This window comes from Cornus florida, unplaced genomic scaffold (genome assembly GCF_030987335.1).
Source record: "Cornus florida cultivar Cherokee Brave unplaced genomic scaffold, ASM3098733v1 CherokeeBrave_3.0.0_Hap2_Chr02, whole genome shotgun sequence".
Taxonomy (NCBI): Eukaryota; Viridiplantae; Streptophyta; class Magnoliopsida; order Cornales; family Cornaceae; genus Cornus; species Cornus florida.
The window spans coordinates 11,718,538-11,789,606 of record NW_026775572.1 but is presented as its reverse complement, the minus strand read 5'-3'; the positions used below and the strand labels follow the sequence as shown (position 1 = coordinate 11,789,606).

The following is a 71,069-nucleotide window of genomic DNA, read 5'->3' as shown; positions in this document are numbered from 1 at the left end:
GTATATACAAAGATATAGGGAAGACAGAAAACGAAAGTGCAGGAGATAATAAGCAGCGTTCTCATCCTAAAGCTGTCTAAATTAATCCCAGAGAAAATTTCAAGAAATCTGATAATGGATGCATAAACAGTGAGGGAAAATTGGAATAGAAAAAATTAAATCCAAGAAATCAAAATCAAGCGCCATGGCAGCATCTCTCTCGACTGGTGTCGCAACTCTGGCACCAGTCTGTTCGTAATTTCGGTTCTCTCTTCGCATCAAGATTCTTCTATTCAGTTCAATTGATTCTTGGCATCTTTATCTCAGTTCATCGATTTTCACCGATCGCAGCAACTTTTCGCCTCACTCCATTAATTGCATCTCAGAGGTAATATTGTAATTTGAAAAATATGATTTTTTAATTTTTTAAATAAAGTGAAATATTATAAGAATAATTTAGTCACTTGACATACCCAATTGACAGAATTGGAGTAAAATGATAACATTGTTATATTGTTGGGGGTTTAAAAACTGGTTGGAGTTTTATGATCACTTTTTAATAGTTTTGATGGTTTTGAAAAATTTGTTCTTATTTTAATTAATTTATCTTATGAAGCCATATTTATTATTGGGTTAAGTCAAAGTTGGATAATTTCAATAAAATGAGGTTAACCTAAATGCTGACGTGGACATGAGTTTTACTGTTTATTTTAATTGCTTACCTAAAATACCCTTTTTTTTTTTTTTTTCTTTTGAATCAAATTACATTACTGGCCCTTTCTCTCTCCTCCTCCGTAGCTCATTTTCTCTCTCTACTCTTTCTCATCAGACCAAAACTTCTTTTCTTCTCAACAGTCCCCTTTCGCTATGGACTCTCTCAGTCTCTCTCCACAAAGAAACCCAACAACAGAGGTCTTCTATGACAACAGAAGTTTGATACACCATATCACCCTCAATTCCTCCTCAATCGCCCTCATCATCAACCCCATACCCAACCTCTCAATCGTCACCCGATGACACGACCATGGATCACGATCTTGATTCGACCCACAACGAACGGCCTGAGACAGCAACGATTCCGGTCACGACGCTCCTCGAACCCAGTTCCACGACCACAGCCCGATCTTGATTCGACCCACAGCGAACGGCGGGTACGACGATCCGAGCTCTACGGCGCCGCCTTTGTGGTGGTAGTGACTGGTGAACTTTGTTGTGGAACATCGCGAAATCATGGAGGGCCACCGCCGTTTTGAGCTCGCCACGTTGCGATGGTCGTCGACCATCTCTCATGTTCTCTGTTATATATACATGTACATATATGTATTTACCCATATATATATATATATACCTCTGTGTGTGCAAATATATGTGTGATGTATATGATGGGTGTGTCTGCAATATGTATGTGATGGAAGGAAAAGATAAGAGGCGGCGGGCTTACTTTCGGCGAGAGTTGCAAGACCCAGTTCGTACCAGGTAGGGCCAAAATGATACTTAAGCTCTGTTTTGCTTCTAATTTTCAAGTTAAAGAGAGAGTGGTAGGAGATTGAATTGTTGGGTTTCAGTTGGGTAGAGAGAGAATGGCCATAGAGAAAGGGGCGGTATAATGAGATTTGGTCTGATGAGAGAGAGTAGAGAGAAAACGAACTGCCGAAGAGGAAAGAGAAAGGGGGTAGTAATGTAATTTGATTCAAAAGTAAAAAGGGTATTTTAGGTAAGAAATTAAAATAAACAGTAAAAATTTATGTACACATCAGCATTTGGGTCAACCTCATTTTATTGAAACTATCATACTTTGACTTAACCATATAGTAAATATGGCTCTATAAGTACATTTATATGTAAAAATTCCATAAAGATAAGCATAAATTTTGATGACATTAGACTAAAGAAATAGATAATTTTGATAAATGAATAAAGATAAGTATGAATTTTGATGACATTAGACTAAAGAAATAGATTAGAGTCTTGGTATGACTATCACCGCTCTTTTAATAAATTAATAAACTTGGCAATGGTTATTTGTTTCCCACGGGTGTGATAATGCATAGTTGAGATAAACATGTAAGCGGTAATATTTTAAAATATTGAGTAGAGTCCTTTGTTTGAGTTCCTTCGGGTGAAACAGAAAATCAAATTTTTTTAAAAAAATTTGGGTAACAGTAACACTACTCAAAACTTTAACTTTGAATTGTTTATACAAGTCAACCCATGCCAAGTTAAATTGATAAAAAATATATATATATAATAAATGAATTAACCTTTTTTAAAATTTTGGTAAATTATTGTTTGACTTTCATTACCTTAACCTACCTTAAAAATATAAAATATTTTTCCTATCAGTATCTAATTTAATACTAAGCAGTCCTATATGCCTACCTCATTATTTTCTTTTCTTTTCTTTTTTTGTTTGAAAAAAAAAAGCAGAAAGAAACATAGTCAAATGTGCACATTATTGAGTTCATTTTATATATTTATTTATCTATTGTAAACTGATTGATTGTGTTAAGAGTTTGGTTGAGACTTGTACACGCTTATATATAATTTTTACATTTTGTTATTTTTAGCTTTAGTATGAGAGTATAAAAATAATAATAATAAAAAAAACACATTCCTTCATTCCCATTTATTTAAAACGAGTAAATTATTTCCTTTTTTATTACTATTATTTATACTCATTCAAATGAGAAAAACACTAGTTTATTTTATTTATCTCCATTGTATTTCTTACACGGTAAAACAACTTCCATCATCATTTTTATTAATTTATATCTTCAGTTATGTAGGAAGACAAATTAACATTGTCACCCCATTTATTTATGTTATTTACCAATTGATGTTCTCACTTTTTCCATTTTCCTTGCATTTCATGTTTTATCATTTGCTTATCATATTGTACACATTAGAATTTTGATTCATTTACTACCAGAAGTTATTGGTTATACCATCGAAATTAGATATAAATTTTTTTTTTGGTAGAGGATGACTAAACGCTTACCGTATCACCAATTGATTTACCTCCCCACCGACCTACAAGCAATAATATATTATGGATCATTTTAATTAGTATGGAATTAATTACAAATTAGAAGTTCAAATCTAAGAATTAGCTAGAATTATTTTAGGACAAATTACTTGTGAGTAAAACATCAGAGAGCGGATGATAGATAAATGGTTTTGCATAATCATCGTCAAAACCATTAGGAGGTGGCTTATATTTATTTTTGTCGAGTGCATAATATGTAGTTTATTCCGATGAAATCATATGATTCTTTCAGCAACTTTTGTTGATATTCGGTAAAAACTCGAAGACCTTTCACTCTCTCTATAACGCCAAACGACCAAACACGGCTTACAGCATTGGAACTGCAAGTCCAAACTCTGAGTCAGGGTATGGACCAGTTGATTCAGCAAAATGCAGCGCTCTTGCAACATCTTGTTCCACCGGTTACTTGCCACGACAAGATCTCTCAAATTCAAACGAAGGTAATGGGAATCTTGAAGAACAGGATAATTATCCTTCCCAAAATGAGACTGAAGTGGAACAAAGCCAGGTGGGAAACCGACATAGAGAGGTGGTCCACCCATCTCTCCCACGGAGTTCCCGACCTCATAAAAGGCACAACTTTCTGTCTTAAGGAAAAGACAGAGAAAGCTACCTATTTCGACCTGCAGATCAAGGATCTCAAGGGGAAAATGAAATATGTAATGCGGGCTATAAAAAGGAAATGTCAGACACACACATATATAAAAAGAATGATGAAGAGGAAGGAAAGAAGAAGATATAAAACCAATTTAATTCTAATAGTATGGAGAGGGAAACTGAATAATTTTGGAAGCAAATCCCTTATGTAATATAAAATGAAAATTAAAATTGTTTTCATATATAGTTCTTCTTGGGGTTTTTATATTATAAATAAATAAAAAAGCTTCAAAATACACACATATATATATACACCGAGGGTTTTGGAAAGAGACCCACATCTTTTTTTTTTTTGGTTAAAGGAGAGACCCACATCTTTCTTAAAAAAAAAAAAACCACACATACACACATACAAAGTGCTCTTCTCTGGAGTAGTTTCAAAATCTTGAAAAGAGCGAACCAGATGAGGAAATGGTGGAGGCGCCACCAGCCGTGAGCAGGCGGCGAGACCCTCCATTGCTCACCGCCATCATACCACCTCGTCCATAATCACCGCTGTCGTCGGACCACCTCATCCACCATCACCGCGATACCAAATTGGTTTGATTAGGTTTTATTGGTTTGATTTTAGGGTTTTGGGTTAGCATGCGTGGAGGAGGATCAACGGAGAAGATGAGGAATTGAACGCTATTTTTTTCACTAGTATAGGAGGATTGTTGAAGAGCTTGACGTAGATGGGTTTGAATTGATTGGAGATACATAATGGGGATGTGTGTGTATGTATATATGTATGTGTGTTTGATTCCCAAATCAATTTATTTCTGGGAAGTAAATGCAAACATGTGATTAATATTGTAGTGGTGGAGGTTGCGGTGGGTGGTGGTGGATTTTTGATGAAGGTGAGAGGGTAGAGAGAGGAACCTAACCAGAGCAATTTCGTCATTTAAAAGTTATGATATTTCATATTAAAATTAATATTTTATTAAAGGGTAATATCGTTTTTTCCACTTTTTAAGGGCCTGTTTGGGTCAAAAAAAAAAAAAAATTTAGAGTGGGTGTTATTATTAAAAAATAACCTAACTTTCAGTGTTAATAGGGCAAATCTTAAAGGTACGAGTGTAATTAATTCAAAAAAATAATTACTAACGAAGTAAATGATAGGACCTATATGCCCTTTCCTTGTGTAGTTGATGACACGTGATAAATTCTTGGATTTTATTAACCTATTTCCTTAGAAAGACCCCACTCCCGTTGACATCTCGACACCACCATATACACTATAAACGGAGTAGGTAAAGGATGCAAGTACACATACATTCAACCCAAACCAAAGCAAACATGGCCTTAGATGAAAATCTCTTCCACTATATCCTCATCTCTTTCTTCTTCATCGGACCACCCATCTTCATCTCTCTCCGGTTCCTCCAGGCTCCCTACGGCAAGCACCACCGTCAAGGGTGGGGCCCTGTCATACCCCCACCCTTAGCCTGGTTTCTGATGGAGAGTCCCACCCTCTGGCTCACCCTCCTCCTCTTCCCTTCTGGCCAACACCGCTCCAACCCAAAAGCCGTAATCCTGATCTCCCCTTTCCTCCTCCACTACTTCCACCGTACCGTCATCTACCCCCTCCGCATGCATCTCAAAACCTCCTACCGGAAAACTACCAGCGGTTTTCCGGTCAGTATTGCCCTGATGGCCTTCACATTCAACCTTATGAACTCCTACTTGCAAGCCAGATGGGTCTCTCAGTATGCTGATTATGAGACCGATAGGTGGTTTTGGTGGCGGTTTTCCGGCGGGTTGGCGGTTTTTGTAAGCGGTATGGTTCTGAATGTGCAGTCAGATAGGGCTTTGGTGGCTTTAAAGGGTGAGGGTGGAGGGTATAAGATCCCAAGGGGAGGATGGTTTGAGTTAGTGAGCTGTCCAAACTATTTTGGGGAGGTAGTGGAGTGGTTGGGGTGGGCTTTGATGACGTGGTCTTGGACGGGGTTTGGGTTCTTTCTTCACACGTGTGCCAACTTGGTGCCTAGGGCACGTGCGAATCACACATGGTATTTGGAGAAATTTGGGGAAGACTATCCCAAGAGTAGAAAAGCTGTAATTCCATTTGTGTATTGAAAGAATAATATTTTTATAAAAATTTGGCCCATTTTTTAATCACGCATGCTATTTATTTTTTAATCAATATATATATCTGTCTTTTTCTAAGCAATTTGAATAACTTGTTATAGCTTTTAAATTTGTTGTGGTGCATGGGCTTTGATTGTTTTTTTTTGTATACCTTGATTTTTATTTTTGCTAGTTTTGTTTCTGATTCAATGACAATGAAGGGAAAGGAGACTTGATATTTAACTGCACACTCGGATAATTGTGGTTAGATTTTAGATTGCTGGTCTTCCCAGATCAGCAGCTCAAAACAATTGTAAAATGTGATTCGTTTAAAGATCATAGTAATAAATTTTGGCTTTTGAAAATTAAGAAGTATTTGTTTGGAATTTTTTATTTTTATAAAAATTGAATTATTGAATATATTTTTTAGGTGTATGTTCCATGCTTGAGTTTCAAATATTGCAGGTCCCACACAGCTACTTCGCCTATTTTTGAAGAGTCCACATAACATAGGTTGCAACTGCTAAAGCTACAAAACCATTCCAGTTTACTGTCTACAGGAAGAAATGAGAGAGAGAGAGAGAGAGGTGGGGGGACAACAGCAGCTGCAAAACTTAGGTGAAAGGCAACCCCATATATTCTCCTCCAGATAATTAAAAGCACACTGTTTAGTGTGCCATTCATAATTTATACATATTGTTTTGTGTTCATCAGTAGAAATGTACCAAGAGACAGAGTGATGCAAAAACTAATAAAATGGTGTCAATCATTTCAGACTGCTTCAAGATTAAGCAGGTATGCTGTGACTATCTCACGTTCCTCCAGATGCGAAACCTTGTGGACTCTGCAAGGAGATGACAATGAATGCTGGTAAATTCTCTCTCAAAGCCCTCTACGTAGTTTCAACAGATTTATCAACCACCTGCAACATGCTAATAATAAATAAATAAATAAAATTAATGCCTAAATTTAGAAATGACTGAATAACCTCGATCGTGAATAAAATTAAGAAATCTAGTAATCATCACAGTAATGTTATCCCTTAACATAGTCATAAATAACAGGTAGGGCCCCTTCAAAACTCCCAGTAAGACTATCACTTTGAACTATTTTTTTTTCCAATTCCAAGGCACCAATCCCACGAACCCAACATAGCATAAATGATTTTCGAACAATCTCACATTTTTAACTCAGATTGAGGATAGTTGAAATGCAAAAACACGGTGCCAAGATGGGTCCTTTCTTTTTTTCTTCCCCATCCCCACAAAACACACACGCGCACACACACACACGGAGACACACTCAAAGAGATGCTCTCGCACAGCTTGTAGGTTGAATAAGTGGCTAAGTGCATTACCCATTGTAATGTCCCTAACCTTTGGCATTATTTAACATAAAGTGATTGCTCAATGGCTGAAACCTGCATTTTCAAGTTTTGCCAGCTCAAGTTTTAACCATTGGACCAAGCAATGGCCCATAGCTAGCTGTAGACATCAATTATAAACACTCTTTGATAGAAACACCACCTCCATACAATTCATTATCTCAGCATTAATATCAACTTTAAACATTAGGGGAAAAATAAAAAATAATGAGAATGAAAGAACTTACATCAGGCAACAATGCGGTTTGGTTGAAAATTAATCGGTACTCTTGATCCTTCATTCATGGAACTGTCTTTATTTAAGTTTTCTTTAACTGTACTTCCATTGAATCCTCCAAAAGATTCCATGGCTTCAGAAATGTCCAACTTAAGCTTCTCATGCTTCTCTTTTAACCCAGAGGAATTCATAGCTTCTTCAAGGCTCTGCTTTATTTGTTGCTCCAAAGTCTGAATCTTATTTTTAGACTCCGCAACAGGTGTCTTTCCGGCCTTTGCTACCTCCAACTTCAATAGCTCAATCTTGTTCTTCAAATCTGACGAATTTATAACATCTTCGATTCCCTCGATAATTTCTCCATTAAAATCCTCCATTTTAATTTTGAAATCTGAGAATGATGGTGGTTCCACATGCAAACCTATAGACTTGAGAACATCAGCAAATTCCATAAGTACATCCTCCTTTACCTGCAGAATTTTCTCCTTTAGCCCCTGGTCTAAGTCCCCAGCACTAGACACCCCAGAGTTTTCAGTTTCAGCCTTCAGTGCCTTAATCTTCTCCTTGACATCTGGCCGATCCATGATCTCTTTCAGTCTCTTATTAATTTCCTGTTTTAATGGGACTGTTTTGTTGTTCTTCTCTGAGAGATTCTTTGCTTTGGATATTTCCTTCAACATGTCAAGCTTATATTTCAGGCTTGCATAATTAGGAGCCGAAGCAAGACCTTGGTTGTACTCATCCTTAACCTTCTCAATCTTGTTCTTTAGAGCTGGATGAATGAGCTGGTCCTTTGAATTCCTTGCTTTTGCAAATTCTTCCCGCAACATCATAAGCCTGTCCTTCAAGCCCATGGCTTTGGCTGCCTCAGAATATTCATGATCAACCTCTTTTTTCAGTTTCTCTAGCATCTCGTTCAGGCCCAACTCTGGAGATTCTGTAGACAACTCCTTGGCTTTCAAAATTTGTTGTTTGAGTTTTTCAACCTCACCCTCCAATTCCAGTCCTGAAGCCTTTCCTGGATTTTGGTCAATGAGTTCTTTATTTTTCATGTTGATTTTCTTTTTGGGATCTACAGGGATTCCTTCTTGGAATCCACCAAGTTTGCGGAACTTTAGCATCCTATGTTTTAGCAGCTCTTGAGTGTCCATTTTTGTAAGCTCCTATACAAAATTGAAGATATATGTTAGGATTTAATGGCAGAGTATGATTCTTCTAGAAGAACAAATGTGAATGTACTCACATCCATTGTGTCAACAATTGCAGTTTTTATCTGTTGTGATGTCCAATGTGGATCAGCATGTGCACCACCAAGTGGCTCCTGAAAGAAGTCCAAAATCCCATCGTCATACAGTAGAAGTGAATAGATAGTTTTAGCTTGAAAAGCAAATTGAAGCAGTCCTGGTCAAATCAGATGGATTTTCCAGTCAACTGCTGCACAAATATCATGCATAAAACATACGTCTCCCTGATTTGGTAAGGTATCCAATGACAGAGAAGATTCATAAGATAAGCATATTACGTGGCCCAGAAATTTCAATAGGTTTAGCCTCGTGCATTTGAAATAAAATTTGTTAGAAATATATATAGAAAATATATCACAGACTAGCAGCAGGGGTCCAACCATCAGTGTTTACACTCTTTCTGAGAAAGGTGCATTACAGTTAAAAGAATACCAAGAACCCCAAGGGTGAGGAAGGAAGAAACCCATAGAATATATTATTGCGGAGTAGAATATTACAGTGATGAAACCATCTGCTATTTGCAGTCTGCACAACTCCCCAGCAGTTATTCTAAGCTTCTCAGCTGCCTGCAAAGAAGAAGAATTGAAATTAATCATAGCTATTTCATCTTATCTGATATACTAGACAGCTAATGAATTCTTATTACAACCTTGGGAGAGGCTTTGGCAGTTTTCCACAAAATTGCTGCACACGCTTCTGGGCTGCACCATGGGAATTTAGACGAAACAAGAAAAAATTAGATCGTCATAGTTGAACTGACCGAAAAGAAAAATGCTTTACAGAAAATACTCATAGAGGAATACTACTACACAACTACATTTTGCCAAAAAGAAGCATACAGAATAAGTTTTACAAGTTAGTTGAACATGACGTATAACATATAGGTGAGCTAAGTAAAAAAAAAATTTATGACACAAATTTACCAACTCAAGGGAAAAAAACAAAAGAAAGGGAGAACATTCAGAAAGTGTCAAATAGGCACTGAACACAAAGATGGCTCCACATCTTAGTTGACCAAACCCACCAACTTTCAGTCTTCAACTTTGCTAATAAATACCTAATGCTCAAAATATAGATTGAGTCCATTTTGGAAATGACAATGTGTGCAGTACCAAGGAGCAGACTAAATTCTACAGCCGTGCAAGGATGAATGCAGGTGGAAGTTGCAGGCTATAAATAACTCTTGACAAGCAGTATATCATTTTTTATTTTCAATTTTTTTATTAGCTGTTTTGAATCTCCCCTATCTAATTAAAATATTAGTAGTTAGATTGCTTGATACACTAAGCAGAAAAATGTTAAGAATTCCAATCTTAAATCCACATGTTTTGCCAGAGGAAAAGTTCTAGGCTGAATTATGCATTATGCGGAGTGATCTTCCTTACCCTCAAAAGTCAAAATATTTGGCCCGCTTTGATTTTTTCCGCCACATCATACCCATTCAATACCTTTTTTTCCAAACAAACATCATCCAAGAACCACTTCAGTAGTAATCACTTTTGAAACATTTTTTCTGGATTATGTAAAAGTGTCTACAACTCATGGGTCGCAAATCTACAACTCCAACATGTTGAGAGAAGTGAACATTTCCTTGCTAGAACATGTAACAAGGAGTATGCAGACTGGGATACTAAAGATACATCACTGCACAATTTCATATGGCTATTATAACTAATTTCCTCCCCTTATTCTAACTAAATTTTATTGGAAATATTATGCACACAACTGAAAGATAACCAGACCAAATCTAGCAGGAGAGAGGAAACAATGCCACAATGAAAAATTGAAATGCATGCCTCTTGGACTATCGTTGAGTTGCTCACATGTTTAAATAAGTGATAGCAGCACATGTAAAACATGTATTGATACTTGCTTGCAAATAGTAATCCAAATTAAGACATGGCATTGTATATTACTGACTTAATGATTGATGATAACGGAATTTTTCCAAACATCGGTCAAAAACCGCTTTCTCCTTCTAATTTGCTATCCATGAAATCAACGCTCTATAAAACTAGGGAATCGATGCACCAGGTGTTGGAGATCTATCTAGCACATAAAAGATGATAACGTGACAGTCACTCTTATGACGGTATGGTTGCAGCATCTATAATATCACACTTAAAGCAAAGCCAATCTCAAATTACCTGGCAACATAAAAAACTGCATTTTCGAGCATTAACAATTTATTAGCACAGCCTATGGCCAGAGCACCACCAGATCCACCTTCCCCAATAACAATGGAAACAATAGGTACCTTCAACCCAAACATAGTTCTCAAGTTGTGAGCTATGGCCTCACCCTGCACACAGGTGAAAGAAAATACAGTTGAGCCAGTATTGAAACAGAATCATTCAAGCTTCAGGAAACATTTGCCACATACTTGGCCTAGTTCCTCTGATTTAAGGTCTGCAAATGCCCCTGGAGTATCAATGAAAGTAACAATAGGGAATCCATGGTGATCTGCGTAATACATCATGCGTAGCGCCTTCCGGTAGCTGTTCAAAATAGAGTACAATTATTTATAAATTAGATGTAGACATTTTCTTATCCAGAAGATAGATGACCGATCTTATGTATTGAACTAAATTTCTACAAACACCAAGTATTATAAATTGGAATTTTACATTTTTATTCTGCACTAACAGGTTCCTATAGAGGATTTATTCTCACTGTATTCAGCTCCATATCACAAAAAAAGAAGTAACTAAGAAATTCACCTTCCTAAATTACGTACCCATGGGGAGTGGGCATCCCAAAGTTGCGGAGAATGTTCTCCTTCGTATTTCTACCCTTTTGATGACCCATAAACATGTAACTTCTACCATTTATGCTTCCAAGACCAGTGACAATGGCGGGATCATCATACCCTGATCGATCACCATGAAGCTCCACAAACTGGACCGTGGACATTAGAGGACATTTTATGAGATGTTTTCTCGGTATCCTTGAGGCTTGATTAAAACAAAGTCAATTAACTGAAAACATATGAAGTCGCGGAACTTATAACCTTGTCGGTAATATTAAACACATGGTCAAGAAAAGTTGGCCTGTTTGGATGCCGTGCAATATGCACACGCTGTATAGGAGTCAGATGCGTATACAGATCCTTTAGAGCCTGAAATTTATAAAATGTCAGTGGAGTTGACAAGTAGATATCACTTTGATGATAGGATTGAGAACACAAATATGCCCTGAGGCATAAGACTTGGTTATTTTCTTTTTTCAATTCCGAAGTGCAGATCCATTAGGCTCATCTATCTATACACAATTAGTACAAGGGAACATACATCTTATTCATTATTTTACAGTGCCTTTATCGTAACACATTCAAACATGCATTCAAACATTAAACACATTACTTAGTTCTGCTCTATCAAGTCATAAATTCATTCAAATGAATTAAAAAAACAATGGGAAAGTGTAAGTTAAGGTAGATGGTTGGATCAACAAAAGTAGGAAAAACACTTAACCAGGCCTCAATGTAAACCTTCATACCCTTCCATATCCCCAAGAGAAAAACCTTTTTTTTTTCCATAGAATTTCATGGGAAGTTGAAAATTTAATTGAAGAATGGTCTATTAAAGTTAACACCTTCAAACAATCCCACGGTATCTACAAGAACTCAAAATGGTGTAGTGTTCAAGTAAGCTAAGGCTGTCCGGGATTTGCAAGGATAAATATGTATAGAGACTAGAAGTCTACAACATAAGCATAGAAAGGTTAGTAAAATAATCACACATAGTAAGGAAATGAATGTCTCAAAAAGTTACGTTTCTGTAGCAGTTTGTCAACAGGCAGGGAAGAATGACAGTAGGATTAACCATTGGTAAGGCCAATATGGTTTCCTGATATAAGGAAGACTTGAAAGGAACGTGTAAACAATGTTGCAGATAATTTATACTTGACTCTGAATAAGATGCTGGCAGTAAATTGATGTTACATAACTTGAACACTTAATATATATTCTCAATTCACCAATTTTCTATATACTACACCACATCAAAGTTACACTTGACTAATGTTCCAAATCCAAGAGATGCAATGTAAAGTAGAGGCATGCATGACTTTCAAACCTGTTGATACTTGTTCTCTAAAGAGATTATTTGGTCACTGAAGTCAAGGCCAGTTTCATTTGCCATCTTTTGTACCTGCACTCAATAAATTTTTTTTTTTAAAAAAGAGGGTATTATTATGTTGAAAGCAAACTGTTCCGTGATCTCAATTTGAGTAAAAGCACTCTCTCTTTTCCTGTCAAATAACTCCCGCAATGCTCTTAGGGAGACTTAAAGACATTAAAATATGATTGAGTAGCTTACATCAATAATCTTCTTTTGCAGATTCATAAGAGGTTTCTCGAAGTCCAAAGTGACCAGCTTCGGCCTCTCTTTTAAAGGCTTGAAAGGTGAGAGATGACTAAGGGCTCCGCCCTTCACATTTGGATCGGCACCCTCCGGCCACGGATACTCGTGCTTCTTCACCTTCCTAACCTTTGCATTGACCATAAAAACCCCCCTTCTTGAGCCCAGTCGCGCCCTTCCTAGGACTTTCAAGGGCACACCACTGACACCATTACTAGAGCTATGGAGAAGATCTGAAGCAGCCAAATTCTCATTCAATGCCACTGACGAATGAGACAGAGAAGCCATTCCCCAATTCTCCACCAAATTAACCAAACGGAAATTAAATTTAGCAGCTTCAATAATTTATAAATCTGTCAAAAAAAAGTTTTCTCAGAATAATTGAACAATATGCTCCATTTGATGATTTTCTCACTAAAAAGGAAAGGAAAATGAACGAAATTGAAGTTATTAATCACAGATTCTTCATATTTCAAAGCCGGAAAAGGAAAAAATACAGTTAGCTGAGCATAACACCACCATTTTTCACTTAGCTGAGGGAAGATTTGCAACAATTAATAAACAATACAACTTAAACATAAGATTCAAACTCTCAAATTTTTCCTCGTTCACTTAAATTGTATAGTAACAACACATATAACAAATTACAATAATCTCAAAACACAAAAGCACATTGAACAAGCAACGAATTAACGCTTCAAATGATGATAACGAAAACTTAAATTAAATATCAAAATGCAAACAAATTGAATATGAAACAGAATCTCGGAGAATCATATAATAAGAGCTTGAGATTCACCGGAGAGATTACCAGAGAGTGGGGGTGAGATTTCCGGCGAGAGAAGATCTGAGTGGGCGACGAATGACTTTTGAGTCGTCCTTCGGAATGGGAGGAGAGAGAGAGAGAGAGAGTGTGATTATTAAGCAATGAGAGAGATCGCGAGCATCGTGAAGATCGTCATGGAGGTCTCGTTTGGATTTTCCCAACTAGTTTTAGACAGAGAAAGCAGAGAGAGAGAGAGAGAGAAAATGTCGATACTTCTTATGTGGGTTTTGGGGGAAGGGACCTGTGAGTTGTTTAACTTGAAAAGAGGCAGCTTTATTCGGTTTGGTTTGGCAGTTAAAGAAGTCGCTGGACACTGCTAAGATACGCGTGTTGGGACCGTGTTTGGCTATCGGTGCTTCATGGTTTTTTCAAAATAAAATTTGCATTTGAAAATTGCAAGAAGAGTGCAATTTTTTTTGTTAAAAAATACAACGAGTAGTAAATAATAAAACAAAATCATGCGTATCATAAGTTCATAACAATTCAATTGATGAGAAGCACATTTTATCGAGGAGAGGGAGAGTTGTGTAGTAGGCCACGCATTTGCGTCCTAAGCTGCAGTGAATAAAATTGTCAGGCGTTTGTTGGTTGTATTATTGGTTTGCTATTGTTTTACGGGTAATAGTCAAAGGATGGGACATAACCGCCCCCCTCTCTCTATAAACACACACATGCAAGTACGTGTTTTAGGTGAATGGCATAAATTGATGCAAAGAGGCCAGGAGCTGTGATGCTTGAATAATTTTTTATTTTTCTTTTGAAAAAAGTTCATTGATTTAGTTGCAAATGGCTAGGTCAAAATTGTGAAGTGATAGAGGAGACTTATTTGGAAATATATATTGAAAACACATAGTGTGGTATAAGATACTTATATAGGTTTATATGTACATCTTTGTTTGTTTATTTATTTTAATTGTATATTTATATGCATGCATATTATAGAACAATACTTATCTCCTGGCCAAAAAAAGAAATCTCCTCTTGTTTAATAACATAATGACAAGAGTCTATTTTGAATTTAAAATATGCAAAAAAAAAAATATATATCTTAAATTTATTCCTCTTATATTTAAAGTTTTGACACATCTCATTCCATTATTGTGCCACGTAAGAATGCGGATGAGATTCGTACCAAAAAAAAAAAAACTTTTAATATTTATTTTATCTTATGAAGCAATAATTGAATTAATGAACAAAAGTGGAGCAATATAAATTTTCCCCCTCCGGTAGAAAAATCACCAATTAATGTGGGATTATAATACTTTAATACAGTATTTTTTGTCTTTCAAAAATAGAAAATTGATTTTTTAGAATAATATTATGATCTAGGTAAAACAGTAAAAACATTATTATAAGAATTATAACTAAAAATTATTTTAATGAAACTATTGTGACAATTGACAAACTTAAAAACTTGAGAATTATTATGATTTACTCGACTTGAGTTGTTCAAAAAAGTTAACACGAGTTGGATTCCTCTATTGTACACGTGGTGCACACATTAAAAGTTATAATTTTTATTGAGTATCACTCATCAAAAGTGTATAAGTTATATAAACTTAAGTGTTAATTTCACTAACACTCCCCTTAAATTTTGTCAAATATTACATTGAATTACCTTTCGAAAATTGCTATCACTTAAGTCAAATTTTACTTTTACATCATTGACACCGTTAAAATCATGCGAAAAGATAAATTTGCACCTGATTTTTTAATCCATTTTATTCCACAATATCAACTAACTAAAATGGCTATTTTACTCCCTCATTACTCTCACCTAAAGAAAAGGGAAAAAGAATGAAAGAAATATTCAAGGTGGCACGAAAAGAATAAGAAGCAATGAGACCAACTCATAACTACAAGAACAACAAACAAGTAAGGAACAATAATACTTACCAATAATATATATTTTTTAAAAGTACAATTAGACAAAAGTAAAATAAAATATATTATTATACTGAATATCTTTGTGATAAATACGTCTCCTATAACTGAATCTACATGGCCAATTATTTAGTTTGTGAAGCATGAGAAAAATTCTTCTTTCATCTTTTCCCATACTCATTTCAAGTCACACACATTTCTTCCCTTTCTATGTCAATCTTTTAATGAAATATGAAATTTATGTTACTACTTGTTAGAAATGTCATTAATTTTGCATTGTTCATGGTTAGTTACACAGTATCCAAAAAGGTAATCTCTAAGATAAAATTTCCTCTGAAGGCCCAGACTAACAAGCTGCACTATTTTAATGAGATTGGTGATGCACCGTGTAATACCTCTAATTTTAAAAGGATAAACTCGGTATTTATTTATTTGTTTTAATTGTATTTTTAATTATTAATAATAATTTTGATTATTTGACGAATTGCTTATGTGTTTAATTGAATTAGATATTACTTGATTGTTTGATTATGTGTCTATGTATTATTTGTATTTGTTTATGTGTTAATTGTTTAATTAGATTATATACTTAAATGGTGTTTTGATTAATTATAAATTAAATGTTTTATTTGATTTTATTATTTGATTTTATTTTTATTTTATGATTATGGTTAATAGTAATGGGTTAACCAATTGGGTCCCATGGACTACTTGGATAGGAGGTTGGATGTGTATGAATTATTACCCATGGATAGTTGTGCATAGATATATATTATATACATATATAAAAGGGAAAGTAATTTATTAATTACTTTTATGGTAACTTCGGTACTAATATTTAATCTGATGTCTATGTTTTATATTTAAATAATAAAAATATACATAGATTTGATACGTGTTATGTTATAAGTTACTTTATAATATTATGGTAACTTAAGTATTACTGGATAATCCATTAATAAATAATGGAATGTGTATAATTTATTTATTTAATAAAGATTTACATAAATTATATACTTAACATATTTTACTTACCTTTTTAATATATATAAAAGGGAAAGTAATTTATTAATTACTTTTATGGTAACTTGGGTAGTAATATTTAATCTGATGCATATGTTTTATATTTAAATAATAAAAATATACATAGATTTGACACGTGTTATGTTTTAAGTTACTATGGTAACTTAAGTATTATTGGATAATCCATTAATAAATAATGGGATGTGTATAATTTATTTATTTAATAAATATATACATAAATTATATACGTAACATATTTTACTTACCTTTTTAATATTTATTTTTTTAAGTTGACTTGGATTGGGAAAATGGTTAGGGTTATTTTATTTAGCCTATAAATATATAGCTATAGGTTGCAAAAGGGGGTTAAAAATATTCACGTGATATATTCTAGAGAGAGAAAGTTAGAGAGGGAAGGAGGAAAAGGAAGGAAGGAGGAAAAAAATCCTGTAGAGAGAAGATCAAGGAAGAAGAAGTTTAACTTTCGATCCGAAAGTTTAAGGCAAGTTCTTCTTCTATCTCTTTCCCTTTGATTCGTGTTTCTGTACATGCCTAGGAAATTCCAGAATTTATTAAACACATAAAATTAAATAATTATGCATGATTTTGATTTGATTTTCGGTGTGAATTTTTATATGTTTAAATTATGTATTTTTCATATCTGTGAAATGATGGAACGTAGAAACATGCCTAGGATTCCTGAACATTAAATAGGAACTAGGTTTGAGGTTTAAATAAATTTAAACAGACTCAATCATAATGATGCTTTCTATTTGATGTTTTAAACAAACGAATGGATTTAATCTTTTAAAAATGTTTTAGCAATTGAAATTAAAGGTGTAGGATGAATTGGATATGGAGAATGCTTATTTGACGGTATAATAAAATATCATCATGTATAAGATTCAGTTTATGTAGGACATATGATACAGGAAGCTTAAATAAATAATAAGTCATTCATATTATGTGATAACTTGATATCATCTTGCCATAGTTATTTATGTTTGATGTATTTCCTTAATTGTTACATCAATTGTTGGATTGTGTGGTTTAATGCACCGGTATGGGACGGTGGCATTTTAGGGACGGATTAACTTATCAGTTAAGTCTTACCTATTTTATACAAGGGAATGGATTAACTAAAATATTAAGTCCTGCTTATATTCAAGTTAGGTCAACTGAACAAGTTGAATGACTTATGGAGGACTAATTTATTATATAAGGAAATGGATTAACTAAAATGTTAAGTCTTACTTATATTCAAGTCAGGTCAGCTGAATAAGTTGAAGGACTTATGGAGGATTAATTTATACTAGATATGATGGTTACTAAATTATATATATATAAGTATGGTACCATGACATGAGTTTGAGTCTCAGGATCAGTGGTTAGGGCGCGTATATCGCCAGGGATGTGTAGCTAGATATAGTGTAGTTGTGTACCCTGGTAGGTCTAGGTATTCATGCCCACTATATGTGCGTTTTGCATGTTGCCTACTATTCAGGTCGAGACAACCCTATAGTCTAGTGAGGTTCCTTTAGTGTGTGTATATATATATATACGGACTACTAGTTTCTGTTGGATTGACTAGGATGTATACGTGTATCGGATCGCTGCTTGGACTGTAATAGAGTAGAACTTGTTTGTGGGCCTGACCCACCATTATTTTTCAGGTGTTCGTCAAGAGTAGAGGTTGTTCGTGCCGAGCAGGGATCAATCTACTTAATTCTTCCGATGCTACATAAGAGTTCATTTATGATTCAGTTTCCTGATTTAGACAGTTATTGCTGTCATTTGTTTAGTTTGAATTTTCTAGGGGTCCACACAGTATGGATTCCCGAGTTATATTTTAGAAGATCAGTTGTATCAGAAGAGTTTATTAATTAATGGAAATATATTCCGAGGTTTATTATTAAATTATCATTTTAGTTGCTTGTCAGCATTTATTTATTCTTCTTTATTCTTTTGTACTCTGTGTTCGTTTATTGCCGATTTATTTTTGATATCTTCAGGTATTTGGGCGTGGGCCTGGCCAACTCGCATTCAGAAATCTGGGGGTATCACACACCGGGACATTGAGATTAAGTTTCAATTACAATGTAGCATCTATATATGAGATAAATAAAGTTTGAAAAGAAAAAGAATAATAAAAAAATTAACTGGGGCTTTTACTAGCTAGTACTAGGGAGTTTGACCAATCAATGCTATATTAAATACTCGATGGCCTGTTGTACATATGTATTTTAGGTTAAGTGTGATAGTTAGTTGTTCGTGTGTTATGTTCAGTGATATTTTAAAATGTATCAACAAAGGTGAGAGACATCCCCAGTACATATGCTTTTATTAGCTAGTACAAGGGAGTTTGACCAATCAATGCCATATTAAATACTGGATGGCTTGTTGTATATATGTATTTTAGGTTAAGTGTAATAGTTAGTTGTTTGGGTGTGATGTTCAGTGATATTTTAAAATGTATCGACAAAGGTAAGAAACATCCTAGTTCGTGTCACCAATTTCTCCCTCCCATGAGATGTCAGGTATAGTATTAAATTAGTAGATCATAATTAACTTAATTTGTGGTAGCGTCCAAATTTTTTGATCAGAGTACTCAAAGTTTTAAATTATTAAATAAGATGACTGATGAACCCGTATTGGAGGAATTATATTGTAGACTTTCCCTTGGTTTGGTGGCTGGCAAGGCCACAAATTTGAATGTCTAAAACTTATATATTTAAAAAAATATATATATATATTTTGGATGGTCTGATGAATCAATTTGATAAAAAGTATGGGTATTTTGGTTTTTAAAACAATTCTTTAGGATTAAAAGGGATTTTGACAAAGTTAAATGGGGTAACAATGTCTTTTTACAGGTAAAATGTGGTATAACGCAGGTCAAAAGTAATTTTTGCGGTATAAGTAAAAAACGGACCAATGTTTGTAATATGAGAGATAGTAATTTTTAAAAAGTATTTTAATGTGATATTTGATTAAATTTGTGTAAGTAAAATTAACCCCAAACTTAAATAAACAAAAATTATTATATATTTTTATTAGTTATGGTGGTATCAGACTTTTCGTTATCAACCTCTCGTCATTGAGGTGATAATTTTTATCATTAGTCATAAAATAAAGCACATTTAGATAATTAAAATTAGGACAATATTTACATCCTCATTAGCAAAAATTTATAACATAGTCACATCTGTGAGTATTTTATAAATATTTTAATGTCAGGATTCATATTGAAACTTGATTACAAGTCTCATCACCCCAATATAATACGAAATTTCAGACTGGATCAGATGAGAGGTGGATCATTTTAAAAGAGCCACGTCTGGATTTAACTATAGCCCAAATATTCTGTGATCTAACCTTACCACCTTCTGGGTCAGACCCGTATAATTTCAGACTTGCCCTATAATTCAGATTGGATCAGATTAGCGGTGGATCCTTTTAAAAGAGCCACATCTGGATTTAATTATAGCCCAAATCATCTGCGCTCTAACCTTATCACCCGGCGGGTCAAACCCGTATAACCCTAACCCTAACCCTAACCCTAACCCTAACCCTAACCCTAAGTTTTTTTTTTTTTTTTTTCGGGAAGGTAAACCCTAACCCTAAGTTCCCTAACAATATTAAGGGGCACACCAGAAAAATGGAAAGCATGGATTAATTTCAGACGACGACGTTTTGCGGGTCGGGAAATGTAGACATTATCTTGTAAACGGCTCCCTTCGGACTTGCATAAGCCACGGTGCCTTTCCTCTCTAATTTTGGTGGATTTCATGGCGGGCAAACCCTCAAACGGTAGCTTTAAACCGCTATCCAGTATTCGTTGTTGTTCTTATGACCAAATATGATTACATTTGTGCATGTATATATATATGTTACTATGTATATGAATTTACAGTGAAAGTTTCTATGCATTTTTCTCTATTTCTTGTTGTTAATCATCATAATTTATTCGACAGAGACTATTCTCGAGCAGCTAAAACATGGACTTGCTGAATTCGAGCTTGTCTCCTCTCCGGTTCCTTCAGTTTCCAGCCATAAGCTTCGGACACATCCTACTAAGTTCTTCACTGATAATACTCATCGAGTTTTTGCAAGAATCGGACCGCCCCTGTAAGTGCTTTTCATCTACAATGTTTTTGTTTATTATTTCTAGAAACCTAAATCCTAATTCAAGACCCCTCTTTGGAATGTCTTTTTGTTACAGTTCTCAATAGCCGAAAGAGCCTAATTTGACCCATCTAATAAGTTCTGCGACTTCTTATCATATTATTTAGAGGATAGTTAGATATTTTGTTGTAATTGGACAAACAAAAATAAACCTCCTTTTGTTAAGTTGAATATTTGCTAATTATCCACTAATATTTGCCTAATATATTGAATAAATAATATTCTACAACTACATTTTGATATTACTTCGAATATTGTTTTGCATGAAAACATGTCATTTTGAGTTGCTCTATAATGTCCACAAATTCATACAATAATTGATTTTGGTAGGTAAGGTATGCACTAACACAAATCACACACAACACCCACTGTTGGGACTTGACACAAATCACACACAACACCCGCTGTTGGGACTTCGATCCTCAACCTACCTTGCGGTGGGGAGGAGGAGATACACTTTAGCTAAAGGCCTGGTGGTATTCTCCATATTATTTGGTGATTCTCCATATTCTTTGGTGATGCTCGGATTGCAATTTATTTTCATTGTACATAAGTCATGAATCCAGAACTTGTCAGTATAGTTTAGAACTTTAGATTCATGATAATTTTGTTTTGACCCTGTAATTTTGTTTGTTAGTGGTGGAGCTTCACCCGCAATGAAGAAAGTGGAGCGTTATTCGGTTCAGAAAGTTACTGGCGATGGACGTTGTCTATTTCGTGCACTGGTATTATTGGGTTTCTTTTCCTTTTAGCCTGCTCTGTTTGCATATTGTTCTGGCTTTGTTTCTTAGTAGTGTTGGGGCCAAAAATAACTTCTGATACTAATGAATGTGAAATATTATCAGTATAGTGGAATGCCATTGGTACTGTGGAAACATAGTCTGATTATATGTAGCATTGCTTATAAATTTCTGCAAAGTTTTAGAAGTAACACAATTTACAGTGTATGTGGGGTTTGTTGTGAGTGATAAAAAGTAGGCCATAATTCTCCCCCCTCCAAAAAAAAAAAAAAAAAAAAAAAAAAAGAGTTAAATGTTGCCTACGAATTTATCCCAATATCTTTGTTAGGATATTGAGTCATGTATTGGCAATTTCTTGCTCAAAACCATGGTGTAAGTTGAACAGGAATATCTTGAGTTATTTCTACAACTGAAAAGGAGATGATGAAGATGAAGGATATGAACATGTCGAAAATCTCCGAAGCTCAATTTTAGATCTAGATTAAGGTAAGATGAGACTTTAGGAACCAACTTCTATGACTTAGGTTTGATCTTTGACAGCCTTAATATTATGTTTTAGACATGTTCAAAAATTTTGAATAAAGAATTTCAACTTTAAAAATGTTTTTCAAAAATTTTGAATAGGAGTTTCAATTGATCAAATATTTAAAGAGGTCTGACTGTCTGAGTGCCAAAATCCAGCGAGCCTCCATCAAAGGATCAATTGATCGGAAGTTGGACAACACGCCTCGTTCAATACATCGATTGATTGATATGTGTAGAACTTTTATGGAAATTCTGTCAAAACTGAATTTTAAAAAGTTTCATTTTCTTATAGGACTCCCATATTGGCTATAAATATGGGGTTATAGTTAGGCTAGGGTAAACTTTTGACTCTCTACACATCATTCAGAGAATTTATATCTTTTAGAAAGCGAAAGCGAAAGCTTTGAGATTAAATCTAGGGTTTTCATAGGCAACCATACTAAATGTGATTGAGAGAAATAAAGCAAGGAGTACGTAAGAGACTATCAAACAACAAATCAATTGGGGTATTTTTGAAGATTAAGGATTTGAACAACCATGAAGAGACAATTGCATGAATTTGTTGGCTTGTAGTAAAAGAAATTGGAGTGGCTTGTCTTTCATGAGCTTGAGTAAGAGATAATTGGGGGATTCTTGGGATTTGAGTCTGGTAACCTAGTTGTATAAATTGTTCTCATAGTGGATTGTTGCGTGGATCGAGGGTCCGGTGGCTTTTCCATGTAAAACATCGTGTCCTTGCATTATTTTATTTACTGTTTTATGTTTTTGAATGTTTCTGAGACATGTGGCTAATGAAGCAAACTGAAAATTGGACAAAGTTTAGAAGTTAGTTATCTACGTAAAGTATCCATAAGACCTATTCTCCCTTTTCTAGGTCTAATTTAAATCACGTATGCTCTGACATATTTGAGCCTTGTATAACCATTCATATTCTTCAGGTTCAAAATATTTAGTAATGATGATTATTTCTGGTTACCGTCATCAAGTGTGGTAGAAGTTCCACTTATCAAAAAAAAAAAAAAAAATGGTAGAAGTTCCCTCTCCTAGCACTTAAATGTGCACCTTATTTACAATCTGCAAATTAGATAGTGACTCGACAATATCCCCTCACCTCTGTCAGAACTTAAATTCTGATTTGTGATATCAGGTCAAAGGAATGGCTTTCAACAAGGGTATCGCACTTGGCCCACGGGAAGAGAGAGATGATGCAGGTATATTAATAGTTACGTGCATATTTCAAATTTTTTGTTTTGGTTTCAGTGACTCTTCATATTATCATTATAGGGTTTCCAATTTGCACCATCTGAATGAGTCTTTGGCATAAACACTTTTGGTCACAATAATTTGGAATCAGATTAATATGAGTTATGTGAGGAATCATTGCATATGGAGCCACTCATTTCATGAGTTTCAAAATATTTTAAATTTTTTATAACGGAATTAATGTGAATCTGTGATTGGTCATCCATTGACATTTGTTGTTAGGTGATCACGATGAAGTTGGCCTCATTCACATTTTTCTAAAGGATGCCAGTTACACTGCTACAATAATGCAATTATTGTCCCTTTACATCCAGAATGATTAGTTTGTTGTGATTGGATTGGGGAAATTGATAATTTGGTCATTCAGGGATTTTTTTCTTTGATATTTTGGTAGCTCATCTGACCAATAAGGTGGCATCTATGAGATGTTCAAATTTTATCTATTTATTTATTTATTTTGGTAGCTTTGGACATCTTTCATCTGTTGTGAGTTATAATTTCAATAATTGCATCTTTAGCGTATGTATCTACAGTGTATCAGCCCCCAATTATACAGGCAGAGCTTATTGGTGCACAGTGCACACTACTTGTGCATGCGAGTTTGGAGTGCAAATTTTGGTTGTCTAAGGGTGCATGTGATTTTGGAGTGTAATTATATGTAGTCCAACACTTATTGGGGCAGATATTCTGAATGCAAATATGGTTTTACCTGGGACTTGATATTCCATAAATCAGACAACTCTAAGTTATTCAGCAAGGTTTTTACTGTTCTTTTGGAATATGTGGCAATTAAGTGCTGGAGTTAGTGTGGAGATCCACTCTTTTAGTACTTGCAGCAATAGAACTCTGTTGGGCTTGTCAGCTTTATCTGTAGGTTTGCCCAACTTGATTGTCTATTCTAAGAAGCCCTCAAGTTAGCAGCTAATTATGGTCTAAATGGATGTCTCTTATACATAGAGAAAATAATTGAGTTACTACATGGTAATATGGTATATGAAGCAATATATTTCACATAGAATTAATCCTTATGTTTGATTTTTTATATTTTATTTGATCAGGATAATTTCTAACCTGAGCCACCTAAGACTCTTTCTTTCACTCTTATATTTTTTTCCCTAAGTTCTCGGGGATATAATTGCCACAATATTTGTCAAGAACTTACGTGGCACATAGAATGCAGATGAACTGCGGATGGCTGTTAAAGAGGTTATATGTGATAGCAATAAAGAACGTCAGCAGTATGAAGAGGCATTGGTTGCAATTACGGTTGAGGAGTCTTTGAAACGGTGAGACTTTAACTTGTCTCTAGTTATGTAAATTCTCTAATTGGACTTTAATGCTCTTTTTCATGCTAACTTTTTTTGAGGATTGTAATTTATTTGCCACACTCTTAAATGCCTTTGTGTAGTTACTGCCAACGCATTGGACGACCTGATTTCTGGGGTGGAGAGTCTGAGCTACTGGTTAGTAGAATATTAGTAATACAGCCCCTGCCAGATTCCATTCTTTTATCTTTATTTTCTTATATATTTTATCTTGAATGTCATGTATCTTGTCAGTGAATGCATTTGCTATCGCAAGTGGGTAACTTTATTGGTCTTGCAGTCTTCCTCACCCACAAGAAGTTTGGGTCTAGAAAGGCCCCAACCACCTGAATACATAACAAGTGAGCTGCAGTGGGTTATCATTCACTACTTACTGAGATTTCATCTATATAGAGTTGGCTATTTGTTTGTACATGTCTCAGGAAGAGAGCGGTGGGGGTTGGAGAAGAAAAAATTAGTAGCCTCGAAGATATAAATTTGATCAATGAGACGCTCTTTCCCCCATTCTGACCAATTTTCTTTTCTTATTTTACAGTTTTTCTGTTATCTTCCTCCTTACTTTTCCTACTCTCTATTCTTTACCGGCTCAAATAAGTAGGTCCAACCTTCTCTTTTCCATTTTTTCTCTTCTATTTATTTGTGAGATTCAAACTAGACATGAGATAGGAGATGCGGCGCTTTTGTTGCCCTTTTTTCCTGAGAAAAAAAGGAGAGTTTGAGGGTGAAAGGGAGGTTGCTACATTGGGCTTGTTATTTGGGGACGTAATTGTGCACCCTGGTTGCTCCTCTAATTTTTAGACAACCCAGAAAGGACATTATGTTATTGATACAGCATCAAATGGAAACTGACAACAAAAACCAGTTTGACCAGGGCAAGGAAGCAACTTGGCTCTGTGATTCAGCAAGTCCTCTGCTTCTTTTTTGGCTTTCTCCCTTATTTTCACATTCATGTGAACAATGTGGCAATTCTCTTATTCGATTTATGCATCCCCTACCGTATCTTCCTCTTATTTGAAGCATTAGCCTTGAATACTTAACTTGAAGCTTGTTATTAATCAAGATATTGTTTGTATTTCATAGTTCATGAGTGGTTCTATGAGGTCTACAGATCAGGGAGGGCGGAATTTAGAATCAAACAAATAATTAGAGTGAAAAACAGTGTGATAACTAATAAGACTCGATACATTAGGATGCTGGGTTATCATAATAGAACCCAAGGTTTACGGTGAACCTTAGAAGTGAATCAACAAACTGATGAGAGTCATGTGATTTAATAAAATCTCAATGATACTCAGTTAATCTAAAAATAGGATCTTGTGTATTGATATCGCTCACACTAGTCATTGCTTTTTTTTAATGCTTAAACCAACCAAAAACTAGCCTGTGCTTAATTATTGATCCTCACTCTATTGTATATCAGAAGAAGTTGACATAAATTCTTATTGCAATACAACATGTTCGAATTTTCAATGCTTATAAATTTCAAGAACGTTTATTCAGTATAGAATGCTAGTAGGGCCAGGCACAGAAGTAGTTGACATAAATTCTTATTGAAATACAACATGTTCAAATCTTCTTTGCTTCTAAATTTCAAGAACGTTTATTCAGTATAGAATGCTAGTAGGGCCGATGCCTGGTTCAATGCTAAACGCTCGAATATCAGTGCCACTGGAGCACTGGCTCTAGTTAGAAGAGCAGTCACTTTGTTAAATATACAAGTTTAGGTCTGTCTCGAGTCCTCCTTCCCTAAGACTCTGCACTGGTAGGCCAGAACTGGGTAATGTCCCTTTAGAATGCAAGTAATCATATTTGAGGAAAATATAGCCAACAGAATCTTGGTTGAATGCTCCGCCTTTTTTATTCATCAGTGATTTTGAATTGCCTCGTTAGATCTTCTCAATGTTTTTTCAAAATTCATGATGATATTGAGATTTTGAGAAAGATTGGTTTGTGGAATTTAGTAGGCTGTAGAGATGAGATATCCAGGTTGTGGAGCTGCTATTCTAGGCAATCTTTTTATTTTATTTTTTATGTTTTTTAGTTTATAAAAAATTACCAAGAGCACCTATTTGTTAATATTATAATTGATGTTTTAATTGATGATTATTGTACTAGCTCAAAAGTTTCCTTCTTTTTTTTTTTTTTTTTTTTTTTTTTTCTGAAAAGAATTTGTGTTGAAACAATGTGCTGAAGAATGTGGCATGTAGTCATCATGGTAAAGCTTTAGCCTCTTCTTGGTAGTGCATTTATTTTTCAATTATAATCTGAATCATAGAGATCATTGATTGATATAAATCTCTTACTTGTCTCATGCCTTTTCCATTGGAATGGTAAGTATTATATAATGCAGCTCTTGTATCTTTATTTTCAAAAGAAATGTTCTCAGCTCTCATATACATTTTATTATTATTATTTTTTTAAAAAAGACGACGAACATGACTATGCCTATATACTGAAGTCACCATAGATGTTCAGTTTGCCTACTTTTACATGCTAACGAATGGCCAAATTCTCCACTAGGTGCTATCAAAGTTGTGTTGCCAGCCGATTACTGTGTATATACCGGAAAGTGAGGTATTTTTTCTTGTGAATGAAGTATTTGAGATTGATCTTTTCTTAAATTGGCACCTATTAAAGTTGCGTATGCTGGTCAAATTGCAGCATACTAGAGGTGGATGGAGCTCTGGCTTTATTCCCATAGCGGAATATGGAGCCGGTTTTGGTAAGGGATCGAGAAAAGGAAAACAACCTAGGAAAGTTGTGAAACTCTTGTACAGTGGTAAAAATCATTACGACCTACTTGTCTGAGAATTCATCATGCTCAATAGAACTGTCCTTGGACAGTGTTGTATAATCAAGAAAATTTTGTGGAGATTATATTTTTTCTTTATTTATTCAAATCATAAAGGACATTACTATCATACAATTCACACTAGAAAGTAATCATTTGATTAGTAGTAAACCACTTATAAAGCCTGTAATTCTTTCACGAATTTGTGTTCATGCTTTTCTCCCAGGCTTTAGTTTGGATGGAGGGGTTGGAGAGGGAAGAAATGAGAGAATAAGGAGGAATAGCTTATCTTGTGTTTCTTTTAAAAATGAGGAGGGAACTGGGAAAGGAAAGAATTACGAGCGATGGTCGACTCCTTTGAGTGGTTGTTTTGCTAGGACGGGATTTGAAAGAAAATGATACTGTGTGTTAATGATAACATAGTGTCGATTTTTCTAAACTTTTCAAAGGTTAACATTATACTACTTTTTTTTCTTTTCTTTTTTCTTGAATACCTTATTATAACTAATGTCATCCTCCATACTTGTTGGGATTATTCGGGGTGATTAGTTTGATATCCTTTTGTGCCTGGAGTATTTGGAAGGCGCGAAACCGTTTTGTCTTTGAGGGGGTCTTATGGAGGCCCGAGAGAGTGGTTGAGAAGGCGGTTGCAAGTTTTTGGGAGTTTAAGGATGCTAGGTCTCTCTGTACATCTTTAAGCCCAGTTCAAGCCATGCCATCGGTGGGTTTTTGGGTTCCTCCTGCTCCCGGAATGGTTAAGTATAATTTTGACGCTAGTTTTGTCGGGGATCATTGATGTGTGTGTGGGGTGGGGTAGCAGTGTTTCAGGATTTTAGAGGTGATGTGCTTAAGGCGGTGATTTTTTACCCGTTTCCGGCTTCATCGCCTTTGGTGGCAGAATCTTTGGTTTGTCAGCGTGCTGTTCTATTTGCTTTGGCTTTGGGTTTTACTTGCTTATGATTTGAATCGGATGCTAAAGTTGTTGTGGATGGGATGATGGGTGGAGCGGTTTGTCTGTCTGGAATTGCTTCTATTTGTTTTGATATTAAAGCGGATCTTCAACGGTTTTCATCATCTTCATTGACTCGTGTGTGGTCAAGGGAATAGGGTGGCTCATGCATTGGCGAATCTTTCTAGAGCTGGGATTGAGTCGGATCGTGTGTGGTCAAGGGAATAGGGTGGCTCATGCATTGGCGAATCTTTCTAGAGCTGGGATTGAGTCGGATCATGTGATGTCTTCTCTTCCTTCCTCAGTTGTGCGGCTTTCTTTGGAGGATATTGGGAGCTGAGGGTTTTGGAGTTGTTTGTTTGTTTTTGGGTGTTCGATTGCCAGGAAAAAAATAAATAAATAAATAAATACTTGTTGGGTTTAAGAGCACCAAAATCGACAGCTTTATTCAAAATTTTAAGTAACTCTTTTCAAATTTTAAATCTAAACTGCTGATTTGGACCCCAAATATAGCATTCATGTTTTGTATCACAGAGTGAGTGGTGCAAGTTTCTGCGAAACAAAAATTTTCTTCCAAACTTGTCATTATACTTTAATGAATTTGACATGTTCTGTAAAAGCAATAATAAATAATCCATAACAATACAATGGAAGCATGGAGAATCACAATAAACTTAAATAAAAATCAATAGACATTTCTTTTTCTTCTGGGCCTCTGGCAAATAACGGTGCCAATCACTTGATTCAATTCAAACTCTCATGGCAATGGTGATTATTCGAAGGTATGAGATAAGTCAAAGCAACAACTTTCAGTCTTTCAATGTCGACAGTCAATAATAAAAATGAAGATATCACAACTCACCGGTTGAATTGTATGGGTGGAATAAGATGGGACTAATTTAGTGGTATCTTACAAATTTTTCGTTAAATGAATTTTTTTTAAAAGATGTTGACCTGGCAATTTATCTTAGTAAAATGTTGTGAAGAAACAGTTAATGAAAATATTGAGATTGATTATAAAAATAAGATATTAATAACAATCAGGTTCTTACTTTTATTTTAAAATTAAAATAAATTTAATTGGCAAAATAAAATGAAAGAGGCGGTCTCGAACGAACTCAATCTACCCAAAAAATAAAAATAAAAATAAAAAATCTATCAAAACGGTGGTGTGTCAGACGGTTTCTTTCCACATCTTGACTCATATAAGTGATAAGTCATAACGTGTAATTCCACAATCCAAAACCAAAAAATGAAAATAAATAAATAAATAATAAATAACCGATAGAGAGAAGCCATCCAGAGCAAGTCAACCGAGAAAAACAGGAAAAGCTTAAAAGTAATAATAATAAATAAATAAAAAGGCGATACTTCTTTTACCATACTCTATCTTCTTCTTCTTCAAAAAAACTGAAGTTAACCTGTCGTGCCAGAAACTGACATCAAGCATCGGCAAGATTCGGGGTTTTGAGAGTGAGAGAGAGAGAGAGAGATTTCTTGAGAGAGAAAGAGACGGGGTGAATGGAAGGTGCGAGCAACGGAGGAATGTTGTACCACGAGGTACAAGAATCGAAGCTTTGCGCCGTGCATTGCGTCAACACGGTGTTGCAGGGCCCCTTCTTCTCCGAATTAGATTTGGCCGCCCTTGCCTCCGATCTTGATCGGAAGGAGCGTCAGATGATGCTCGGCGGTGCCGCCGAAACCATCAACGACGGTTTATTATCCGAAGAGTCTCACAACGTGTCGATGGACGGCGATTTTAGTATTCAGGTTCATTCTTGAATTCATCTTTTTTTTTTTTTTTTTTGAAAATCGATATCATCTGCTTCTTTTATTCAAAAGTCAAGAATTAATGAGGTTAATTTTTAGGTGTGTAATTAGTAATTTTTTTTTAAAAAACACCAGTTTCTATTATGAAGTCGATTGTTTAGTTTCTTGGTTGGATACTGATCATTGGATACTGAGTTCTTCTAGTAGTAGAAGTAGTAATTATTTTTATTATTTCAAGAAAATCAACAGGTTGTAACTTTAGACAATTCATTTCCACAAAACAATCTCACGCTAATAACAAGTTCTGTAAATACATGTAATTGGAAAGGGGCGATTGGAAATGGAGTTCTTGATTCCTATTATTTTGTTTGGTTTCTTTGTACACTTAACGGTTTGGAATTGGAGTGTAATTTTACAACTAAAACAATTTCGCAATAGGCTCAGAGTTGGTTTTCATGTAAAATCTGATTTTGCACGATCAAAAGCAGGCCAGGTCTCTTTCATCGTCATTTTTTGACCAATAATAGTTGGGGACTATATTTTCGGTGGTTGTTATTAGTTTTTCTTGTTAGAAAATGTTGTTCTTAGTGATTATATTCTAAAAATCAATTTTATTGTGGTTGAGTTAAAATAATGATGAAGTCCCAATTTGTCTATTTATGTTTAATGCTCCATGACAAAGGTTAGGTAGCGTTGTGCTTGTCCTGGCATAATTTGCAAGCTCGGTTTAGGGACAAACTTGAGCTCTTGTGTGGAGAGATATGCTATTGTCTAATCAAGACTATTTAGTAGGAAATGGAGCGATCTGTTTTATTTTATTTTTATTATTATTTCTTTTTTGGTGTAGGAAATCTTTTTGTGGATCTTTTGGATTGTCTTTATTTGTACAGATTGGCAAGTGATAGATTGGACAAGAGAAGGTGTCTGTTTGAGAAGTGGGACTTAAAGTGTCTTCCTTTATGTGTAGCAGCTTGATTAAGTTTTAAATGTGGGTAATTTGATTTTTAGGAACTGATATTTGTAATGTGCAATTTTCGTTAACCTTATGAAGAAGTTGTCAATCACCTCTTCTGCATTGCTCTTCTACTTTGTATATTTGTAGGTGTTTTGGTGTTTGTTCTGAATAGAGTGAAGCCTCATTTCTTGAAGGATTGGTGGAATGTTGGACTGGCCACGGGGTTACAGACGGGTGGATTCTGTAATTTGGAAATCGCCCCTATTTTTATTTCTTAGTTGATTTGGAAGGAGAGAAATATAACAATTTTCAAGACTAAAATGAAATGGGTGGAGGACATGGGCAGTAACATATCACTTTCATGGTATCGTCTTGGTGTTCATGCTTGGATAGTTTATTCGCAATTCTTCTTGGTATTCATGCTTGGATCATTTGCTAAATTATATAGTAATTATTTGTTTCTGTATTTTATAGATTCCCTCGTTATCCAAAGACAAGAACTAAATTATATGAATATTATTTCAAGTTGCCTCTCAATGTTGCACTTCATGTAGAGTAATGCTATCAAGAGCCATGAGTTCTCTTCAATGACCATTACTCATCCTTAATGAATAATCACAATTGGATTGGGTAGGGGTCTTGAGATTTGCGAACGTAAAGACAAAACTTTAATTATTTCATTATAATTTTTTTCAATCATACTGTTAATAAAGAGAGCTCATGGTTATTGTCATGACAGTGGTCTCTTGATGGCATTTTCCTTCCACATTAATGTATCTATTTGTAGGTAAAAGTCGTATTAAAAGTTAATAGAAAGTTTGTTAGTAGGACTTCTAGACCTCTGGTCATATATCAGATTTATGGTTTATTTTGTATGTGGGTCAGTTGGTTGCACATTGTATGCATTATCTAATTGTAGCAGAAACCACCTTCATATTGATTTCATTTAGGTGCAGACAAGTTTGTTAAGAGCATGAGTGAATTGTCTTCCAACATGGCCTCGTCATTCTTCTTCTTCTTTTTTTTTTTTTAAAATGGTTAGGCAACCATCAGGTAACCAGGTTATCATGACTTTCAAGCAGAAATATAGTTTTTTCCTCCTTTTTTTGTTGTTGATTTGATGTTGTAATTTAGATAGACGTTGAACAGAACTCTCATACCCCTTCCCCCTTTGCATGCTCCCTTTTGTCTACACAGAAGATCTTAGTTTTGGAAATTTTGTTTTATTTAAGCTTCTTTACTTTATGATTCATGGATTCCTTATAATCTCTTGCCATATGTTGACGAATTAATATTGAGCATTATTATTCATTGCAAATATGATCTTCAATTAATGAGAACTTATCATGTGTGTATTTTATTGGGCTAAGTTATGTTTTTCTCTCCCTACCATGAATCTGCTTTCAATTGCCCTGTGATAAATTTGCCTACAACAAAAATACTGTGATTAGATTTTAATCATACTGCTTATTCTTTTGTTTTCTTGAAGCTTGTTTTGAATTCAAGTTATTGTGTTTTGCTCTGAAAAAAAATATCTCCTCTCTAGTTAGTTAAATCATTCTTTAGTTCAAAACCTGAATAGTAGTTTTTTTTCATTCAGTTATTTTGGCCTTTAGTATATCAATATTTGTTTTTTGCTGTTTTTTTGTTGAAATTTTATAATTGTTTAAATATTTTATGTAAAATGGAAAATAACTCACAGAATAAGGAGAGATATTCTTGCAGCAGTTGTTGAACTAAAAACTAAAGAATTAACTATTAGAGTACAAATCAGCATGAATGACTGACTACTTCAGTAAGCTTTTGCTCTAGTTGCCTTTATTATTTTCCACTGTGAAATCCTGTGTATCTCGTACCGTTAAGATACAGAAATTTCATGTTTGACCTGGTCTTCTAATACTCCTTTTACAATTAAAATGATTTCTGTTTAGAAGTTCTTATCTCTATCCTTTTTGTAGGTTAGGATTTTAAACCATTATTATTTGACCAATGGGCTTTTTTAAATATTTTCTTTATGTCTGTTATTGCACTATTTCTCATCAGGTTTCTCTTTAGGTTTCTGAAGAATCTTTGAACTGCTTTGCTGAAAAAATATATTGCATAATTATTTTGGTTGCACACCCACTTGACTTTCATGTTGTCAACTTGTTCCTGCTTCTTCTTCTTCTTTCTTACATGGGGCACGTTGATTAGAGAGAGGACTTAGCATTAGTTTTATGATGGTCAATATCTTTTTGAAAGTCTTCTTTTATTTAAAAAAATTGAAAGTTGCCGTTTATATTTGTGACATAAATTCTGATAATATACACAACACCGTTCTTCTTTTTAATCATGGTTAGTAGTTGCAGTATCTGTCATTGACCAGGGGCTAAAGATGCGCCTTGGTTGTGGAGTACCAAATCAAAAGGTTAAAAAAATCTAACAAAACTATCAAATAAAGTAGAAATGATAAGAATAACAAAATCGATTTATAAAATACACGAAATATATCATTTACAACATATAATTTTGTCTAAGAGATTATTACAGGGGTTTATCTAATCATTCTGCTACAATATAACATAGCAACCCTGTCATCAATGTAATTTTGAGATTTGATTCTTCATTTTCTTAGAACATGCTAAAGATCTACAAAGATGGAATGACATTTAATGATTTTATTTACCATTTTAAAAAAGTTGCAAATAAATCAAATATATATAGATACTCACAATCTTTTTCTTTTTTCTTTTTTTATATATTTTATTTAACTTGAAATTTGTAGTCATACTTTATTTTTTTTGTATTACTGAAACTCAACTACCAAGTATATCAATGTAGTTTTGAGATTTGATTCTTCATTTTCTTAGAACATGATATAGATCTACAAAGATGTAATGACATTTAATGATTTTATTTACCATTTTTAAAAAGTTGCAAATAAATCAAATAGATATGCATAGATACTCACAATCTTTTTCTTTTTTTATATATTTTATTTAACTTGAAATTTGTTGTCATACCTTATTTTTTTGTATTACTGAAACTCAACTACCAAGTATAAAGCCTTGATGTATTTACGATTCGGAGGAGAGAGATTTTAGGAGGGTGAGACTTGGCACAACAGTAAGGTAGCTGAGGGATGGCAACACTTGACACAACACGGTAACACCACTCAAACACGATACGGAATAAGTGGGTTTGGGTTTGGCTTAATTTGTGTTTGGGTTGTAATCTTATGGACCTGAATTGACACGATAATTTAACGTGTCGTGTTTGACCCACCAACCCGTTTATAACCTAATTAACCCATTTAACTATGTGTCGTGTTTGTGTTATAAATGATCCGTTTAGCTAAATGTGTTTGCTAAACATGTTATATTCGTGTTAAAAATTACCCATTTAGCTAAATGTGTCATATTTTTTTTTAACAATGACCCGTTTAATTAAACGAGTCAGAAATCATGTTGTGTCAGGTCTTGAGCCATTTATTAAACGGGTTACGTATGTTGTGTCTTGTTCATGTCAAAAATTTTTTGACACGAATAATAATCATGTGTATTCGCGTCGACGGATACTCATGTCCTCGCACGACACGCCTAAGGAGAGAGATTTTAACCCCCCACCAACCAAGAAAAAAAAATAGAAAAAAGGAAAAAAAAGGAGAGGGATTTTGATGAGTCCTATAGATGAGAGGAGAGCGTGTGAGATAGTGACAGATTGTAAATTGGTTTGAAGAGGTAAAAGATGGAAATAAGTGAGAGAGATTGGATAACTACTTTTGGACAAATGCATTGAGTGGCTGCAGTGTGAAAACTCTCTCTTGTAAACCAAAGGTGAAGTGATCTTTTGTGATACCATGTGAGAAAATCGCAGCAATACTAAGTTGATTCGCAGTGTCGCACAGTATTGCTTGAAACAACCAATGTTCCTAGTGGTACATGCAATAAATTGTGCGACTTACCCAGATGACGCCATTTCATTTAAATATTGTACGCGGTCTTGTTACCATAATCAAAAGCCAGTGAGACTAAGATGACTCAGGACTCAGGAGAGTCAAGCAGTCAACCCAGTCACAGGCAATACTCCAAACCTTGTTTTCAATATAGTTGTATTCTTAGATTCACGTTTTAGGAAAAGATTTGTGGTTTATGCGTTAACCTAATTTAATTGGGTTTGAATGGAGGTATAAGCATGTGTCTATTAGTTTGTTTGTCCAACCTTGATATCTTAGGGTTCTTGTACTTTGCTAAGGGGTTTCCGACCTAACAAATATGGGGTAATATGGACATGTCATGCACCAAGCACTAGAAGATAGTTCTGTGTAATGTATCATGCTTGAATCTAACTAGGGTTCAGAATGGTGGTGGGATTGGATAGAAAGAATAAAAAGACGATTTCAATTGTAAGATATTAAACGTGTGACATCTTATTTAAAGATAAATATGTCAATTATTTAGAGTTTCTTTTTGTGTATCGTATGACTGATCTGATTTGCAAGGACCATGATTGGGAATTGTTTGGTCGTCTTTATCTTAAAAAGAGAGAGATACTAATAAAATTGAATTCAGGACTGCTGTTCGAAGTCTTAGTGAAACAATGATTTGTCATCTCATCTTCTTTACATGAAAAAAATACCAATTAAAGTGGAGGATTTTCTTTAAACAACTAGCCAACTAGGGGTTGGGTTAACTGTTCATTCCAATGAGATTGAGCATGTTTACCGTCTCTTCTCAAGAAACAGATGGGCTATTTCGTTGCAAAATTGTTCTCAATTATTCTATTTAGCAAAATTGTCCTCAATTGATCTATTTTGAAATCCATAGTTGACATAATTGGCACTTATAAGATCCATGATTGGCATCTATTGAGGATAGCACTTTCTTTGGCATTAATAATTGAATTCTTTAATCTTGATAATGTAAGAACATCTGAGTATATACTGCATGTCCAGCAGTGATGAATTGCCTTCAAGTTGAGCTTTATCTGCAAGAGTGGCAATAGTTTTAGTTTGCTGTTCTTTTTAATGCAGACATTGTAGTACCAGGCTTATCAGGTAACGTGGTTGAGGGGTGGGGGGAATCACACATTGGACTAATATTTATTAAAATCATGTTACATTGATGTGTATATGGAACAAAAGAGTGCTTTAGTTGAATGACTAAAAAGCCTTGTGATTTCATTTTTAGGCCCATGTCCTATAGTAAAATTTGGAGAAGGATGATGGATTTCTTGGAGTTTGACAGGACGAGTAAATGTAGAAAAGAGAAATTATGGTGAGTTAATGTTGGGTGCTTTTATTTTCATAAAGGCCAGAGAGAAAACAATGAGTTTTTCTATAGTCTGGTATCTCCTGCCCATTTACTTGAAAACAACATGATTTCCCCCACCCCAAACACCAACCCACAACCAGAAGAGGAAAGGAAAAAGGAAAAGCACAGTTTGTATTCTTGTTTCATTTTGTTGATTTAAGTGTAGTATTACTTTTGATCCTTTCTGCAGTGACCACAATTTGGGGTTGGATTCATTGAACTAAATGAATGTTAATTTTGTTGGTTGAAGTGAATGATTAGCTTTGCTCCTTTCTGCAGTGACCACTTTTTGTTGCCACATTACTCCAGCTGTTCTCTTGAATAATTTAAAATTTTTGCATGCAGGTTTTACAGAGGGCGTTGGAGGTATGGGATCTGCAAGTGATTCCACTCAAAAACCCAGTTGCTGAGCCTGCTCAGATTGATCCGGAGCTTGAAAATGCATTTATCTGTCATTTGCAGGACCATTGGTTCTGTATCAGGAAAGTGAATGGAGAGTGGTACAACTTTGACAGTCTCTACGCAGCCCCTGAGCACCTTTCCAAGTTTTATCTCTCAGCCTACCTGGACACCCTAAAAGGCTTTGGTTGGAGCATTTTTCTGGTGAGGGGAAACTTCCCAAATGAGTGTCCCATCACGTCCTCCGAAGCTTCTTATGGTTATGGGCAGTGGTTGTCACCTGAAGATGCAGAGAGGATAACTAAATCATGTAACTCAGTACAGAGACCACCTCACAGAACCGATCTAACTCAGCATGTTTCTGATCCATTTCTTCAGTACAGGGAAGCAGACATGCTTTTAGATGCAGAAGACGAGGATTTGAAAGCTGCAATAGCTGCTAGCTTGATGGATTCGTCCCCACCCATTGTCGTTGCTGAAGCTGGCACCTCGCAAAATGAAAATAAGAACAGCCGTGATGAAAATGCATGAGGATATATATTCTTTTCAGATTTATGTTTTACACGTTAACAATTATGATCTCTGTGAGGCTTGATGGTTGAAGTCACAACCTTGCATGAGTCGCTGTAGAATTTATATACTATTTTTAATTTAATTTACTACATTTTTATCATGTTTAGTGGTACAATATTGTAAAACCTAAAATAGATTATGACAAATTTGCAATTTGCATTATTTAAAATTTTTAAGATAGTGAAGTCATTTATTCTGTTCAATGGTAACTTGGAATGCTTGTAGCATTTAGTGCATCAAGGTTCTGCGTTGTTAGGAGCACTAGTTGAGCGAGCAACAAGGTTTTGTTTGTAAAAATCATTTTGTTTGCATGATGTTGATGAAAAGATTGTCAAATTTATGGCTCCTCAACCCATGGACCTTCCTCCCATGGCTACGAAATTATTTGAAAATTTGTAGCCAATTTAGTGCCAGTCAAAAGTATATTCAAGTCTTGTAAATCACAGGGCTTTTAATTTTTTTAATTTATTTATATTAGTTGACATAGTTTCTTCTTCTCATGTCCAATCTGTTACTTGGCTTTCAGTGTCTTTGTTCTCTTCAATTTCATAATATATATATGGAACAACGGTTACATCTGTCTTGCATGGCTTAAGGAGCGTGCCACAAAATCAAGGAAAGAGTTCCATCGTAATAAACTAACAATTTTTGTATCTACCATTCTTATCTGATATTCTTCTTCTCTCCATTCTGGCATTCTGGTCCCTCATTAGTACCGAAATTATATATATATATATATATATATATATATATATATATATATATATGGAACAACGGTTACATCTGTCTTGCATGGCTTAAGGAGCGTGCCACAAAATCAAGGAAAGAGTTCCATCGTAATAAACTAACAATTTTTGTATCTACCATTCTTATCTGATATTCTTCTTCTCTCCATTCTGGCATTCTGGTCCCTCTTTAGTACCGAAATTTAGATTATCCTGATAAAATATGTATATAAATTATATTTATTGTTAAATTCAATTGAAATCAGATCTCATAAATAATACGGATTCCGCTAGAGTTAAATCAGTTTGCTTCAATCGAATTGAGGTTGAAATGAGAAAATTATCCATCCCTTTGGGAGTCCTACACGAATGTGCTTCAAATTTATGAACATGGGGCAAGTAATTTGTATTGTAAAAGCTGAGGAAAGTCGAGAACGACTGAAATAGAAGTCAACATAACTATCTTGCAAATGTCAATTCATAATCTACATTGAGTTAAGATGGATATTGTTGAATATCAAAGGGCTATTATTTTGAATCCTCATATCAAATTGATACTTTATTTATCTAAGTTCATTAAACAGCAACAAATGGGTTAATTATATTAAAGAGATTTAATACTCATTACATCAATAGCATCATGAAAGGTGAAGATTTATATGAACTATGAAGCAATTTCAAGTCTCATGAATCAAAAGATGCAAAGACAGTCTATTATATTATTGGTTCAGTTGTTTTGAAGCTGGGGTTGTGAAATGCATTTTTTTGTCCCACATCGGAAACATACAAAAGCGATATACTGTGGCTTGCCTATATAAAGCATGTAAAGGTAAAGGAGAAACATACTTACCTGGACTAATTTTGAGGCCTTTAAAATGGGCTTTTTAAGGACCAAAACTCTTAGTGTACCCTTGATATTTTATTACAAATTTCAATAATTGCATTTTTAAAAATTGTAAAAACTCATTAGTCAAGCTATAAGTTGGGATGGGCTTTTTATGTTTGGTCTGTTGTCGTCCAAGCCTTTTTAATGGGCATTTCAGACCCGAAAACTATCGGTAATTACATTTTTCAAAATTATAGAAACTCATAATTCATGCTTGTGGTGTTTTTTTGGACTAGATATGAGAAATATTAAGAATGCAAATAAGTTAATAAAAACAATGAAAATTCCGTTCAAAGATTTGATGATGGAGAAAATGAATTCAAGAAGTTCCGACTCATTTTATTTCACAAGTGATCTCAATCTAAATTTAAGTTGTGTGCACACTCAAATAGTCAAATCCCATTCTCACTAAAAATTAAAAAAAGAAAAGAAAAATAAAATAAAAATAGCCAACAACAAGCGTATCTAAACTCACATGGCATAATTGATCTTTTAAACCTTGAAAAAGAAAAAGGTCCTAATGTAACCGCGAGCAAGGCCATGCATAGCCGCTTAGCACTCTTTTTTATATAAGTAGCACTCTTGTTCAACTAAAGTGTTTTTTTTTTTTCAATAGCTAAACGTGTATCAATAACAGAAGTTGCAGTGGAGTGGGATATTATAAATTTATAATTCTTGAATTTGGATCCTTTTATAATATCACGTTATAGTGAAGTGGACGATCATGATAATTCATGCTATACTATAATATTAGAGGATCTCACCTCATTATTTTTAAAATATGTATGTAAATTATATTTATTGTTAAATTCAATGGAAATAAGATCTCATAAATACGGATTCTGCTAGATTTAAATCAATTTACTTCAATCAAATTGAGGTTGAAATGAGTAAATTATCCAACCCTTTGAAAATCTTACAAGAATGCGCTTTAAATTTATGAACACGGGGCAAGTAATTTGTATTGTAAAAGGTGAGAAAATATAACCGTCGAAAACGATTGAAATAGAAGTTATGTAGCTATCTTGCAAATGTCAATTTATAATCCACATTGAGCTAAAATGGACATTATTGATTATCGAAGTGCCATTATTTCAAATCCTCGTATCAAATTGGTACTTCTTTTATCAGAGTTCATTAAATAGCAACAAATGGGTGGATTATGTAAAAGAGATTTAATACTCATTACATCAATCAAATCAATATCATTATGAAAGGTGAAAAATTTGTATGAAGCAATTTGAAGTCTTGTGAATCAAAGATGCAAAGACAGTCTATTATACTATTATTGGTTCAGTTGTTTTGAAGCTGGGGTTGTGAAATGCATTTGGTTGTCCCACATCGGAAACATACAAAAGCGATACACTGTAGCTTGTCTATATAAAGCATGTAAAGGGAACAGATCCACATACTTCCTGAACGGGATCTATGGGTGATTCGTGAGACTTATGGTGACTCTCACTGCATTCGGGAGGGGTCTCCCCGAAGGTTTAAGTTTAAAAGTTGTGGGTTTTTATGGTTTGTTTAGTCTATCGTCTAATGTTCAGGCATTTTTAATGGTGTCTTACAAATATCAACAATTACATTTTTAAAATTATAAAAACTCTTAATTCTTTAAAATTATAAAAACTCATAATTCATTAAGTTCTAAGAGATTTACTGTTTGGTGGGCTTTTAAGGTTTTAAGAATTATTTCTTTAAATATATATATATTTTCTTTGAAAGGTATTTAGGGGAGAGGAAAAAGTAATAATCTTAAAACTCTATACTATTAAATAATTTTATAACTTATTATATAAGGGTATATTAGTAAAAAAATATATAAAAATTATCATTTTCTTCATTCCAACTAAACAAAAAAAACTAGCACTCCATCAATTCTTAAAAAAAAAAAAAAATGAAAGAGACACTTTTTCTTCTTTAGGGATTACTCATTCATCCCTTCTCCCTTCCATCCATTTTTTTATTCCTCCAACCAAACAGAGACGTGTGTAACAACCAATTAGAAAATATATATATATGTGAACCCGTGGCCGGTTGGTTATTATAATATTTAGGGGAGAGGAAAAAGTAATAATCTTTGAGCCTGAAAAGCCCATAAATAAGGCTTTTATATATATTGAGAATGTAAATAAGTTAATAAAAACAATGAATATTCCATTCAAAGATTTGATGATAGTAAAAATGAATTTAAGAAGTTTGACTCGTTTTATTTCACAAGTGATCTCAATCTAAATTTAAGTTGTATGCACACTCAAATAGTCAAATCCCATTCTCAATAAATATGAAAAAAAGAAAAAGAAAAATTTCATGCCAATCTTAGAAAAAAAATAAAAACAAAACTTGACTATGAGTCAACAACAAGCGTATCTAAGCTCGCATAGCATAATTGATCTTTTAAACCATGAAAAAGAAAAGGTCTTAATGTAACAGCGAGCAAGGCCATGCATAACCGCTTAGCACTCTTGTTCAACTAAAGTGTTTTTTTTTTTTTTTTTCAATAACTAAACGTTTATTAATAACAGAAGTTGCAGCGGAGTGGCCTGAGTGTGATGTTATAAATTTATAATTCTTGAATTTGGATCTTTTATAATATCATGTTGCATTGATGCGGAGGATCATGATAATTCATGTTATACTGTAATAGAGGATCTCAACTCATTATTTTAAACTATTTAGTTGGTTATAACACAATATGTCGATTCCCATTCTTTCAAAATTGGGAATCAACTAATTCTTAGGGCATGTTTGAACGCTGCTTTTGGCCCTTTTAGGTTCCAAAACTGTTTTGAGTAGTGTTTAGTCATCATAAAAATAAGAATAAATTAGACTGATCTATCCTAAGATTTGGACAAATCTTACACAAGTGGAGCGTTTAAGATTTATTGCTTTAACCTGCCTTGAAGCTTGGGTGTATGCTCAACAAACTCCCCTTTGCATCAAAACTTGTAAAAAAAAATTCATAAAATGGCTAAGTTGCCATTACACTTATTTTTATTAATTTATTTATTTACATGATATTTTTTAGGAGAGGGTAGAGCTGGTGGAGAAGAGAGAGAAAGCAATAGGAGATATGACATAGAATAATTGATTTTTTAAAAATTTATAATATATTTTGTATTATAAAGATATATTACATATAAGAGTATAATTGACTTTTTAAAGTCTTAAGGGAGGTCAGAGTAATAAACTTCAAACGCTGCACCCATGTGAGATTTGTCCAAACCTCAAGGGAGGTAAGTGTAATTTATCCTAAAAATAAAGTCAATAAGAATTGTCTTCTCACTACATGTATGATATTTCGTTATATTAATATCTTGTTAATTTCTTTTGAATTCAATTTGATGTTTATTTATTAAGAGAGTCTTGATTAAACTGAACCTTGATGACTAAATGATAATTGTTCCAAATCATTTAGACTATGTTTGGTATAGAAGAAAAGAAAAGAAAAGAAAAGAAATGATAATATTAGTTATGGGGGAAAAGAAAGGAAAGGATAATAGACAATAGTGTTAACCTCATTACGTTTAGTTGATTAATAAAGGAAATGATAATAATCATGTTTGGGAGAGAAAGGAAAAGAAATTATTTTAACTAATTTACCACTATACCTTTTTATATTATATAAAAGACAAATCTATATATTAAGCATGCAATTTATGAATATGACACCCATATTTAAGCTGAAGATATAAACATAAACTATTTATTTTTTCATAACATTTATTGAAAAAAAATCAGATTTTGTAATTTATTCATTGTAAGCTCCTTTTAAGTTATTATCCTGTTGACACCCATTTTGATAATTGGGCTTGAATTATATATAATTAGGCTGAAGATTGTTTGGATTGGCAATCAATTTGGGCTGAAAATCATTGCCATTCTACATAGATTTAATAATGGACTTGGACTACAGTTATAAGGGAGCAATGACAGCCACTGATCGAATAGAATATTTTTGATGAAGAGATGATGGATAAGGTTTATGTGTAATATTTATTTTTTATTTGATTTTAGTTAAATATTAGTATTTATCTAGGATCGTTTAGTTTGAATTTATATTCAGTTATGTTATAGAATTATATTGCAATTAGAATACTTATGTATATGATTTTGTTTACGATTTATTCTATAAATAAAGAGATATGTTGTGAAAAAGGTTTAGCACCTTCATAATCATTTTATTATTATGTTTGTTTTTTTTTAAAATAGCATCCTTGCTATTTCTATCTCTTTCTATATTAGGATTTTCTCATTTTTCTATTCTTTAACTGTTACTATAATTATTTATTATTAAAGTCCTTTTAAGGCAATCCTGAACTTACAAGAGGAGTATATTTGTTATCTTTCTTCTCGTGAAAGTCATACTATAGTTGACAACTCACATTCAAACTATACAATTAGTTCTGGCACGCCTGCAACAGATCAAAATTAAGATCGACTAAGTCAGCAGATTTTAGTGTCAACACAACCTTAAGCAATCCTTTAAAAATTCAAGCATATCCATTCAATAAATGGAATACTCCTACCCGGTTGATCATTTGCCGTAAATTAAGGCATTCCAAAATGGGTACCCAATTTCATCTACAAGCTTTTCAAAGGAAGGTTAATATATTCATGTAAAAAAGACCAAATATCATTTAGTTGTTACCAAAAATAATATTAAAAATAAATATCATCTATTTGTTGCTAAGATTAGATACTTCTCTTCTCCAAACTCTTAACTCAAATAGAGAATTTGGAGAAGAAACCCATCTAACCCACCATTGAAAATAGAGATTTTACAGGAACCATTGAGGCAATAGATTTTGATTTACCTAACCACTAGTAAATTTTGGTTCCTTTCAATAAATTTTGGTGACTTTGTTTCCCACATTCACCAAAGTGAGTAAAACATGACTTAATTTTAATTTTATTTTAAGGGTAAATTTGATATTATAAAAATTACATTAGCATTTTATTCTCTTTTCTTTCATTTCCTCATTTTAAAAGGATAGCAAAAGTTAAAGCTTTACTCTCTCATTCCAAAACCCTACATTCCCTTTCCTTTCCTTCTAACCTTTTTCTTCCAAACACAATTTTTTATTCCCCTTCATTACCTTCCTTTCTTTTTCCTCTCATTTCCATTCTACCAAATTGGGCCTTAATAATTTATGAGATTATTGTCGTCAGCAAAATTCCAAAACTAATCTAAACAGACCAGAATATGAAATGAAACGTGAATATTTGCATCTCCTCTGAGAAATGGTGTACCCGCGAAACATATGAAAACCGGCAACAGCGTGTGGACCCCTTATTGGAGATCAGATTGATGACAAAACAATCATTTGATTTAGTTTTTCTTAACAGCAAAGGAAATTTGCATATATATATATATATATATATATATATATATGTATGCATATATATGTATAGTTAACTACTAGTGGTAGTGCATTTCAAATAGTTCGACAGTTGTAGTAATTGATCTCTCGGATATACTTTACTTTCTCCATCTGAAAAATGCAGCAGGAAAGTCAAATGGAGGAGCCTCTGCTTTCAGGTTTAATTTCCTCTCCATGAACTTGTTGCCATATATATATATACACACACGCATGTACATAGTATGTATATAGGCGTAACTGTTGATTGTTTTACTTGAATTGAGAAAGTGAAAAGTGAAGTTGGAGATAAAGAGAGCGATAAATGGAGTTCGTATCAGTATGTGGGAAGGGTAGGTTCCGTAATTCCGACCACTTCCTTGGCCGAAACAGAAGTCAGCGTCGACGAGATTCGATCCGCCGCTGCCTTTTCCGACCGCTACCCTCCGTCTCTCCATGCCGCTTTGGTTGACACCACCGATTTCCCTCCCGATTCAGGTACACCCATCATCATATCCCCAATTCCGTATTTTTTGATTTTTTTTTTGGGCATCGGCTGAATCAAACATTTACATTAGGCCGAGGTCAGTGGAGGGTTCTTTATTTGATTCTAAAAAGTGAAAGAACTTCCACTTTTAATTTGACTTTCTTTTCCTTTCCTAAGTTTTCTCATCTGCCAATCAGATCATTCAGCCTTAAAAGTTTTAACCATTTGCTTTCTGCGGGGCCTAAAAGAAAACTGCGACTTTCCATAGTGATATATGTATGCAAGAGAAGTTATGTTTTTAGGCTTGGCTATACTGTGAAGCTATGGTTCATTTATGCTTTGAAGATTAGGTTTTTCAATTGATTAACTAAGGCTTCAAATAACTTCACTATAAACCAACTGTTCATTATACTTTATGGTTTCAAATCGATGATAAGCAAATCTGATTGGTCCTAAATTTGAGAGTCCATACTTCCGAACACATTTAGCTCAGTACACAAGAACATAATCTTGCAAATTATAGATAACTCTTATATTATTTATCACAATTATTCCCAAATCAACATAAATATAAGACGTCCATATTGTTTTTGAAATTTATGTATCAAAGCTTTTTTTTTTCCTTTTCTTTTCAGAGTCTAGATTACCCATATTTCATTTGAGACATCTAGTCTGTTTGGTTTGACTATTATAATTAGTTGCACAATCTAATTTACCATGACTTAGTAGAATTCTACCATCAATGTTATCCATTTAAACTCATAAAAAATGTTTTACATAGTGAAGTTTTTTTGTTTAAACTACATAACTAGCCGTGTGAAAAGATGTCTACATGGGGGTCCTAATTCGGTTCACGCTCCTTACTCCTACATCAAGCATGCAACATTTTCTAGTTTCCATGTTAACATTATCTGTTTGAAGTAATTATTAACAATGAAATGTTCTCATCTGAAGCACATATTGGAACACCCTGTAATTATAACAGAACTACTTCTCCGTTATTATATTCTTTTGGGGAAAAGTATCTTAAATTATGAATTATGCTTGCAGACCAAGCCATTGTTTACCAAGGTCAAGGAGGAGGTTATGGTGGAAGCACTGACATTGTTCAAAGGTAAGGTTGGATATTGTGCCCCTGTAAATTTCACTTAAGACTGATCCACATAGCTTAATATGGTGGTTTAATGGACCACATATTCTTTGTATTTGGGTTCATCAATATTCTCCTTAACGCAATGATGATCTTAGTAGAAGTTTGAAAATGGTGACTATGATGCAACATTTGGAAGCTGCAGAAATATGATGTCAAAGTCGGCATCATATGACATTGAATTATTTTATATAACATATGGTGCTACCATGCTGTCAAGCTTATGAAGACAAAGTTTCTTATACTGTAGTATAGATGAATGAGATGACAACTAACTTGCTTCTATAGGATAAATTTGGAGGAATAAATGTTTCTTTCATGCATTTTGGAGGGGTTGCATACCTGACCCAATACTCCACGTGGTGCCAACATGGCATTCTCTATGTCACCATATGGCAGTTGGCACCTAGGTGGCAGCAACATGGCTTCCCCACCTCTGCCAGAGGCATCTCCAAGAAAGTCCAGGTTTACTCATTCAGCTTGACATGTGGCTTCCTCAACTCGAACAGTATCCAGATGTTTTCTCTCTGAATTTAGTACATGTATTAACCATTATGGGTTAAATCGTAACTATCACGACCTCAAACTTACTAAACAAGGTGAAGGTATCTCTGTTTTAAAACTCTTTGATTGTACTGCATCACATAGGAACATTCTGTCTGGCAGGTTTAACTTTGTCTCCTTGACAGGTTTATCTTCAACATAATTGTTTTGCCATTGAACATGCATTATTATTTCCAAGACTGGTTATCTTTGCCTTATTTAATTCGCCGGATCAGATTTGTTGTTGTAGTTATAGTTAAACTTTTAGAGCCTATTTGCTTTAGTTTTTTTATCCCTGCACTCTGGTTCCTTAAACCATAACCCTTTTCTAATCTTCTGATCAGGAATCCAAAACCTGCTCAGAATATTTGCTACTACTTCTTTTCTATTCTAGCAATCAATCAATTTTAGAACTAATATAATTTCAAACCTTGTCCATCTTCAAGCCATATATTCTTCTCTACCCATGAAGAACTTAAATCTACTAGTTTCCTCCATATCACACTGCAAAACCAATAATTGGTAGCACTATCTTAAGATTTCTAGGACGGTTCTACATCAGAGACAACATTCTGCCGAAAGCATGCTGGCCCATTTTTGCAAAAGTGCTGATTAGTGAAATGTGTCTTTTTATATGTTCCACCAGGATTTCCAATGAGTTCACCAAATAATATATACATTTGTGTGAGTGTATGTTGCCTGATTGGATGGCTCTAGTCACTTCGTCTTTGAAGGTTAGTGTAGAAATTAATGTATTAACATCCTAAAGAAACTGGAGGGACTTGATTTTATTGACTTTTGATCATCTAATTATGTCCAACTATCATTTTGTACTTGGTTGGTGTACCTATAGACTTGGGCCATATGAATGATATAGCCATTTTTTTTACCGTTAGGCTTCATTAGTTAGCACCATACGAATCTCTCCTTGATGGCTCTTTGTGATAACTTATGTTGTTCAATGTTTTATAGCATTCTATAGTAATGTATTTATTTGTTCATATTTTGTATTGTTGTATAGGCAAATATTGGATGAGGTAGAGATACGGGAGTTGCTCATTGATCATGTTGGTCATCGATGCTGTTGGGGAAGTCGCCCAGCTCGGACCTGGAAGATTCATGCAGTGGAAGACTGCAATGTTTATGTGGGAACTCTAGAAACTTTCATAGAGGAGAGGGAAACCATAAAAGAGACAGAGCCATACCTTGGTGGACAAATTGATGGAAAGGACAAGGGGGCAGAACTAGGAATCTGGGAATTGGATTTGAGATCTGAATTTCCTGTTCTATTTACACCTCATAACGAGTCAAGGGCTAAGATTCCTCATTCTGAAGCTATTGTGAAATGCTCAGGTATGGATTCAATAATGGTGGTGACTTAACCCCCATGGGGTAACCGAGTTTGCATAGAGCTTTTGGGTACATACAAGAGGGCTCTTGTTTAACTCCTGGAGGTTACAAAACTTCTGTCTAATCCTAATTCAATACCCATTGTTTGCAAATCAATTTGGGTATCTGGAAGGATTAGTCCCGCCCCCGAATGGTGTGAGCATACCCTATATTCCTATCCGGTCCATCAGTCACTGTTCGTCTGTCCCTCTAGTTACCTATACTTTTCTTTTCTCATCATATTTGTGTTGTACTTGTTAATTTTACAGTTGTATTGTTATGAGGAAATGGCTTTCCACATTTTGTTTGTAGCAGCCAAGCCAGTATTGTTGAATCCTGTTGCATTTTAAAATATTCGCAGTTTGTGCTGGACGAGGAGGTATTGTGTGCTCTACATGCAATGCAGATCAAGAACCTGGATTTTACAAGGAAAACCAGATGACTCAGTGCGCTGGTTGTTATGGAAGGGGTTTAATTGCTCATAAAGATGGATCTGACACAATGTGAGCTTTTCCATTAATGTAATTATTTACTTATTTGTGGATAGTCCAAGCAATAATTTGTTAGCAAGCTGGTTCAAGTTCAAATTTTGTGGATGTAGTCATCCACTTTTTACTTTTATGTTGTTTCTTTACACATCATTACCAAGTACCATATGTGGCCAGTACCTCATGTCTGTGCATCTCTTCAATTCACACATGCTACATAGGTTTTTTTATGACCTCGGCTATTGTGCCTGGGTATTTAAGGTTACATGTGTTTAAATCCTTCCACATTATATAGGTGTATGTGTATGCATGTTAATGAAATGAAACTGAATAGAATGAAGTAAACTAAGTCAGTTTTAGTACAATAATGAATAAATAAACAGTGATGTCAAATAATATTAAAGGGGTGGTTCCACTGGGAGAACGATCAATTTTTTTTAACATTAAAATTTCTTTTCCCTTTTATCATGGACTGTGTTTTACAACCCGGGGCGTGATAGTATGTCAGTGCAGTTCAAACATAGTAATAGGGGAATTGAACCCAACAATGTTGACTGTTGAGCCTAATTGCTAGTTAGAGAGTAGCTTACCTGTTGGTGGTGGAATTGGTTGTTGTTAATACGTTCTCCTGATTGTGTTAATGATTTATGATTAAATTGGTTATTGTTGAGTGTCATGTAATTTATTGAAGGTTTTCTTTTCTGCAGATGTGTGAAATGTGATGGTAAAGGAAAGATTCCTTGTGCAACTTGTGGATCTCATGGGCTAGTTAAATGCGGGACATGTCAGGGTTGTGGTTCTCTTTTGACACGTAATATAGCCGTTGTTAGATGGTATGTATGCTATTTTGTGCTGGAAATTAACCCATTAGGCCATGCCTTTATAACTAATGATTATAATTATATAAGTGATCTTCTCAATTTACCCTTTCTCCTACCCCAAATTAAATAAATGAATATATACGAATAGAACTGCGCTTCAATGGACTAAAAAAAAATAAGGAGGCATTTCTATCTGTCTGCTAGCAACCTGTGTTTCTATTCTAGTATTGATGTTGTTTGACACTGAATTAGTTACTCATCTTGGAAAGTCGAGAGATAGTCACTGCCTTAGAAGGGATGTTCTGTCTAATTTCGTGACTCAAATGATACGGAATGAGCTTGCCTGTCAAGCTATTGTGTTGGATGATGAAGCATTTATGATCTTTTACGCTTCTATTTAGCTTTCATAGATGATTAATTGGATTGGCATAGGACATCGTGAGATCTATTAGTTCATTAAGTTAGGAATGCCTGGTTATATACTTGTATGCAGTTGATAGCCTGAAAGCTTTTTTTTCCCCCAGTAGGTGTTGATAGGCTGCAAGTTATCTACAAAGAACAAAGCATTGTCTCTGGAGAATGTTCACTCAAATATGGTCCATCAGACTGATTGGTTTATATTCTTTGGTAGTTACCGTAATTGTCTTTTGCTAGATCCGAAACCTTGGTTCTTGTGCTTACTTCCTTCATTTGACAAATTCAGAGCTTTTTTTTTTTTTCTCGGGGGGCCAGGTGGGACTCATGTAGGGTACATGTCTATTTGTCATGCAATAATTTGCATTCCTTGCAATATGTGCATAGGCATGCATCCATCTACAGTAAGCCAGTTAAATCACATGATAGATGGTATAAGTTTTTGCCTTTGCAGGAAGACGGTTTCAACTCGAAAAGTAAGTGCAACAAGCGGAGCAGGCTCTGTTCCGGATGAGGTCTTCCACAGAGCCAAAGGGGTTATGTTGTGCAACACTCAGGCCTATCAGTGCACTCCTGCCTTTTTTGCCGATTCATTCTTCCTGAACAAGTTCTCTTCTGATGTTATCGCAGACAGGGATCCTGTGCCTCCTACTGCAAGGGTCATATGTGAGAGGCATACCATCTCCGTCGTGCCAGTGACACGTGTCACCATGTCTCATCGTGGTCGGTCCTTCAGTTTCTATATTATTGGTTTTAGCAGAGAGGTGTACTTGAAGGATTACTATCCTTCTAGGTTTTGCTGGGGGCTATGCCCATGCTTGGAGTGGTTGAAGTTATAACCAGGGGATCATAAATTTTTATGCCATACAAATTAGCTGGTGACATCAGAGCTTGGATGGAAGGACCTCTCTGTCTCTGAGCTCTGTTGCTTTATGGTTGCTGTTGTTCTAGATGGTATCAGGTCTGTTGTTGATATGTTGTTTTATAAGGTCTCTTTCTTAGTAATCGGAATGGTTTGAAGGTATTTGCATATTTGGTGGAAAAGGAATCAAGCTTTGCATAATGCTTCTCAGGTTGCCGGGAAAATCATATTTGGGAAACTACTGATCTGTTGGGATTGCAACTTCAAAACATTGTGGATGGAGTGCTGGCTTAAGTTTGAGGTTTTAATAGTTTTTTTTCTTTTTTAGTTGATAGCGTTGTGGGGGTGGTCCTGTGTTGTCATAGACTGGTCTGGCCCCTTGATGTGTTTTTGGTTTTTGTTTCTCGTTTTGGTTGGCTGGCTTTTGGAAGTGGGTATTTCTAAGCTGTGCTGTGTTTTCAGAAGGGTGTGCCCTTCTAGTTGCTTGCATTATGTTGTTTTTGGTTAATAATATTTTGTTTAGGTAAAAAAAAAAATTTGCATATTTTTTTCAGGTTTGAAACTGCCTTTTGTGTGTTTCTTGCTCTTCGGAATTATGGATATGAGAGACCTTTGTTAGTTGCTACTCAAAAAAACCTGTCTTTTACTTCAGTTAGACAAAGGGAAAGAATGGTAGTTCTTCAGAATTTTACTCCTTTAGACTTGGAAGATTGTGTTTTCATTGGCCGGGCGTTACATAAATGCTACCCCGGGGTATTAAATAATTTTTCATTAAATGTTTCGAACTGTACTTACAAAATCGGTTTTTATGCCATTCCTTTCTCTCTTATAAGAGTAGTGCTATTTTCCAGAGTACATAGAAACCGACAAAATGCGACTCCTATGTGGTTGTTAGTGTATGGTTCAACTGTTCACAAGAATTGTAAATTTTTTTTTTTTCACCGACGCATGCATCGACCCACTCTCTCTCATTCCAGTGATCGTGGTTCGATCGCCATAGAGTTCATCAACTTGTTACTCGGTTCAACATCCCAAGAGTTGCTACTTGATTGTTTTTCTTTTTTGATGCATAAAATCAAGCTGAATTAATAGGAAATGTCACTAAATTGACTAATTCTCCACAGAAATCAAGAAAATTGATTATGATGTGATATTTCAAATTTAATCCAAACATATGGTACCCAACTCAACGATTCAATTTGATATTGTTCAAGTTGATTCTTGTCATCTGCTTTTTTGAATTTTGGGTTCTGATCAGTGTTGGCAGTGGTGTTGAGAAGCTGTTGAATTCGAGAGAGCGCATTGGGTGCAATGGAGTTGGAAAGGACGAAGGTGAGGCCAACACCGGGACTGAAACTGGCCTAGGAAAGATGGAGAAGACGAATAAGGTGGAGAATGGAGAGATGATGGTGGAATTGGATCTGAGGTTCGCTGGAATTCGAAATCGATGGTAGGTTGAACGATTGAGAACAAAAGAAAGGAAGAAAAGAGAAGACACACAAGTTTTGCCGAGAAGTCTGGCCACGTAAGCTTTCCACGTAGGTCGTTTGTAAACCGGGTGTTAAATTGTTGTCAAAAATACCATTTTCCTCTTCTAAAAGACATTCCAACTTGCATGTAAATTTAGTTACTTATACCTCTAAAGGTACAACACAGGTGTTAGTCTTGGTGTGCAAATATAAAGAATGTTGGTTGTGTGTTTGTTTAAACTTATATATATATATATATATATATATAAAGAATGTCCAAATATTTTGCTTGTGGTTTAATCTTTGATGACGCCGGCTGCTCTTGCAAGGATTCAAATGGCGGAGGGGGATCCTACTCCTGTCATCCAATTGTGAGAAGTCAAAAGATGGTTGCACGATATTTTTTTATTATTCAATTCTAAAGCATTGCCTGGCACGCATACTTTTTAATGATTTCTATGTTAACTTGTTTATACAACAATTCACAATCTCATATAATAATTATTTTATTTTGATTTTTTAGAAAATTCAAGCATGCGACATTGTAATGAATTTGCTGATATGTATATGTGGTATATAGTACGGAGTATATGCTATTTGATTTCTTCCCATTATTAATCAACGTTTTATTATTATTATTATTTTATATACAAAAACCACAGTGGCAACTGTTAATATCTTGAAAGAGTTGACTTGAAATCCTAGTGAGAGGGAACCATTTCTGAATTCATCTCCATTACATGTTTTGAGGTTCATTCAATTAAAAAACAAAAAAATCGCTAGACAGGTGATTTTGACAAAGGACAATCAATTCCGAGATTTATTTTCGAATTAACTTGTTATTTTTTTATACAATGAAAAATAATTATAAATATATTAATGATAAATAGTTCGATTCTCGTATCATCCTGACGTCAACTCCTTAGCTCCTTTTATTTGACTATCAAACTCTTAATCATTATCATTATTAATATCAAAATCACATTCTTTCATTTATGAAATAAGTAAGTATTATTATACCCTTGTTAACTGTTACTCATTATCATTATCATTATTAATATCAAAATCACATTCTTTCATTTATGAAATAAGTAAGTATTATTATACCCTTGTTCTCCTCATGGCATGTTTGAAATTGCAACTTAAAACTATGATTTGCCCGGAAGTTTACTCGAACCTACCAAAATCCAACCTTTCCTTGAAGCCAACATTTGAAGTTGAACTAAGCCCTAATTTATGGGGTAAAAAAAACATAAAAATTAAGCGCCAAGCCTGGTCTATTAGCAAACTTGAAATTCAAGTTGTTAACTACATTTTCAACTTGAAAATAACGTGACCATCTAATTGTGAATCTGTATCCTCTCAGTACAATTTTTTTGTTATGTGCTCAACTGTGCATTTGCAAAATCTTTATTGTTTTGAGAATGCAAAACTTTTAGTTCAAGAATGTAACACTAGTTACTATGAAGGGACTTATGGTGGGTCATTGTAGTCTTGTGTTATACATTTGTTGTCACAGTTACTTTTAAAAGCTAAGATGATTCTCTTTGCTTACCAAAAAAAAAAAAAAAAAAATCCATTATGTCTCTCGTTTATTTATTTAAGTTATATATGAATCCATCACCACCTAAACGACCATTATTAAAGTCTATTATGAATTCTGTTGAAACAAATGTTTTTTTTTTCATTTTTGTTCTTTCCCTATAACCATTCAATTATTTTTCTTTCCTTTAATTTGTTTCCCAAACATATTCATATGTAAATGAACTTTGTTTAACTTGTCCTTTTCAGTTCCCACCATGTATGTTGATCACATTCATTGAATTTCTGTATATCTAATCAACCATGCAGGTGAGTACATTCATCATGTTCAAAATTTTTGACTTGATGTGAATTTAAAATTATGAAATTATACCTAAATCCACATTTAGATAAATATTCAACTCCTATTAACTGATCTACGGTTACATAAAAATAATAATAATAAAATTTAATAATTGTTAGGTATCAATTTAGTGATAGATTATGAGATGCACTGATAAATGTGACAACATCATTGAAAAAAGAAAAAAAGTAAAAATAAAAGACACATCTGAAAGGATCATTGTGAACTTAGTGATCCTTTCGAATCATTTTTCACTCAAACTAACATAATTTATTTCAGGAAATGATAAATTCATAATCACTGGAGCGTTGGAGTAACAAACACTCTCAAAAGAGATTGTGTGTGTTTATGTGTTATTTGCCTTCAAAACGTAAAAGAACTGAAGAAAAAAATTCACGTGATAACTCACATTGAGGGTAAAATTTTCATTTAAGAACCTTTTGGAGATTGGTAAAGAACGGACAATATCATCACACATAGGGTCAAACAGCCATCATGCCTCGAAATGGAATTGGCGAGGTTCCATATGAAAAATTGGCAAAAGATCAAGCAACATAGCACAATGACCAGACCCAGCTACCGTGAGATGATGGAATCGAGCCTGTAGAAATATCTGCTGCCAATCTTTACTAGCTAAGGCTTAATCCAAACGTTCTTGAATATTGGTGAAACCATGACGGTGATTACACCAGGTAAAGTGATATCCCTCGAAGCCCAAATCCAGTAGCCCACAATCAGTCACTAGATTTGTAAAATTCTTTTGAACGGTTTAGGAACACCAACTCATTTTTCCAAAAGTGACAACGAGTCATTAATTACCAATAATAAGACACCGAGCATCCCACGAATACTGCATTCATGTGTTTATGTGTTACTTTACCTTTAGAACGAAAAAGAATTCGAAAGAAGAAAAAAAAATCATTTGATAACTCACATCGAGGGTAAAGTTGTCACTCAAGAACTTTTTGGAGATCGGTAAAGAACGGAATCCCAGACGAGACAAACATGCCCGAAAGCCATCTCTCGTCGTCAGACTGAAATTAAATAAATATAATGATTTGCCTAAGGTACAATATAGAGACGCACCATTGACCATACTATATATATTTATTCCAAAACTCAGAAGTTTCACACACAAACACACACAGCGTCACATGGTTCTCCCCGCTCGCCTTGGATTACGGCCCCTCGTCTCTCTAAAACTTTTAGAGTGAGAAAAAAATCCCCGAAAAAAAAACTTTTAGAGAGAGAAAGTAAACGAAACAAAAATATTCCTGCCTTCACACCATCCAAACCCCTCTCTCAGACAGAAGGCAATGGTTAGCAATTGAAGCTATTGAACCCTCCGTCACCGTCTTAGCACAACCCCTTCATCGTCGTGCTGTCTTTTTGTCTCCATTTCCGACTTTATTGTTCGGAATATTGTTTTATTCTTTGCCCTCGGCGATGTCAACCGGTGGCGCCACCAACTCCTCCGGCAATGACAGTCACGGAGGAGTGGGTTCCACCACGCACCGTCGCCGAGTCGCAGATTTAATGCTTGACGCAGAAAAGGCGTCAGAATATATCACAAATGGGGTTGCTGTTGACGATAATGATGATGATTTGAACGGTAATAATGGTGGCGGAGACGGCAGTGCCGACCACCACCACCTGTTGATCTTGCAGTCTTTGAAATCGGGGAGGAATATGGGCCGCCTGATGTTCGGAATGTTGATGATGATTGCGGTGGTGTCGGTGTTTTTGAAGTTCTCCTTCATGATGGGTGATGTTCTTGTGGAGGTGAATTCGATGAGGAGAGAGAATAGGTTGGTGTTGCACCAGTCCTTTAAGGATGATGGGGCTAATGCTCAGAGGATTCTATCAGATAGTGAGTCATCTTCTTCTGATGCTGTTATGCCCAAGCGGTTATTGGAGAAGTTCACTGTAAGTCTGATCTTTCTGTTATTTGTACTTTTTTTTTTTTTCCTTATATTCTGTTTTCTTTCTGAGAAAAGGATGACATTGAAGTTTTGAGTTGAAGATGAATAATTAAATTCAAAGAAACCACTTGTGGAACTTTTTATAAATGACCCAAACTATACAGCTTCATTACATGTTGTTTTAACATGTATTTTCAGCAACCAAGTGAGGGATCAGGGATTTTGTGGATATCCTTTTTTATGGCAACTATCAATTGATTTCTATTTGCAACTTTTCACTGCTTTCTTTTTCTTTTATTTTTGCCTTTTTGTGTCATATAAAACATTTTTCATACCTGTTAGGCTGTTCCTCTTAATTTTTTTTTTTTTTCTCACAAAGGAAGTAAATACTTCCGTGGGTTTTTTGAAGGTTGCTTGTTTTGACCAATAAAAGGCAATGGGCGGCAACAAAGTGTTGATTGAATAAGGCCAGTTTGCCTTTGACCAGCAAAATCAGTGTGTTGATGGCTTTCTAATGATCAGTTGAACGTTGTGGTTATGGTCCTTTAGGCCTTTTGGTTTTAATTTTTATAAACATATGTGATAACACTTTTCTTTGACACTTTATTCAGATGATTCTTTGACACTTTATTCAGATGATGACGGAAAATAGCATTTTTTAGCCAATTTTATTGAATATATTGCTGTAAACAAGCAATTTTTTGTTGAAGCAGTTGGTTTAAAATTCCACCCTTATTCCCCCTTAGCAAAACTGCATAAGGCCCTCTTATTTTCATTAACTTTTTCAATATTCAAGTACATTAGTGGTGTGTGGCTCTGTCAATTATGCAGAATATTAAGGTTTTATTTGAAATTTTGATACACTTCACTCTAATGGTTGGATGTTTTCTTAATTGAAATTTTGTAGTATTTGTTAATCCACGATAGCTTAAAGTGAGCTTAGGACTTCTGTTTGGTTGTTGTTTATAGAGCTCAGAGATTTGGATGAAACCAAACAGCAATGACTTTTATCCATGCATTGCTCAGCGAAGGAAGAAAATACGTACGTTCCACTTGCTAATTCCCCATTTCTATATGTACCTTGAGCTAAATCAAGTATTGTTTGATATATGTGTGTGAACTTCTTTCAGGGATGGGTTCTGCAACCAATGGTTATATTCTATTTCATGCCAATGGTGGATTGAATCAAATGAGAATAGGAGTAAGCTTTAATTGTAGAAACTTAACATATCAAGTTGTGTTTACTTCTTCCCTGTCTTACTAACTCATAATCTTTAGTTAAATTTCTATGTTGATTTTACTGCAGATTTGTGATATGGTTGCTGTTGCAAAGATTATGAATGCCACCTTGGTTCTTCCTTCTCTTGACCATGAGTCGTTCTGGACAGATTCAAGGTATTGCTTTCTTGTGCTTGTGGTCTATCTGATATTCTCGTTTGTTCTTGATTCGATTTTCTTATATTTTCTTTGCAGTGATTTTAAAGATATTTTTGATTGGAAGCACTTTATTGAAGTTCTAAAATATGATATTGAAATAGTTGATTCTTTGCCGCCAAGCTATATGACCGTCCAGCCCCTTCTAGTGGCCCCCATTTCCTGGTCAAAGGTCTGGCAATAATGTGAAATCTCTTCAAGATACCATATCTGCTAGAACCTTTAATCTTAGATGTTTCTTATGCAGGCTAGTTACTACAGAAAGGAGATGCTTCCATTATTAAAACAACATAAGGTGATCAAGTTTACCCTTACCGATTCAAGACTTGCTAATAATGGCCTTGCAGTGTCTATCCAGAAGCTCAGATGTCGTGCCTGTTATGAGGCTCTTCGATACACAAACGAGATTGAGGAGCTTTCGAGGAAACTAGTTGACAGACTTGGGAAAAATAACGAGCCATATGTTGCTCTCCATTTAAGGTACATAACTAACATGACATATGTTCTTCAATTATCAGTTTTAAAGAGAACTTATTAGAAGGGCCTTGAGTGCAGGTACGAGAAAGATATGCTTGCATTCACTGGCTGCAGTCACAATCTTGCTGCAGAAGAGGTTGAGGAACTTCGTATTATGAGGTACAGTGTCAATCATTGGAAGGAGAAAGAGATAAACAGTGAAGAAAGGCGACTCCAAGGAGGATGTCCAATGTTCCCCAGGGAGGCAGCCCTCTTCCTCAAGGCCATGGGGTATCCTTCCACCACTACAATATACATAGTTGCGGGGGAAATCTATGGTAGTAACAGCATGGCTTCATTTCGTTCCGAGTTCCCAAAAGTTTTCACCCATTCAACTCTTGCAACAGAAGAAGAGTTTGAACCCTTCAAAGAATATCAGAATCGCCTTGCTGCCTTGGATTATATTGTAGCTCTTGCAAGTGATGTTTTTGTTTACACATATGATGGGAATATGGCTAAGGCAGTGCAAGGGCACAGGAGGATCGAAGGATTTCGAAAGACTATCAGCCCTGACAGGTTTGTAATCATCTTATGCTTTGGTTCTGGCTTTATTTTTTCCGTTTTCCTACATACAGTTCAGTCGCAAGTGAGATTTATATATGTGATCACTTCTTCATTTTCAGACAAAATTTTGTTACAATGGTTGATCAGTTGGATGAGGGTGTTATATCTTGGGAAGATTTTTCTTCAGAGGTGAAGAATTTACACTCCAACAGGCTTGGAGAACCATACCCGAGAGAGGTTGGAGAATTTCCAAGACTTGAAGAGAATTTTTATGCAAATCCTTTTCCTGGTTGTATTTGTAATAGATCTCAGGAGCAAATTAGTAGCATGCATCTTGACCGAAGACAGATTTAGGGTTGCTTCACAAAGATGGTGCATTGGTTTCATTCAACTTGACCGGAGATGGAGGTTTGGGTCGAGTGAATATGAATTGTTTTCAATAGGAAATATCTGGCCTGTTGTTAAGGTGCAAAATACCCATTGCTTCAGAGGTGGCTAATATGGGGTTCTCAAAGAAACTGCTTCGCCATTCAGAGAGCGTAAATCCCAGTGTCGAAGACAAGCTTAAGTTTTTGTTTATATTTTTTCAGATACAAATTCCCTTTTATCTGTACAAATCGCCATGGAACATACCAGCGATTTTGGGAAGCAAAGGAGGTTTACACATAGCTTTTAACACAACACAGGTCAGTTTCGTGTCAAAATTTCACTCTCCCTTGTAAATGTGGAGTAATAGTTTTTAGTTCAGGCTCTATTATTTCCTTAATTTTGTTTTCAAAGTCAATTGCTAAATTAGGTCTCGTTTACAAAATTGGATGTTATACTTGCTCAGGAATCATAAAAGAATTTTCTTTTTAAAGTCTTTCTAGAAGATGTCTTGCATCTTTATTTATTCTTCACTACTGAAATCATAATACATTAAAAGCTGGCTACAAATAAAGAAATCTTATATTTGGTTGTCAATTTTAACATGAGGGAAATGATTGATGGTTAAATTGACATCAGTTAACATCAACCCTCTTGTAAAGGTGGAAGTCAGTGCCACATGAATCCATGTATCTTTTCTATTTACTTTCAGTTAAACCTGCTTTATATTGCTTCCCAAATGTTAAGAATTGGGATTCAGAGATTTCTATTTACTTTTAGTTAAAACCTGCAGAGTTCAAGGATCGTTGTCAATGCTTTCTGAGTTGATCCGTAAAGGAGTTCTCTTCTGCCCTTATTAGTTCATTACCACTACCTTCATTCTTTGTTCGCCAAATATGATGTTCAATTTGATTGCTTTGTAGTAGTAAGGCCAAAAGGCTTTAGAATTCAATCATTCGTCCATATATTCTTGTGGAAACTAGAATTTAGGTATATTCTTTTTGGTAAAGTACATTTAGGTATATTCATTGATAAATTTTGTCAAGACTGTTGAGAACTTGTGCAGACATTAGGTGTTTCCGCAGGGACATGTTAAACATCTTATTTTTTAGTTTTTTGAATCTATAAAAGTAACTCTATCTATGAGTGTAACTTTAAGATATTCTTAGCCACTCAAATGTGCTTTAAGTTGCATGTGTAGATGGATGTATATATAAAAATAGTTGAAGAGGAAGAAGATAAATGAGACATTTGAGTATTGTTCTATCATCTTGGGTATTGTTCTATCAATAGCATCCGCGAAGCCCTACCTAGAATCATTTTTGAGCTTAAGTTCAAGCTCAGTGAATAACTTGAAACTACTGAATCGTTCAAGTTATCCAAATATTGTGAATAATTCTCAAATTTTCTCGAACATTTGATAATTACAAGTTATGAGACAATCCTGGATCTTTTTTGCCTATTGATTTTAAGAGTCGACAAAACAAAAGATGTGTTTTCATGCTCTATAATTAAAAGACATTGCCAATTCAGTGGTTTTATGTGTGAAAAAAAAATAAAAATAAAAATAAAAATCAGTGGATAGGATCTTTTGTTGGCAGTTTGCATATATGTCTTCCAAATATGTGGCTTTGAATTTTTAAAAATCCAACACCTATTTTTAGTCTAATGCACAGTTCTATTGTATTCGAGTGTAGATTAGATTTGCATTGCTTTTTGGAAGAACTTACTTTGCTTCGGGGCGGGTTATTTTCAGACTTCAAATTTTATCTATATTTTTCTGTTGTTATTTTTTATCAATAACAATTCAGTAGTGTTGGTCGATTGATTGATGTAATTATTTTAAGCTATATCTTTTGAATTAGGCATCTGAATCTATTCAGTATTGCTCATCTGGACAGAGTCTGTATTCATCCCATTATTTTCTACTCGGACTAATAAACTCCATACCCAAGTTTTGCTTTTTATGCAGAGTTCTGTATAGGAGTGAGTGAATTAGGGCATTTTTAAGCCCTTAATGACGGACATTTCTGGAAATTAAATGGTCAATTCTTGGAGAGCAACAAAAACCCCACTCTGTTTTGAGTGTCAATTTCAAAGGAGTGAGTGATAGGCCGAGTCGATCCAACCAAACATAACAAAAACAAACATGTCTTATTTATCAGTCTAACAACAATAACAGAGATACAAATACAACTCACTTTATATATTATCCCTTCTCAAAATTCATTCAATAGGTATCATGACCTCATTAGTCCTAAAAGGAGGCAAAGTCATCCAAGGTGGGTTGTACCTTGCCAACAAGAACTCCCCAATCACCTTATACCCGCCTCTCCCCAAGCTCTCCTTCAGCTTCTCCACCGTCCTTTTTACCACCTCCTCCGTCGCCACCCCACTAAACTTTACCACCCCAAACTTCCTCTCCCCCTCCTCCCTTATCACCACCCTCTCATCCACCGGCTTCGGCGCCTCCTCTGCCTTCTTGTACTTCTCAGGCAGTGTAAATTGCATGGACACCATCTTCTTCTCCCCCTCTCCTTCGCTCTTGGTCACCACCGGAGTTGTCATCGCAATCTTCTCGGACGATTTGGTTATCACCGGAGCCGTCATGGCAATCTTTTCTGGCTTGGTGTTCTGGGGATTGCCCATAACACCGATGTAGTTGGCTAATATGGTGAAACCAGCGTCTTTGTTGCCTTTGAATTGGGATGGATCGTAGGTGACTTCGGCTATAACAGAAGGTGAGTATTTTCGGATCTCATACTCGTTTGTTGATTGAATGACTTCGAATTTTGGGGTTTCAACACAGATCTTTCCGAGAACCATACCCATCCTGAATTTGAGTGATTATGTATGTATAGATTACTGATATAGAGATGTGGATGAAGATTTTGCAGATAGGTTTGTGATGTTGGGAATTGTGAATTGGTTGGTCTGTTTTATATAGAGGTGGAATTGCAACGAAAGCTTGCTTGGGCAGGGGGTTACAGACTTACAGGTGGGAATATGGCATTCTGTTTGGACTATCTCTTAAACGAGTGGCGGGAGGTCAAGTATACATGTGTGGACTTCATGTCTCCACGATATTTACAATGGGACATCACAAGTTTTTTTTTTTTTTTTTTTCAACATCACAAGTTCACACACACCCACATCTTACACGGCAACTGATTTCTTACAGCGCTACACACAAGCGCCTGTACGAGAGAGATTATTATACGGTCTCTATTAATTAACTCGTCGACATGCAAGCAAAACAGTTAAATAACATTGAGATATTTTTTAATTACCGTGTCATAACTGTTCATCATATAACAATTTCACTTAAACCTCTTTAGTTTTGGCCATATATCTTTCAAAAATAATTATGCAGTATAAATATTTGGTCTGTTTTTTACTTACATTTTAAAAGTTACTTTTTAATTATGTAAGATGTTTTTTACATATAAAATAACATTAATACCCTTCTAACTGACTATTGATAAATAAAAAAAATGATTGAAATGACTTAAATAGTTTTGGACTTTCATTATATAAATTTAAAATTTTTCTTATATATATATATACACACACATACATATAAAGAATAATTTTTAAAACATAATTATAAATTTAAAATTATAAATTTGTTAGTGTACAAAATGATATACCCTTTTAATTGTCTGTGGACTTAAAAAATGGTTGAAATGACTTGTTGACCTTCATTATATAAATTTAAAATTATTTATATATATACACACACAAAGAATAATTTTTTAAAAATAATTATAAATTTATAATTATATATTGGTCAAATAATTATGAATTAGTTGGTGTACATAATGATATATATATATATATATATATATATATATATATTATTTTATTTTCTTCTTCTTTGTAACTGTCGGCACCAATGATTTGAATACACATCAATTCTCGAGCCCTGCTCCGCTACATTCAAATGCGTCTGGGGTTGAATCATATCATTTTTTTTTTATCTGTTCTTTCAATTCAAAGGCCGAAGAAAAAAAAGAAATATTGTTTGTTTAAAAAAAAGAAACTGGCAAAGAAGCTGCAATTGCCGATCACTGCTTTTTCCTTTTTTATTTTCTTTTATTTTTTTTCTCCTTCATTACAATCAGCAAAGAAGCTCCAACAGCTGGCAACGACCAAAGTGAGGAGAAAGTGAGGAGGTAGTTACATTAAACAAAGGCAATAATTGACAATCAAATGCCAAAGCTTGTTCTCCACTGATGAGATCTTTGTTGTGGCGGTGGTGCCGACAACGACCAAGGTCAGTGAGGAGAAAGTGAGGAGGTAATCGTCGCCACCGATGAGACCTTTGTTGTGGTGGTGGTGAAAGCGAGGAGGGAGTATTGCGCCGGCAAGAGAGGAGCCTCAGTTAGACCCAAAATCAGTGAGCCTTAACATACCCAAAATCAGTGAGCTTCAATATACCCAAATCGGTGAGCTTCAATAAACCCAAAATCCGTAAACTTCAACAGACCCAAATCGGTGAGACAAACAAAATCAAAGCTCCTTGTTGGATAAATAGATGTTCAATCGAAACCAAAGTTACGTTCTGACCCAATCGGAAAGTCTCATTGCAACCTTTTATACACACACAAGACTTTAGGTTTGGTTAATTGGGGGTTCCGAAGAAGATGATAAGTAGAAAAAATAAAGGGATTTATAACGGCGCCTGCATGGTCTGATATCAAAATTCGCGCGCACACCCAACATGGGACCAGGAATGCCCTGCTGAAATTTTAATTTTTTATTTTATACCTTAATTTTTTTAAATTTTATGAATATGCACCCACTATAATTTTTTATCTTAAGAAAATTAAAAATAAAATAAAAAGGTAAGAAATACAATTTTTCATGAGTTAATTAAAAATAACATTCAAAGTTGAGTAAGGAAAAAAATAGATCTGTGGGCTTAATTACAAAAAAAATGGGTTTTTTAAGTTTAAAAGAGGTGTCAACTTCTTATTAGGACACGTTAGTGTGTAGGACACAATCTGTCTTGATGGGACCGAAGCATTGTTCATCTTCATTACTATCTGCAAAGAAGCTACAACAACCGGTAACGACCAAGGTCAGTGAGGAGGTAGTTACCGCCACCGATAAGACCTATGTTGCGGCAGTGGTGAAAGAGAGGAGGGAGTATTAGTACGCTGGTAAGAGAGGAGCCTTAATTAGACCCAAAATCAGCGTGCTTCAACATACCCAAATCGGTGAGCTTCAATAAACTCAAGATCCGTAAACTTCAACAAACCCAAATCAGTGAGACGGACAAAATCAAAGCTCCTTGTTGGATAAATAGATGTCCAATCGAAATCAAAGTTACGTTATTTTTTTAAATTTTATGAATATGCACCCACTATAATTTTTTATCTTAAGAAAATTAAAAATAAAATAAAAAGGTAAGAAATACAATTTTTCATGAGTTAATTAAAAATAACATTCAAAGTTGAGTAAGGAAAAAAATAGATCTGTGGGCTTAATTACAAAAAAAATGGGTTTTTTAAGTTTAAAAGAGGTGTCAACTTCTTATTAGGACACGTTAGTGTGTAGGACACAATCTGTCTTGATGGGACCGAAGCATTGTTCATCTTTATTACTATCTGCAAAGAAGCTACAACAACCGGTAACGACCAAGGTCAGTGAGGAGGTAGTTACCGCCACCGATAAGACCTATGTTGCGGCGGTGGTGAAAGAGAGGAGGGAGTATTAGTACGCTGGTAAGAGAGGAGCCTTAATTAGACCCAAAATCAGCGTGCTTCAACATACCCAAATCGGTGAGCTTCAATAAACTCAAGATCCGTAAACTTCAACAAACCCAAATCAGTGAGACGGACAAAATCAAAGCTCCTTGTTGGATAAATAGATGTCCAATCGAAATCAAAGTTACATTCTGATCCAACTGAGACCCAATCGAAATGTCTCATTGCAACCTAATATATATATATATATATACATAGAAGGCTTCAAGTTTGGTGAATTGGGGGTTTTGGAGAAGATGATAAGTAAAGGCATTTATGATGGCGCTTGCATTGTCCGATATCAAAATTCACGATCTCGGACCATTATTTTGTTCATGCACAGATCCAACATCCATTGGATTTTTTATATTTTTATTCTATACCTTATTTTTTTTTAGAATTTATGAAGATCTCCTTACTAAAATTACAATTCGCCAACTAGATTTTTTTTTTTTTTTTTTTATATTTAAATTTTAAAAAATTTATGAAGAAACCATTGAAATTACAAAAATAGACCCACTATATAAGTTTGCCCCTACAAATTAAAAGGCCGCCTTCTCACAAAATTTTCTGAGTCTGTAACTGATTGTGTTTACTAAATCTATATATGTGTGTGTGTGTGTATAGAGAAATGGTTTTGGGGGGTGATATAGTAATAAATGAGGGCAATTTAGTCATTTTAAGATTTTGATATTTTAGATTAAAATAGATAAAAAAAAAATAAAGTTAAAATTATCATTTTACACCTTTTTAACGAAAAAAAACAACGGAAAAGGAAATTGAGATATAAGTGATAGTTGTTAATTTCAAAACATATTCGAGAGTGATAATAGTTAACATGCATATTTGAAAGTGATAATAGTTCATATTTATCCTCCCTTTCATCTTTATATATATATCTTCTTCTTTTTTTCCTTTTTAAAGTTGTCAAACTACGTAAAGTAATTATTTGTTGAGTGACAAACTAAGTTCGCTATAAAAATTTGATGCGATTCACGGTAAATGAACATGGATTGCATGTGATGCGAAATTTCGAATGTATTACGGTCACCAAATCGTTTATAACCTACGATGGTTATATCACTTCATACGATAGGTTGTAGACTTGTAGTAGTACTAGCAAAAATTGAGGAGTCTGTTCATAAAAGAAAGGAAACAAAATCATATTTTTATAAGAAGGGAGTAAATATTTTTTAAAAAAGAATAAGATTGTCAAGATATTTCACTTGTGATTCTCTTTAGTCTTTATTGATCATTCAATTAAAAATGTCGGAGAATTATAAATAAAGAAACAAAGTCGAAGTAATTTTACAATACATTTATTAATCTGCCTCTAATAAAAGTACTCATGACTTCTTACACGTGTTGACAGCTTTCTTTGAAAAATAATAATAAAATAAAGTGTGGCTATTTATGCGTCAAAAATAATAGAACAGGTTCTAAAAAAGGTAATTATATTGGGAAAGTTGTTTTTTTTTTTAAGATTTTATCTTAATTTATTATCTTTGTTGACAATTAAAGTTTTATATCAGAGTTCAAGGATCATTGTCAATGCTTTCTGAGTTGATCGGTAAAGGAGTTCTCTTCTGCCCTTACTAGTTCATTACCACTGCCTTCATTCTTTGTTTGCCAGATATGATGTTCAATTTGATTGCTTTGTAGTAGTGAGGCCAAAAGGCTTTAGAGTTCAATTATTCGTCCATATATTCTTGTGGAAACTAGAATTTAGGTATATTCTTTTTGGTAAAGTACATTTAGGTATATTCATTAATAAATTTTGTCAAGACTGTTGAGAACTTGTGCAGACATTAGGTGCTTCTGCAGGGACATGTTAAACATCTTATTTTTTAGTTTTTTGAATCTATAAAAGTAACTCTATCTATGAGTGTAACTTTAAGATATTCTTAGCCACTCAATGTGCTTTAAGTTGCATGATAGCACACCTGCTGTTGCTCTCATCTTGGTATTGTTCTATCAATAGCATCCGCGAAGCCCTACCTAGAATCATTTTTGAGCTTAAGTTCAAGCTCAATCAATAACTTGAAACTACTGAATCGTTCAAGTTATCCAAATATTGTGAATAATTCTCAAATTTTCTCGAACATTTGATAATTACAAGTTATGAGACAATCCTGGATCTTTTTTGCCTATTGATTTTAAGAGTCGACTAAACAAAAGATGTGTTTTCATGCTCTATAATTAAAAGACATTGCCAATTCAGTGGTTTTATGTGTGAAAAAAAAATAAAAATAATAAATAAAAATAAAAATCAGTGTGTGAGGGAAAAAAACGCCCTCCAATAAGAAGCGTATACGTCGTCACTACATATATCTACATTCCAAGGACATATAAGGCCCGTCATGCTCAAGCCCAAATTGAGTGTATTTTTAGTCCAAGACCATTGTTATTTGTCTTCCAACCTCCATCAAGGCCGAATCAAGAGGTCATCAGCCCAACTTGTTAATATTTAACATCCGGTCCGTGACTCAAGCCCAGCCGGATCAAAGTATGTTCAGCCCAGTTATTCAATAATGCACAAGTCCTACTAGTTGAAGGATTTACTGTAGAAGGAAAATTCTGAGATAGGAAGTTCTGTACAAGGCAAGTTCTATGTATGAAAAATTAGACAATGGAAAGAACTCCATTAGTAAAGAATGTTTATATAGAAAGAATTGAAGGACAAGCAACGCGAGTCCTACCATAATTTTACAATCTTTTGTATATAAATAGAGGCTTAGACCTCCAATAAAGGGATCAAACAATTCTACGCTTCGACATATATCGTTCTTGTTTATTTTTACTATTGATTGAGTGAGTTGTTTTATTTTTCTTAATCATTATTGGTTGAGCGAAATTTTGCACCTACACTTTGGCGCCGTCTGTGGGAATCGTATAAAAATATACTCCCACTTGTTCTTCAAATCAAAATCCTTAGTCGTATCTGGAATGTCAAGCGGAGAGTCAACAATGAATCAACAGATAGAATTGATGCAAAAGATGCGGAGGAGTTCTTGCACCAATTTGAGACACTCCGGCAAGCAAACGATACGAGTGTCGCCCAGATAGCTGCGCTTCAGCAGCAAACTCATACGCTGCACACGGCAATGGCCAGGCTAACGCCACAACCACCACCAGGCGATGCTGCAGCACCACCCCCAACCCAGAATTTACCTCCAGTTCACGAGCCTCCGGCCAACGGGACACCACCCAACGGGACTCGACCTAATGAGGTTCAGCAACAGCAAGGGACAAGGTCCGAGGCGGTTGCTTCGGATAATCTCCTGCGTCGCACACAGGACGAACATGCCGAGTCCAGCCATAGGCTTACGGTATGGTCCAATGGCGTTCCAGATGGCGCACGCGTACAAGATGCCTTCGATGAAAAGAAGCTATTAAGAGTTCAGACCCCAGCCGAGATGGCTAGAGAGCACAAGAACTCCTTGGTCAGGACCCCCTTTACTGACGATGTGTACCTTGTGGAGAGACCAAGGAAGTTCACTATGCCATCCTTCACCCAGTTCGATGGGGTAGGAGACCCCTCTCGGCATCTCGATCATTATGCGCAAAAGATGGCACTGGACGATCATAACGATCCGTGGATGTGTAAGGTTTTTCCTACCAGTTTAACCGGAGCAGCGTTAGAATGGTTCAGGAATAGGCCACACAAGTCTATCCCTGATTATAAGACCTTGTGCACTATGTTCTTAGCCCAGTATTGCGGAAATAAGAAGCAGAAGAAAAGTATCGCCAGCCTTTTCACCATAAGGCAAAAGAAGGGAGAAACTCTGCAAGATTTCTTATCCAGGTTTAACATGGAAGCCTCGGAGATAGCAGATTGCCACCCTGCCACAGCAATCGAAACATTTAAGTTGGCAATGATCCAGGGAACCAAGTTTCACACATCCTTGATCGAATATTCCCCCCCGAATATGCAGACTTTGAACGCTAGGGCACAAATCTACATTCGGTTGGAGGAAAACGTAGCCCACCGTGCACAGCACGCTACCCTCGTCACAGTGGAAAACAAGTCTCGAGAGAAAGCTGCAAGCACAAGGATGCAGAAGGTTCCTCATGCCGCCACACAAATCACCCAAGCGCCTGAGAAGAGGCAAAGGACAGAGGACAGGCTTACCCCTCTCCGTACTACCTTAGCGCGCCTATTCCAAGAGAATAAGATGAGGTTCGCAACTCCTCAGCCCATGAAACAACCCTTGGAGCAGAGGGACAAAAGCAAACATTGTGCCTACCATAGAGACTATGGGCATACCACCAATGACTGCAGGTCCCTTCAGCGACAGGTAGAAAGCATGATAGCGATAGGAGAGTTGGTGGAGTATCTCACCACGAAGGAGCACGTAAAACCTCGGGAGGTTAACCCTCGACGGGTAGAGGGCGGTTAGGTAAAGGTTATCCATGCCATACACGGAAGGTCAGAGGATGATGAAGAGTCTGAAGAGTTGTACAGATCCAGGTTGAGAGAGGCTCATAAGTTACGAAGATTGTCTTCGGCAAACACGGTTGCGCCAGGCAACATCAACATTGGATTCGGTAACAATGATCTGTCTAGAGTCCAGCGCCCGCATGAAGACCCCTTGGTCATCAGCCTCCTAGTGGCGAATTATATGATCAGGAGGGTGCTGATAGATCCGGGAAGTAGCGCCAACATCATTACAAAAGCAGCCTTCGATCAGCTGGGGGTTTCACCATCGTCCATCAGGCCAACTTCCAGCCCCCTAATGGGGTTTGATGGTACTAAGGTGAATCCGCTTGGGGTGATCGATCTATCCGTTACTGCAGCAAAGAGGACTCTGAAGGAGAACTTTGTCGTGACGGAGATTCATCCATCTTATAACCTCATTATGGGGAAAGGTTGGATCCATCGTATGAACGGAGTCCCATCTACCCTTTATCAAGTAATGAGGTGTTTATCCCCAGATGGCAGGGAGGTCATCGACCTCTGGAGAGACCAGGTTGCCGCAAAAGAATGTTATATGCTAACACTATATGAAGCAAAGAAGGCGTCGAAATCACCTCAGTCAGAGGTGAATCCCAAAGACGCAATCAAATAGCAGTTACAGTATCCTCTGCCCAAGTATTTTAAGGCAGAGGAAGAAGCCGAGGCTGAATCACCTTCCGAGGAGTCCCTCGAAGCTATAGAGGTAGTCCTCGGAGACCCTCAGAAGGTCACCTACATTGGCTCATCTTGCACAGCCGAAGAGAAGGAAGCATTGATCAGGGTCATTCGGTGCAATTCGGATGTCTTTGCCTAGGATCACTCGGACATGGTAGGGATCGATCCTACGGTCTCATGCCATAGTTTGAAGGTTAACCCAGAATTCAGGCTAGTCAAGCAGAGGCACCGACGGTTCGCACCTGAACGGAATCGCATAATAGCCGAGGAAGTAAATAAACTATTACAGGCAGGATTCATTCGAGAGGTGCAATACCCACAATGGCTCTCAAATGTAGTAGTCGTTCAAAAGAAGAATGGGAAATGGAGGGTATGCGTAGATTATACCAACCTTAACAAAGCTTGCCCAAAAGATAGCTTCCCACTGCCCAAGATTGATCAAATAGTGGATGCTACGACAGGCTATGAGAGGCTTACATTCCTCGATGCATACTCCGGCTATAATCAGATTCCCATGAATCCTGAAGATGAGGAGAAAACCGCTTTCATCACAGAGACGGGCACTTACTGCTATAGAGTGATGCCCTTCGGCCTAAAGAACGCCGGAGCCATCTACCAGCGACTTGTCAATAAAATTTTCAATAATCTACTGGGGAATACTGTTAAAGCCTATATCGATGACATGGTGGTCAAAAGTATACGGAAAGAGGATCACCCGAAGCACCTCCAGGAGGTCTTTGATACTCTCAAGAGGTACAATATGAAGCTGAACCCCACCAAGAGGTACTTTGATACTCTCAAGAGGTACATTGTAAATAAAAGAGGAATAGAAGTAAGCCCAGCTCAGGCAAAGGCACTCATACAGAACCAAGAGCCAAAAACCCGCAGGGAAGTGCAAGTTCTAACTGGCCGAGTTGCGGTCCTCAGCCGGTTCATATCCCGATTATCTGATAAGTATAAACCTTTCTTTGATGCTATTCGATCCAAAAACAAAGATATGTGGGGACCTCAGCAGCAGGAAGCTCTTAATCAATTGAAAAGCTACATGACAAAACCCCCAATCCTTTCTGCTCCAACGCCCGGAGACACTCTCATCCTGTACTTGGCAGTATCAGCTGTAGCAACAAGCGCGGTGTTGATCAAAGAAGGAGGCAAGATTCAGCATCCAATCTTTTACACAAGCAAAATGATGACGGATGCCGAGATACGGTACAGCAAGACGGAAAAGATAATCTTGGCGTTAATTTATGCCAAGAGGAAACTTCGACATTACTTCGAATCTCATAGCATAGTGGTATTTACAAACCACCCTATACGGGCTATCCTAGCTAAACCAGACTTGTCTGGTCGAATTACAAAATGGGCTATTGAACTTAGCTCTTTTGATATCACCTATGCACCAAAGGTATCTCACAAGGGGCAGTCAGTAGCAGATTTCCTACTGGAATATGAAGATCAATCTGAGGAGCCGACACTTCAAGAGCCGTACTGGGAGTTACGGGTTGATGGCTCTTCCAACCAGAAAAAGGCGGGG

The 71,069-nt window shown here is 35.2% G+C and overlaps 7 protein-coding genes across 9 annotated transcripts; 5 read left to right on the top strand and 2 right to left on the bottom strand.

Annotated features, from left to right (window-relative positions):
* The first annotated feature begins 4,837 nt into the window (after positions 1–4,837).
* Positions 4,838–5,861, top strand: LOC132293620 (steroid 5-alpha-reductase DET2). Its single transcript, XM_059791163.1, has one exon. The coding sequence runs from the start codon at positions 4,922–4,924 to the stop codon at positions 5,738–5,740; it is 819 nt and encodes a 272-aa protein (XP_059647146.1). The 5' UTR covers positions 4,838–4,921; the 3' UTR covers positions 5,741–5,861.
* Positions 5,862–6,345: 484 nt separating this feature from the next.
* On the bottom strand, positions 6,346–14,019 carry LOC132293619 (acetyl-coenzyme A carboxylase carboxyl transferase subunit alpha, chloroplastic-like). Of its 2 annotated transcripts, none has more exons than XM_059791162.1 (12): positions 13,746–14,019; positions 12,893–13,287; positions 12,650–12,724; positions 11,584–11,691; positions 11,311–11,471; positions 10,957–11,071; positions 10,721–10,875; positions 9,223–9,274; positions 9,071–9,139; positions 8,573–8,650; positions 7,343–8,492; positions 6,346–6,663 (listed from the first exon to the last, which is right to left on the bottom strand). In XM_059791162.1, the coding sequence occupies exons 2-11, from the start codon at positions 13,220–13,222 to the stop codon at positions 7,344–7,346; spliced, it is 2,292 nt and encodes a 763-aa protein (XP_059647145.1). In that variant the 5' UTR covers positions 13,223–13,287; positions 13,746–14,019; the 3' UTR covers positions 6,346–6,663; position 7,343. The 2 variants fall into 2 exon arrangements, with proteins under 2 accessions (XP_059647145.1, XP_059647144.1); XM_059791161.1 differs by having other exon boundaries at positions 6,346–6,653.
* Positions 14,020–20,298: 6,279 nt separating this feature from the next.
* Positions 20,299–29,845, top strand: LOC132293618 (OVARIAN TUMOR DOMAIN-containing deubiquitinating enzyme 3). The gene is made up of 8 exons (XM_059791159.1): positions 20,299–20,477; positions 20,642–20,795; positions 21,490–21,577; positions 23,265–23,328; positions 24,561–24,666; positions 24,789–24,843; positions 27,226–27,279; positions 27,367–29,845. The coding sequence occupies exons 1-8, from the start codon at positions 20,456–20,458 to the stop codon at positions 27,511–27,513; spliced, it is 690 nt and encodes a 229-aa protein (XP_059647142.1). The 5' UTR covers positions 20,299–20,455; the 3' UTR covers positions 27,514–29,845.
* A 60-nt stretch (positions 29,846–29,905) lies between these two features.
* On the top strand, positions 29,906–37,636 carry LOC132293617 (ataxin-3 homolog). Its single transcript, XM_059791158.1, has 2 exons — positions 29,906–30,215; positions 36,807–37,636. Exons 1-2 carry the CDS (start codon positions 29,967–29,969, stop codon positions 37,389–37,391), a joined length of 834 nt encoding a protein of 277 aa, XP_059647141.1. The 5' UTR covers positions 29,906–29,966; the 3' UTR covers positions 37,392–37,636.
* Positions 37,637–44,441: 6,805 nt separating this feature from the next.
* LOC132293615 (uncharacterized) lies at positions 44,442–52,259 on the top strand. 2 transcript variants are annotated; one of them, XM_059791157.1, is made up of 7 exons: positions 44,442–44,586; positions 44,696–44,902; positions 45,942–46,005; positions 47,606–47,937; positions 48,335–48,476; positions 49,169–49,294; positions 51,817–52,259. In XM_059791157.1, exons 1-7 carry the CDS (start codon positions 44,547–44,549, stop codon positions 52,010–52,012), a joined length of 1,107 nt encoding a protein of 368 aa, XP_059647140.1. In that variant the 5' UTR covers positions 44,442–44,546; the 3' UTR covers positions 52,013–52,259. The 2 variants fall into 2 exon arrangements, with proteins under 2 accessions (XP_059647140.1, XP_059647139.1); XM_059791156.1 differs by lacking the exon at positions 51,817–52,259 and adding an exon at positions 50,151–51,496.
* A 2,752-nt stretch (positions 52,260–55,011) lies between these two features.
* Positions 55,012–59,054, top strand: LOC132293614 (O-fucosyltransferase 28). The gene is made up of 8 exons (XM_059791155.1): positions 55,012–55,838; positions 56,804–56,876; positions 56,965–57,035; positions 57,141–57,229; positions 57,308–57,440; positions 57,516–57,748; positions 57,824–58,300; positions 58,408–59,054. Exons 1-8 carry the CDS (start codon positions 55,359–55,361, stop codon positions 58,640–58,642), a joined length of 1,791 nt encoding a protein of 596 aa, XP_059647138.1. The 5' UTR covers positions 55,012–55,358; the 3' UTR covers positions 58,643–59,054.
* Positions 59,055–60,789: 1,735 nt separating this feature from the next.
* Positions 60,790–61,657, bottom strand: LOC132293613 (uncharacterized). The gene has a single exon (XM_059791154.1). The coding sequence runs from the start codon at positions 61,484–61,486 to the stop codon at positions 60,881–60,883; it is 606 nt and encodes a 201-aa protein (XP_059647137.1). The 5' UTR covers positions 61,487–61,657; the 3' UTR covers positions 60,790–60,880.
* Positions 61,658–71,069: the final 9,412 nt, after the last annotated feature.

Coding starts and splice junctions, on each gene's coding strand:
- LOC132293620 (XM_059791163.1), top strand. CDS start 4,922: ATGCAAGTACACATACATTCAACCCAAACCAAAGCAAACATGGCCTTA.
- LOC132293619 (XM_059791162.1), bottom strand. CDS start 13,222: ATGGCTTCTCTGTCTCATTCGTCAGTGGCATTGAATGAGAATTTGGCT. Junction 11,472..11,583: donor TGTTTAATATTACCGACAAG/GTTATAAGTTCC, acceptor TCCACGGTCCAG/TTTGTGGAGCTTCATGGTGA. Junction 11,072..11,310: donor GGGATGCCCACTCCCCATGG/GTACGTAATTTA, acceptor TATTTTGAACAG/CTACCGGAAGGCGCTACGCA.
- LOC132293618 (XM_059791159.1), top strand. CDS start 20,456: ATGGCGGGCAAACCCTCAAACG. Junction 23,329..24,560: donor GGAAGAGAGAGATGATGCAG/GTATATTAATAG, acceptor CATAGAATGCAG/ATGAACTGCGGATGGCTGTT. Junction 24,844..27,225: donor GTGGAGAGTCTGAGCTACTG/GTTAGTAGAATA, acceptor ATTCTCCACTAG/GTGCTATCAAAGTTGTGTTG.
- LOC132293617 (XM_059791158.1), top strand. CDS start 29,967: ATGGAAGGTGCGAGCAACGGAGGAATGTTGTACCACGAGGTACAAGAA. Junction 30,216..36,806: donor ACGGCGATTTTAGTATTCAG/GTTCATTCTTGA, acceptor TTTTGCATGCAG/GTTTTACAGAGGGCGTTGGA.
- LOC132293615 (XM_059791156.1), top strand. CDS start 44,547: ATGCAGCAGGAAAGTCAAATGGAGGAGCCTCTGCTTTCAG. Junction 44,903..45,941: donor CGATTTCCCTCCCGATTCAG/GTACACCCATCA, acceptor TTATGCTTGCAG/ACCAAGCCATTGTTTACCAA. Junction 46,006..47,605: donor AGCACTGACATTGTTCAAAG/GTAAGGTTGGAT, acceptor ATTGTTGTATAG/GCAAATATTGGATGAGGTAG.
- LOC132293614 (XM_059791155.1), top strand. CDS start 55,359: ATGTCAACCGGTGGCGCCACCAACTCCTCCGGCAATGACAGTCACGGA. Junction 55,839..56,803: donor GGTTATTGGAGAAGTTCACT/GTAAGTCTGATC, acceptor TGTTGTTTATAG/AGCTCAGAGATTTGGATGAA. Junction 56,877..56,964: donor TCAGCGAAGGAAGAAAATAC/GTACGTTCCACT, acceptor AACTTCTTTCAG/GGATGGGTTCTGCAACCAAT.
- LOC132293613 (XM_059791154.1), bottom strand. CDS start 61,486: ATGGGTATGGTTCTCGGAAAGATCTGTGTTGAAACCCCAAAATTCGAA.